The sequence below is a fragment of the Macaca mulatta genome, chromosome 6 (assembly GCF_049350105.2).
Source record: "Macaca mulatta isolate MMU2019108-1 chromosome 6, T2T-MMU8v2.0, whole genome shotgun sequence".
Classification (NCBI taxonomy): domain Eukaryota; kingdom Metazoa; phylum Chordata; class Mammalia; order Primates; family Cercopithecidae; genus Macaca; species Macaca mulatta.
Genome location: NC_133411.1, coordinates 136,544,889 through 136,605,836, shown reverse-complemented (window position 1 = coordinate 136,605,836; position 60,948 = coordinate 136,544,889). Strand labels below are relative to the sequence as shown.

General features: G+C 39.0%; 1 protein-coding gene across 2 annotated transcripts; it reads right to left on the bottom strand.

Moving 5' to 3' along the window:
• Window positions 1-209: 209 nt before the first annotated feature.
• Window positions 210-9,777, bottom strand: CTXN3 (cortexin 3). 2 transcript variants are annotated; one of them, XM_015140676.3, is made up of 3 exons: window positions 9,433-9,777; window positions 5,402-5,509; window positions 210-1,425 (listed from the first exon to the last, which is right to left on the bottom strand). In XM_015140676.3, exon 3 carries the CDS (start codon window positions 1,324-1,326, stop codon window positions 1,081-1,083), a length of 246 nt encoding a protein of 81 aa, XP_014996162.1. In that variant the 5' UTR covers window positions 1,327-1,425; window positions 5,402-5,509; window positions 9,433-9,777; the 3' UTR covers window positions 210-1,080.
• Between the last annotated feature and the right edge of the window lie 51,171 nt (window positions 9,778-60,948).

The window sequence follows — 60,948 nt, the reverse complement described above, 5'->3', positions numbered from 1 at the left end:
ATCTCCCTTTTTGGTGGTCTTAAAAACTATCAGTTTTATCTGTGCAGGACAATTTATAGGCGCTCTTCTTGAAATGGGAGAGGGATGAATTAGATGACCTTTCATGCTGTTAGCGCTTTTCTCCTCTCTTGGAAAAATGTTAAGCCTCGGCACTCAGTACCAGGTAGCACCCTCAGTGCATTAGTTCTGGTGAAATAAGAGAGGAAGCATTTCTGTTTCTTGAAAAGTTTTATTTGGTGACTATATACAATCATAAATACACATTCCTCTGAAGACTATAAAAGTCTTCTCCTCTAAACAATTAACTTTTCATTAAAAAAAAAAAACTTGAAGCTGCACTTGCAGCCTATTATTTAAATCATTTGTGTAAAGAGTAAATTCAAGTAATGTATAGCTACCTCTACACATGTTATTAATATGAATACATATAATGTAGTTGGCTTGGTAAATAGTTTTTAAAACTCTGTAGCCTTTGAATTAAATTTTACTTGAAAAACAAAACACAATTCTCACTCACTCACATTTACCAAGGACAGAACCATCTCTTAAGCTTTGCCATTGCTTCCCAATGCTCTCTGCTCTAGGAGAAAACAAGGAACTACTTTGGGTCCATTCAGCGCAATCTTCCTCATTCTGCTCAGGACCCAGATAGATGCGCATGAAATAAAAGAAATATAGACATAATTAGAGCTAGGAAATCTCTGCCTGATCTTGTCACCAGATTCATATGAGATCCTTTCTAGTCTTTTATACGTTAGTCAGATCAGGTGGTGTTTGTTTGATGGCAAATCTATGTCAGTATTGATGCTCTTGGTTTCACAATCACACAAGTTTAAGAGTATTCATTCATTGAGCAAACATAAAAATTTAAACCTTCTTATGTTGGGTTAGTTATATAAATGTCCATTTCCAACATCCTCAAATGCCTTTAATCCAACTGCATATTTATAGAATAATGGATTATGGTCCTGGGACCAAATATTGTTTAAATTTGATGTGTTGAGAACACTACATAAAGGGAATCCTCACCAAGACACCAAGCACTTCATCTCCTCAGGAGGAGATCCCGCGCCATCCCTTCTAAGCAAGGGCATGATCGAACTGCCCTTTCTCCAGGCCTTCAAGTCCATCAGCCCAGGTAGAGGTTGGCATGCTTCGATATGGATCCAAAAGAATCCGGAAGCACCGGACAATGAGAATGCCCAAAAAGATAAACAACAAAATCACAAAAACAAATGTCGTTTTCTGCTCCAGGGACATGCTAGAATCTGCTGATATGTTCCCAAGGGGCACTAGGGATGAAGGGATGGGCTGTCCTCCATCCATGGTCCAGGGAAGCCAGAGCACAGGATGTCCTGGTTTCCTTTTTTTCCATCATCAATCTGCAGAGGTCATGGTGGCTGCACTCTGGAGAGGCTGAGTTATCTGCAGGGAAAAAGGAAGGGAAGGGAATACCTATAAAATAGCCTTATTTTTTAGGTTCACAGTCCTATTTTTTAGAGAGAAAAAGAAATCTGTAAACCAGCTTTCTTTTTCACCAGAGATACTCAATTCTGGGGAGAGATATTTTACTCTTGCATGAAATTACCAGATTGTTCTCAGAAGAGCCACCTGGGGCCAGGAGGGATGGGCAGCGAATACAACTATAATATAGAAGATAAGAAATGTGCACAGTAATATTGACCTCAGGGTGTGCTGTCGACTTGACATCCGAACCCAGCCTCCCCTGCCAAGTCTCCTTCAGCTCCGCTCCACTAATATTACTCTCACGTTGTTCTTATGATAGCACCATTGAGCGAGCCTCAGCCAGCACCGTGGCTAAACTGACACACGTTAGCCACTTTACTGCGAGCTTCATGAAAGCAGGGATCTCTGTAGCCCCAGTGCAAGGAAACTGAGGCTAGAAAAGGTGGCTAAAATAGAAACCTTCTCCAGGAGCGTCAGGTTCTGGGCTCTGGCCTCCACTCTACTGCAAAATAAGTGTGGGACCTTGGAGAGGTCACTAAGCTGTAAAAATGCAAGTAGAAATGCCTGCATCTTTCATGGTGCTGTAATCAGGATGAAGAGCTGTGAAAACCCTTTGAAAAGTATACAAAAAAAAGAAAAACAAACAAAGCCAAGTGTTGCTTCGTCTAAGATACAACTAAGGGAGCTATGCTGCTTCTCCTTTCCTTTCTACTGCCTGAGCCAAGGGAGAACGGAGGTATCTCAGACTCCCAAACCATCAAGTTACTGTTGCTTTTTCTTTTTGCCTCAGAAAACAAAGACCAGGTTCAATACTTGACCCTTGGAAGCACCTAGAGAATTAAGCCAAGAGAAAGGAATTGATCGACGCATATTTTCAAAAGGATAGTTTTCCTTACAGTGGTTTCCTACCATTTAAGACTATTTGGTACAGAGGAAGAGAAGGAAAAGGACAAGCTAACACACTATTTTAATTTTACTGGTGGAAAAACTTAGATATATAGATATTACTGTATAAATATACAAGTATATATTACCATAGAAATATACAAGTATATACATGACAAGTATACACAGAGGTCATTAAAAGCTTCAGATACTGAAGTAAATCTACTTAAATCACACTGTAAACAAAAGTATATACATTAGACACTACTGTATAGAAAATTAAATAACATTTATTATGAATTTGTTTATAATAAAAATTACACAGCACAGTAACTAACTATGGAAATTAACAAGGACACAAAATAAATTTTGTTCAATGAAAATAAACAACCAAATAAAAATAGAATATGTGACCTAAAGTATCAATACAATGTTTCTTCAGTTAACTTATAATCATTGCCTTCAAGTACAGCATTAGTAATCATAGTATAACAGTCTGCATTATATTGACACTTCAAAGTCTATAAAATCACAGTTTAAAAAACAGTTTATAAGGGGGATCTCAGCCAGGATCTGGGAGGAAGGAGTTACCAGTTGGGTAATGCATCATTTTTGCAGCTCTATCACTTTGAATTTTTTTAAAGGCTAGAACAGTTGCAAAACTCATTTATAATTCATGTTTGTTTTGAAGTAAGATTGGGATAAAAATTTGACTGCATTTTAAATAAATAAGCTCTTTAGGAATTTAGAGGATGTTAATGCACTGGCTTTTGTTTTGGTTTGCTTGTTTCTAAGCACCCTCCCAGCCTTGGGTATTAATTCCTTGTGGGCCAGGAAAGGAGTGGTAGAAAGGGAGGCCAGAGCCTCCAATGCAGGTCTCCTCAGCATATCAGACAGGGCCTCCTGTGTCCACCAAAAAGATTCAAACTATACTTAATCGTATGAAACATAAAATTCTCCAAGGACTGGGCCAAAGAAAAGCCCACTGATGACAGAGGAGCAGATGCTGAGGCCATCCCTGACCTGCTCCTTCTGCTTTTTCATATCCTACTGAGGATCCTCTCACTGTGATCCCTGCTCTCTTTGCTGGATTATCAGAATCTCATTCCATGTCCTTTTCCCTCCAACCCAAATGAGGCCAGAGTCCTGTTCTTTGCCCATTCTCAACAGACCTGAGACAGGAAGTTCTTTTTTTTTTTTTTTTTTTTGAGATGGAGTTTTGCTCTTGTTGCCCAAGCTGGAGTGCAATGGTGCGATCTCGGCTCACCGCAACCTCCGCCTCCCAGGTTCAAATGATTCTCCTGCCTCAGCCTCCTGAGTAGCTGGGATTACAGGCATGTGCCACCATGCCCGGCTAATTTTGTATTTTTAGTAGGCCGGGATTTTTCCATGCTGGTCAGGCTGGTCTTGAACTCCCAACCTCAGGTGATCTGCCCGCCTCAGCCTCCCAAAGTGCTGGGATTACAGGCATGAGCCACTACGCCCGGCCATTTTCAGAAAGTTCTTTAGGAAAACACCACATAACCCAAGAAGGAAATATAAGAAAAAAAAGACCATTAATGGTATAAATTGACATAAGGATTTCTGGATCTGTGAAATCCAAAAAATCAGGCAAGAACTAGATAGAGAACCTTTGGAGTCCTTGAGAATGACCTCCTCTGCACAAGCAGGCTGACTAGTACCACGATACTTTTGCTCAGTCCCTCCCTTCCCACCAGGGGTCTCCACTTGATGAGCAACATTGTGAGCCCAGGAGCAGTCTTCCCCAGCCTTCTCTTCCATACAGGGCAAATGCCAGATCCTTCTCTCCTGGATCAACTGTCATACTTTCTAGGCTTCACCCACAACTCAGGATTTAGAGAGAGCAAACCATTCATTTGGGGGCTGCAGTGACAGGCAACCATTCCAGAAATTCCAGCAAATAACTTATTCATCCTGATTCAGATTATCTGCCAGATCTGCCTCTTCAACCACCCTGGGAATGACTCTGGGACTCAGATTCTGCATGAGGATGCCAAGTATTAGAATGATTTTTAAAATCAGTTTTGTTTTGAAGTTTTACCATCCTCTACTGATTAAAAGGCAAGGTACAAAGGAAGGGTTAGCCCTCTTTGCATTGAGAAGCCTCCTAAAATATAACTATGTGTATTCTCCAACGTCTTCATCACCAAACCCTTCCTAATATACCAAATTATGAGCAAATAGAGGTCAAAGAATTTTTTAAACTCTGTAGCACATTTAGAGTTGTAAACCTCTCATCCCCCAGCACACTGTGGTGCCTAAGTTCCTATAAAAATAACTGCTTTTAGTCAAAGTGTCAACGTCTCCTATTAAATTGCAATATTTTACCTAGGAAAGTGGCACATTAATGTGCTAGCAGGAATTTGTGAGGACTGTTCCCGCCTGAAGGAGGGGGAAATGTGGTAAGTAGAAAGGCGATTGAAGGAAGACCTTGTTGGGAATGAGGGACTCCTGGACAGGACAGGAAGACAGGCATGGTGGTGTGAGCAGGGGGCCCACTGGAGAGCCTTGGGGGAGGGATGAGGGATGGTGGGTAGAGACAATCAGGAGATGGTTGCTAAAGGGATAAAGAGATCCAGAAACCAGTGCTGACTATTTCACAATTTTTCCCAGGACTGATTGAAACCCCCGGAAGAGTCTGCTTGATTTTAAACCTGCAATCAGCTAATCAATAATTTACCAATATAGAAAGCTCCAACAGCATGTATAAGTTGAAGGACGCATCAGCTATTATAAGGTGGAGAAAAAGAAATAAATGTAGTCATTTTGCTACCACAATACAAAAATATCTCAGGACATGTAAATTTTTTAAATGACTGTCTTGCAGTAAAATGTCCCTTTTTGGTAAAAATGATTCTTAGAAAATGTGCAAGGTTGCTTTTCACTGAATAATGACATCTGTCTGTTAGATGACCAGGGAAATCTGTGTAAGTCTATTATTTCAAAGGATTTTGACACTACCATCAGAAATCTTCATAATAACACATGGCAGCTATTTTAAGTATAAAGAAGGACCACAGTTACTCACGGCGGTTTTTTAATCCTGACAGACGTTCCCCATCACACAGTACATCTGTGTCTTCCCTTTGTCAGGTCCATTTGTGGGGTGCTCAGGAAATAAAGCCTAATTTTAATACTGAAAAATTAAAGAAAACCTTAATTAAAAGATACCCTTTTCAAAAGTCATATAATACATTCCTTTGCTCGAGTCAAGCTCCCTTGTGATATTGACAAAAACAGAAGACAACCGTAATGACTTATGAAGTCCAGTGAGCACAGTCGTTACAGCCACGGTCATTCGCACTCTCAGCCGCTCGCTTTAGTTTGAGTAATTTTCAAAGTGGCTTTCCTCTTCCCTTGCCCATACTTCCTACACACTGCATCTTGATTCATCTTTCTAAGCCCAGACCTCACCACTTCTTCTCTCAGAAAACCTTTGCACCCCAGTGTCCACGGCCCATTAACCCCCTTGTGGGCCTGATGCCCAGATGTTTTCTGGACCACAAATTAGGACCTACGCTGACAATGGAATTTTTAAGATCGGAGTTTTATTTTTATAAGTTTAGGAAGGAGCCAACACCAAATCACATTTAGTTCTCAGTAAAATGGCCAATGTGTTGATCAGAATAAACCTCCATGTAACTGAGTGTTGGACACCTGTGGAGAATGTCCTCACTTTGTCTATTTTTCAGCTTGATCCAATACCTGCTGTGCCCTGAATGCCTCCAGGTTTCCTACCTCGTAATACTTGCCTCCTCTCCTTCTTTCCATCTGTGGAGAGAAAGAGAGGAGGCAAGCATAATGAGGCAAGCATCTTTCCTCTCCTTCTTTCCATCTCTCCCTCCCTTAGGGTTCACACCAAATACCCCCTTCTCAGTGGGGCCTTCTTTGTCTGCCTTCACTAAGGATGGGGTGTTTTCCACTCCATCTCCAGAGACATCACCAGTACTCTGTGGCAGCACTGATTACAGTGCAAGTCTTGACGGTGTTTATCTCCACCTTATTATACAATAAGCTCCTTGAGGAATTATTTGCTGTTCTGGGATCACTGCCTTTTTAAATATAGGTTAAATCAAATCTTCAACCCCTTATAGTCCAGGGAACTGAATTCAAAATCCAAGGCGCCAACTAACTGATGCAGAGAGGAAAAACAAAAGCACAAGTCATCCAGCCAGACTGAGGTGCTAGACCATCACATTTGAAGTAAGTCTTGTTTGAAAGAATCACAGCTAGTTCAAGTCACAATGACACGTTAAAACCACAGATCTTGTAATTTGAAGAGCCATAGTTATTTGGCTCTTTAAATTTTCCTTGGCCTCCGTGTTGATGGGTGGATCTGAAATACAAAAATCAGCCAGAGATAGACAGTTACCCTTTTATTTAAGAAGTCAATTTTTTCTTACCTAATCTACTTTTTGGTGGGGAAGGGCAGCCATTTAAAATATCCTGAATCCAAATGTCTTACACGAAAACTATTAATGTCAACATGTACCCTTCTCAGACTTGGATCCCTTGGACATTTTATTTCATTCGCATCTCATTATACAATTTCACAGTAAGGAAAAAATACTTTCTCTTAAGAAAATTATCTTAAAGCAATGACATGTTTCTTTTCTTTCTTTCTTTTTTTAGTGACAGAAACAGAATTACTTAAGTGCATTGGACACCTTGTTCTGTGGAGCCACACACAAGGACTTGATTCTACATGTCATCAACTCAAGAGCCCACCCTTTTGCAGTAGGGTGCAATGATCATATTAATAGTTACAGTACCTGTGTAGTCCTGCCTGGCACATAGTGGGGGTTTGATAAATAGGTGGGGATGAATGAGTGTTTTCTCTTTACACCATTTTTGTGCAAAATGATAAATATTTTTCATTTCTATTATGTGATCAAGCACACTAAGGTATGAAAATTATAAATAAACTGCTAAGAATTATAAAAATCAGTTACCAAACAGGTAGCGCCCCCCACACCCACAATCCCACCGCCAAAGGATGTTAGATCCCAAGTTTTTCACTGGCATGTTGGAATGAACTGAAGGTGTTGTCCCTCAGGTGCTAATGGCCTGTAGGGCACAGTGAAGCAATGCTGTCTGTATTTTAAGTACTCCTAAACCACGTAATTGAGGTACCTAATTTTTAAAACTTCTGGGTCAGAAACCTAGTTATGTGACTTGACATGGTTTCAAAAGTAGGTGTCAAAACAGCCCATCCATTGAGCAAGGACACCCATGGGCTTGTCCAGTTTCCATTCACATGTGATGGACAGGACACTTTATCCTACAAAGATATACTATGAACCTTATTTATATTTATCTGGCAGACTAGCGAGACCAATCTGTAGACTTTAACAGGAATGGAATTGCCTAGCTAGGCAGGACTGAATTTGCAGTGACTGGCAGAGACAAACTTACTCAAAATGCTGCATTATTCTGCAACAGTTCTGAAGTTAACTGTGGAAATGTTAACATGGCTTTGAATGATTCAAGTAATACACATCCTGATACTGAGCCTAAATAGAATCCCTCTCTACTTTTAGCACTAAAGGAAGCCTGGGCTGCATTCCTGTTTGTATAACTGTAGTCTCTCAAAGTACATTTCATTCTCCAACCCACTCACCCACCCTAGATGTGTAAATCTCCCAAATGATCCTGTTATCCATCTCCACCACAATTGTGAGCCATCTGCATAAGCCACCTCATTATCTAAGCAACGGAATCACCACATAAGCAAATATTATTCCCCTACAAATCTTTTAGAAATTCTGTGTGTTATTCTAGTGAACAGTAAATACAGGATATACACACAAAGATATAAAATATTTCATATAAATTCAAATAATTCATGGCCCTCTTGTTTACCAGCAAAGAACTTCAGGTAAAGATTTCCTGGCTCTTTCTAGGTGTTTCATAGATTTTAAATCCTCCCACTCCCCTTGTTTTTGGCTCATATAAACACACGACAATGTCTATACGGTTTTTTTTTTTCCAAGAACAGTCCTCCTGTTCCAATTCAATAGCCCTGATGCTTCAAAATTCACAGGACAACTAAGGGTAAATATTATTTTATACTCTCAAAACATAGACTCAAGTCTACTAGGGGAAAGCCTACGAACAATGATTTTATAAACATGAGGATGTCTTCAGCTACAAATGTCAACAGGCAGTTTCAGAACTGTTGCCAGCCCCCACTGCTGCACTGGAAGTCTGTTCTCTGCTTGTTCCTGCAAAGTCAGCCTGCAGACACGTCTGCTTGGGCTGGGAGTGGACCCTGTTATTCTCAACTCGCTGCTGCTTGTAAGCTCTGGGTCAACAGGAGACCTTTCTCTTCAGCCTCAGCCCCAATCTCAGCTTTACTTCTCCATCTTCATCTTCCTCCTAATATCTGCTTGAGGAATTTTTAAGAGACTGCAGGGCAAGGCTGCTGCCTAGCTGAGAACATCAGAAAATACCATGAGGGTGCTCAGTCAGGAACCAGTGGTGTCAGAAGGCACCCTTAGCAAACTGGAACTTTTAACTTCAAATCATAAGCCCTACTGTTTCACTTGGCTTTCTTTGTCTTTCTTTGTGTGTTTCATAGTGAAAACAGCTACTTGCTGATACCTCAAAAGGCTAGTGCTGCACACAGCTTATCAGCCAAGGACAGTCAATGCTATCAATAAGAGTGGTTGAGTTGTGATCCTTTGTAAACAAATCAGAACATCCTCGTTACATTTTGGAAGGTTGGACGTTTTAGGTGACTGAAAAAAAAATATGATAATGGGCAAACAGCTTTCAGAAATAAATTACTGCAGCTTAGGAAAGAAAAAAAAGCCTGTTTTACTACTTCTTCATCCAGTATCAATAACATTATAAACTTAACCATGCTTTAAAAATAAAGGCATCATTACATTTTACCCCCTCTCTTCTCAACTTTATCTGGCAACTGTTTAATTAGACTTATCTAAATTCAGAACTATGATCCGAAAGGCATGTATGCGATGATTGCTCATGCATCAATTGTAAAGTTAGAGAAAAGCATTTAATTAGCCCGTCAAAGATACAGGTTGGGTCAAGTACCTGGCTCTGGCTGAACAAACACTTGATCCATGTCCTGGTGGACCAGTTACAGGTAGTTACGAGCCTCTTTAGTTTCCATTCTTCCCGACCACGCTGTGTGAAAGCAGTAGACAGTGGTAGCTGCAAGGCAGTTGATGGCACACCCCAGGTCTAAAGCTGTTGTTTCAGGCTTAGAAACTTCCCATTAAAACCCCGAGTTAAAGGAGCACCGTCTTTCTGTATGAGGCATCGTTAACGGCCAATACTGCTGCTTCTTTGAGGTGAGCCATGATTTCAGTTCTGCCTCAGCAACTCTTCAGAGGATTCTGCTTCAGTGAGTAGAGGCAGTATCCTAGCAGTGTGTCTGAAATCATCTTCAAGAAAGCATTAACATTCAAAAGGAGTACCGGGGGGGAGGAAAACATCACTGGGCATTCCCATACCTTTTCAAAATCAAAGCCATAAATCTACCAGTGCTCTGTCCTCTTTATTGATTGTTGACACTATTCCTCTTTGGGAGTGTCAATTAGCACCTCGCAGCAACCCTTCATATTGATTATAGTTGATGACCTTCAGGCCAACTCAATTAATAGGAAGACTTCTGGAGAAGGGCATCAAATTAGCATTTGGGAGAGAAAGAAAAAGCTCATTTTCCTAAAGAAAACGAAAGTGACCTTTCCAAAAAGCAGCACTTATGGGAAGGAAAGAACCATTTAAAAAGAACAAAATCATGGTTTCACCACCTGTCACCTGGTTGTAAATTAGCTGGGCAGTAGGTTGCCAGGTCCAGTGTCTCTCTGAGCAGCCTGCGTAACTGTGGCATTAGCAAAGCCCCCACCCCACACAGGGCACCTGAGACCACTTGATGAATAAAGAAGATTGATTTTTGTTAGAGAAAGTTGTTCTCATTCTACAGATTCTAGTTACCTGCTACAATGCTTAAATTACTTTCCTTGGATAAATAAATTTTCTAAATAAATTTGGAAAATATTTTTGGCTAAAATTCTTCATTAAAAACCCACTTCTCTAAAAAGAATTCAGCATAATGCTTAAGACGGAGCAACCTTGTTTTCTAGCAACCCACCACTTTCTTTGTTGAAGTGGAAGCACAGGGAGCGACAACACTCCCACCCATCAAATGATAGGGTGCGTGATATTTAAAGCTGCCTCTGACTGTGCCTGTCAGCTACGCTGTCTCCTCAGCTCTTGTGAGCAACCGGCCATTACCCAAAGGCTCTAGGAAACTGGAACCAAGCTCATTTTCTAAGAGGGAAACCCCATCTGCTCACGACAGACCACAATCCTGGATAGGATAGGCCTCGGACCCAAAAGGAACCTTTCAAATCAAATGCTAAATGTTAGGATCGAATGCTTGATGTTAGAGTCTAACCTCAAGAGAATATGCAGGTTCTTTCCCCATTTGTTTTCCTAATTTTTAACTGAATTTTCTTTCTAATTCATTTTACTTATCCTATTTTCAGACACACACATACCACACACCGTAAGACAATGGGACACATGAAATCCAACCGAGCCTGATCATCCTGTACTAACTGGCATCCCTCTTGCATTCAGCCAATGCTGGCAGAGGGAATGCCTGTCTTGGCAATGCCAACAGAGTGTGGTTGAGGAATCTTTCCGACCCCACCCTCCTTCCTATACTTATCATTCCATGCAGTGAGAAAATATCATAGATAGACATGAGCCTGGGTGACTGTAGCTTGCCCTGCCAAAGAGGCCTTCTGGGATATTGTTTTAGCCTACAGACGTGTAGAGGTAGAAGGGAACCTGAGAGGGCCTGTGGCTGTCCTTTAGCTACTCTGCAGGCTGAAATCATCCCAGAAAGATGAGTGCCTTGCCTATTTTAAAAACTCTCCAGGGAAGTAGATTCCATGACTTCCTCTGACAACCCCTGTTTAAATGAACTCCTCCACTGCTTACTTAGTCTGAATGGGTTGGTACGTTTCTTTTCATTCCGTCCTTGCTGCAAAAAGTCAGGCATTAACCACTCCAAAATTTTGTTAGAATGCCCTTTCCCTTCAGGGAGGCCGAACTAGATAAACCAAAGAGTATTTGATGAAGATCTGGTGTTATGCTTGGAGCCAAATTTAAATCTCTCTTCTTAAAGATAATTACAATTGAAATTATTAAAATCAGCCCTTCCCCTTATGCAGCTATATTATGTGAATCATCATGAATTCTAACACAATGAATAAGGGTCTACCAAAGTTCCATTTGAACATTTTATAATAGATCCTATTTCTTTCGTCTTTAATAATCTATATATCTCTTCTCGGAATTCTCAAAATTTCTGCTCTCTGGTGCAACTTTAAACAGGAAGCCTAGAATACTACATCGAGCTGTACACAGCTCAGATACACATGGAATTGTGGTGAAACAGGATGATTTTATGATGTATAAATGGCTATATATGCTGTGCTTCTACTTACCCATTCTGATCCAGGGCCACTCCTGGGTGTAGTTTAGTCTTTCTCTTTAGTTACACAACATCATGAGTTAACATTAGTTAGAAATCTACTTTAAGAACTTCTACATTTTTATTTCAAGCCTCACCTTCAATGTTCTTTAATTTACAATTATTTCCTAAATGTCCTATGATGCACTTTTCCATGAAGAAATAGATAATGAATATGAAAAAAAGACTCTATAAGCCATCAGTCTTCATGCTAGTACAAGGCTGTATTATTATTATTACTATGTTTCTTTCTAACTCTGCCTAATTCTCAAAATAAAATTGAACAAAAACTCTATATAACCTTCAAAATATAAACATGGTTCTTATCAATAGACTCTTCGTAAAACTCCTTTCTTCCCTCCTTTGTGTATGTTCTTTCTTTCACTTATCCAGGGACCATTCATTAGCTCTCAATGTCAGATATGTTTTGTGTTAGGTGTTGCAAAGAATAAACAATATGAATACTAGGTCCTGGCTTCTGTTTGTTCAGGTTGTTCACTGAACAACTCTAGGAGGTTCCTTGGTAAACAGGGCCCTGAGGAGCTCCACTTCTAGCGATGGTTGCTGAGCTTCTTGACAGACTGGCCCACTTTCCAATTCCTAACCTTCCCAACCTCCCCCTTCACGACTCACCCAGCAGACATCTGAACTGTATCCTTACCTTTCTACAGGACCTGATTTCACAAGGTCACCAGTGGCTTCTGGTTGCCTCAAGCCAAAGAGTCCTTTTAACGTTCATCTTCCTTGCTTTTTGGCAACACTGAACATAGCTGAACACTCACCAAAAGGAAGGTTCAGAAAAACAATACGTGGATTAAAGTGAGTGGCGGGAACAATTATCTCAGCCCTTAGGGTCCCTCTCCCTTGGTGCCTTCTCTCTTCATTGCCTCTCTTTGGTACTCTGGGGTTCAGGCCAAATAAAATTCATGCAACTACCAGCAAATGGGAAATGAAGGTAGAAAGACAAGCAGGCTAGGATACACGTAAATAACCCCACCACTTTTTAATTCATTAAAAAAATAGTGCTAGTCAGTTTATGTGTGGTATTTTAATTTCTGTCTTCTTGTTTTAAAAAAATAAATATACCAGGCAACATAAATCTTTGCATTAAAGAAAAGTCAAGATTAGCTCTATTTCTAAAATCTCTCTGATTTGCCAGGTCTAAGTTTATTTATCCATTTGCTATCTTCACAGATCAGTGAACATTCAAAGCTTAAGGGAACAGTGGGAAAGGTTTAATGATATTCACACCAAGCCTATACATTGGGATCTATATTTAAGAGTTATTAAAAGCAAGCAGGTTAAAGTCCAACTGCAGATAGGCAGCCTCCTGGTTTGATCTTTTCTTGAATGCATTTCCGTATACATCATATCTGTGTTAACGCTAAATGCTCAATTAGTAGCTGATACATCTAGAATACAGAAGCCTCAAAATGAAGATGAGAATGCCGCAACGGAGTGGAAATGTATGCGCAAGAAAAAAAAACACTGACAGAATTTAATACTTGTGAGGATTATAGATTGCCCTACAAAATTTTGTTCATCCTTTCCTGTGTAAGTCAGAACAATAAAGTATATAGCCAGGAAATGAATCACGCTGCCAAAAAAGCTGATCTCCAACCCTAAGAAAGATCAACTTCACAAAATACACAGCAGTAGTTCTATTTAGAAGCAATATTTGCAACATTTAAGTTATTAATTCTAATTACAGTATAAAAGTATAAGGACGTCACTACAGATTATTCACTGTTCAAAGGAAATACTTCGGCTTTAACAGCCTGGTGGGTAAATTTATTCTTTTAAAGTGACTGGTACAATAATAACAATGTTCTTAATGGGTCTGAAATACTTAATGCCTTTAAAATGTCATACAAAGTGCCAATTAGAGTTTTATACAAATCATTCCTCTATATTTTTATGCTGTCATTTTGGAACTGTTCTTTCTCTGTTCAACAGCTACATTTTAGAAAGGAAACTACTGCATGGACAATTTGAAGACTGAGCAGCTTAGAACATTAGGATAATCGAGGAAATGAAATAGAATGTACGTGGGAATAACTGACCTGTTAGCCCGACTTTAATACCTAACAAAATTCTGGAACTGAAAATCTTTCCACTGATAAATCAATTTTGAAAACACCCAGAGGAGAAAAAAATCATAGGAAGCAGTTAAAAAATGCTTGTTTAAAAAAGATCATGAAAACCCAATTTCCATTTCTGATATTTATACTTGTAGAATGGTGGACAGGAGTTTGAGGAAGTGGTAATAAACAGAAGTTGTGATAGATGGGCATTGAATGCAAATTTCAGCCCCCTCGATGCTACATCTTATAGATGATGTACTTAAATGCTGCTTGCAAAAATATTTAACTTTATAGATATTTCAAAATTTCAGTGGGAGCCATCAAGAGTTTCAGTTATATAATATATGATTAAAATAGGCAGATATTAAGGTTTTATCTATCTCTTCCAAACTTTAATAGGAGGCCTATCATCTATAATTTTGCCTGTAAATAATATATATTTCATATTTATGTATAATAAGTATGTAAATATTATAAATCTCCTGTATTTCTGTTATATATAATATTAAATTACCTTATGAGCTTGTTAAGCATGCATATTTAGACAGGAGATGGGGGAGGGGAGGGCAGGTAGGCCCAGATAATTTAATTCAGTAAGGCCAAGAACCTGTATTTGGAATAAGAAACCTACATGATTAATGATGTAGGGCATATGAAGTCCACACTTTGAAAAATTATAAAGTTAAATGATTGTTTCCCCTTTTTGATTATTTTGCCATAATAAGCAGTTTAACTGTGTGGGGAGAGAGCCTTTCGAATATCACAGACTTCTGTGAAAAACTGATTATATCCATGGACCCGCCATTAGAAAAATGTATATGCCCTGCATTAAGAACCTCTGCCTGGAATTCCCATTCAAAATACATACATCTCTTCTTCCCTTCCTTTCTCCCTCTCCTTGTTTCCTTCCATTAAAGTGGTAGTAAAGAATGACTGGAATAAAGCCCATAGGAGGAAGACAACAGAATAGAACAAGAGGCAGAGAGAAGCTTGGTCTATTTCTGGGAGAGGGAAAGCGAATGGAGGAATGTTGAATGGAGACAGAGCTCAGAAAACATGCCGAGGCAGCTCCAGCTGAAAAGGAGAGTGACTGCCCAGCTGGAAAGACTATGGTCAGGAAGGAGAAATGAAGCTAAATTAGGGAGAGGTGGAAGCCCCATGGACAAATGAACGACCCATCACATTCCAAGGCTGTGGAGGCAGCCAGTGGGTCAGGAATCCTGATATAGCTGCTGGGACAGGTGGTGGCAAGATTGAGCTCAATTACCAGTTATGATAGTAAGAACATCATAGAGAATGTCAGCACTGATAAAAAAGCAGGAATGATGTCAACATCTATTATTAAGAAAACAACAAACGAGAGAATTAAAAAGAGCAACTGTTAAAATTCCTTCGCCCTGGGTTTAGACCTTCAAGATGAGGACAGTGCACAGGTTTGCTGCTTTTCATTATAAACCCTTTCGTGCAATTTGATTGTTTAACCATGCACATATTGACTAACTATGTGCAATTTCACTTTGCAAAAATTGTCAATATAATTGGTGTGGGCAAACCGTTAAAAAATAAAACCTCACCTTTAACCAAGGCAACAAATCTCATATAATAGCATCTTACATACCAACACCAAATGAATGGATGATTCTTTGAGGACGGGGACTTCTAGAACATTCAGAGTCTTCCCTCTAGGGTTATGGTCTGCTTTGCATATAAGTAAAGCTAATCTTTCTTGGTTCTCCTCAAACATACTATGTACACTTAAAATGTAATTTATTGTAATCACATGCAGTGCAATAAAATCTAAACTACTGCCCTTGTTTTTCCATAGCAGGCAGACATGATCTGTTTTTATATGTGTTAGCTATTTATTCAGTTATATAGCTAACTTCTATTTAATTATTTATTTTTTCATTTATTTATGTGTGTATGTATTTATACCCCATTACATTTCAGAAATGTTTGAAGAAAGCTATGTAGTAGATTATATGTCATTAGCTGTAGCAGAATGTCATGTTTATTATGTGATATTCTGTAATTATGTATTTATGTAAAAAGTCATGCAATATTTTTATTGATAACCTAATAAAAGGCTGGATGTACTTGTTTTCAAATTTTGAAGAATAAAATCCTTTTAGAATGATTGTTTGGCTGAAACACTACCCATATTTAATCTAAAAAAACTGTGTCCCTTATTAATTTATTTTTGCAGTAATTGGACATAGACAAATGCAATAGCACATACTTCAATATGTTCAGTGTTTTTTACTAACACAAAGGTGAAAAAGCTGGATGTTAAATTAATACGAACTGGATACAATTCAGAAACAATTTTCAAAGAGCTTGTGAAAAAAGCATCTTCAATCTTCATTTGAAATGCTCAAGAATAACACTTTTAAAACACCTGAGACAGAGTAGATATTAGCCAAGTCTTGCTTCCATTTTTTTTTTTTTTTTTTTTTCTTTTCATCCTCATGAGAATGTCCTTCAGCACTGCTTTTAGGAAGGGTCCTTGCTTTTGTTCTCCACATTTTTCTTAATTCAAAAGTGGATATTGGGTCAATTGAGAAAAATGAACATTAGGTATTGCCAATAGCTCTGAGATTCATGCTGCATATTATAAATATGGTTAGGGAATTGGATCAAATGCCAGTATAATATTCAGTGAACTATTGATTACTAATGTGTCATCCAAGAAAAGCTGTTTGCAAATGGGAAAAGGATGAAGAAAAATCTCTCCATGGTTGCCTGTACATGCCTACTCTCCTAGGCCAAGGCAGGATGGCAGACTGGGCCATTCATCATTAAATAGTCACCTTTTCCCTGGCCCTGCCTTCGAGAATTGGCCTCTATGCCCTGAGATGAGCTCTCTCTCTGGCTTCTAGGGCTCTGTTTTGGTTTCCCTCCAGAGACGGAATCTACAACTTGTCTCTCTGTCTGGTATAGTTCCTTGCATCTCTTTTTTAACCTTCCTTATTCTGTAGTCCTATCACTGCCAAAACAATAAATTTCTCCAAGATGTTTTCCTTCAACTATTGTCCATTCAAAGACTATGTGGCTCAGGAAAGTAAATACAACAAAGAATAGAACATATTTTTGCAATTTCAGTCAACTTCTGTTTTTATGTCTTTCTGATATCTAACACCGGAAAAGCAACAGTAAAATAATATTAATATTAATATTAATACCATAATCACAATAACAAAACTCATCAACCTTGTACCTTTGGTATTCTTAGACACTGAACTCTTATAATGGCAAGAATTGGACCCTCTGATAAGTGATGCTGAGCATTTTTTCATATATCTATTAGCGATTTGTGTATCTTCTTTTAAGAAATATCTGTTTAAGCCGGGCGCAGTGGCTCACGCCTGTAATCCCAGCACTTTGGGAGGCTGAGGCGGGCAGATCACAAGGTCAGGAGATCGAGACCATGGTGAAACCCCGTCTCTACTAAAAACTATCCGGGCGAGGTGGCGGGCGCCTGTAGTCCCAGCTACTCGGGAGGCTGAGGCAGGAGAATGGCCTAAACCCCAGAGGCGGAGCTTGCAGTGAGCCGAAATCGCGCCACTGCACTCCAGCCTGGGAGACAGAGCGAGACTCTGTCTCAAAAAAAAAAAAAAAAGAAAAAAGAAGTATCAGTTTAAATTTTTGCCTATTTTAAAATCAGACTGCTTTTTTTTTTGTAAATGAGTTGTTCGAGTTTCTTAAATATTCTGGTTATTAATCCCTTGTTTGATGGGTAGTTTGCAAACATTTTCTCTCTTTCTGTGGGTTGTCTCTTCATTTCGTTGATTGTATCCTTTGCTGTGCAGAAGCTTTTTAGCTTGGTGTAATCCCAATTGTCTATTTTTCCTTTGATTGCCTGTGCTTTGGGGGCCTTATGCAAAAAAATGTCTTTCTTATTTCCTCAATTTTTTTCATGTCTTTAATCCACTTTGATTTGATTTTTGTGTGTAGTGAGAGGTAGAGGTCGAGTTTCATTCTTATGCATACAATTATCCAGTCTTACTGGCACCATATATTAAAAAGACTATCCTTTCTCCATTGTATGTTCTTGGAACCTTTGTAGATGAGTTGGTTGTAAATGTATGGATTTATATCTGGGTTCTCAATTCTGTTTCACTGGTCTATGCATCTCTTTTTATGCCAGTACCATGCTCTCTTAGTTACTATAGCTTTGTAGTAAATTTTTAAGTCAGGTAATGTGATAACTTGTTCTTTTTGCTCAGGATTATTTTGGTTATTTGGGTCTTTTCTGGTTCCATATAAGTTTTAGAATTATTTTTATTATTTCTGCAAAGAATGTCATTGGTATTTTGATAGGGATGAAACTTAATCTATAAATTGCTTCAGGTAGTATTGTCATTTTGACATATTAATTTTTCCAATCCATGAGAATGCAATATCTTTCCATTTTTTTCGGGTGTCCTCTCTTCTATTTCTTTCTTCAGAGGTTTATAGTTTTCCCATTATAGATCTTTTACTTCTTTGGTTAGGTTGATTCCTAGGTATTTTTATAATTTTTGTAGCTATTATAAATGGGGTTGTTTTCTTGATTTCCTTTTCAAATGATTTGCTATTGGCATGTATAAATGCTACTGAGTTTTGTGTGTTGATTTTGTATCCTGCAACTTTATTGGATTTGTTTATCAATTCTAACAGTTCTTTTGGTGGAGTCTTTAGGTTTTTCTAAGTATAAGATCATGTTTTCTGTAAACAATGCTAATTTTACTTCTCCCTTTCCAGTTTGGATGCCCTGTATTTCTCTCTTGCTTAATTGTTCTGGCTACGACTTTCATTCTTACATTGAATAATAGCGGCAAAAGTGGGCATTCTTGTCTTGTTTGAGTCTGGCAATAACAGATGCTGGCTAGGATGTGGAGAAAGGGGAACCCTCATACACTGTTTATGGGAATGTAAATTAGTACAACCACGTTGGAGAACTACATGGAGGTTCCTCAACAAACTAAAAATAGAACTATTGTACAATCCAGCAATTCCCCTGCTGGATATATATTTAAAAGAAAGGAAACCAATATATCAAAGAGATATTTGCATTCTGATGTTTACTGCAGCACTATTCAAAATAGCCAAAATATGGTGTCAACCTAAGTGCCCATCAAAGGTGAACTGATAAAGAAAATACTGTATGTATATACTATGGGATATTATTCAACCATAAAAAAAGATGGAAATCCTATCATTTGCAGCAACTTGAATGGAACTAGAAACCATTATGCTAAGTGAAATAAACTAAGCACAAAAAGACATATATCTTATGTTCTCACTCATATGTGGGAGCTAAAAACATGTATCTCATTAAGATAGAAAGTAGATTGGTGGTTACCAGAGGCCAAGAAGGAGAGAGGGGAGAGAAGAAGGAAGAAAAAAGAATATAAATGAATTTTTACCACTGAACAATATACCTAAAAATAGTAAGAGTGGTAAGTTTTATTTTCTATTAATTTATTTTTCACTTGAGTGATTGTGATTTTAGGAGAGGTAACACATCTATCCACAGACTTCACTCTCTGTTACAAATCACTGTAAACAATCAAAGCAATTGGATTTTTTTCCAGTTGTTTTCTCTTGCAACATAATTGCTATACTTTGCCTATCATAGTAAAATAAGTCTAAACTGGCGTAATCATTAATTACTAGCTTCGAAAGAGCAATCTTCATTTGTGTCAGACAAGATAGGCTAGATAATGCTATGATTTTTAAAAATATTTTGCAGTGGCAAAAAATAACAAAAGTTTATTTTTTGAGACAGAGTCTCGCTCTGTTACCCAGGCTGGAGTGCAATCTTGGCTCACTGCAACCTCCACCTCCACAGTTCAAGCAATTCTCGTGCCTAAGCCTCCCCAGTAGCTGGGATTACAGGTGTGTGCCACCACACTCAGCTAATTTTTGCGTTTTTGGTAGAGGCAGGATTTTACCATGTTGGCCAGTCTTGTCTCAAACTCCCAACCTCAGGTGATCTGCCTGCCTTGGCTTCCCAAAGTGCTGGGATTACAGGCGTGAGCCACCACACCTAGCCACATAAGTTTATTTCCTGCTACATGTTCATGAAAGGTCATTCAGGGACTCCTCTCCTATGTCACCATCATCTTTATTCCAAGACCCAGACAGAGAGGCTGGATTCTACCAGATAAGGAGGTAGAGAGAAAAGATGGCATGGTAAAGCATATGCTGGCTCTTAAGGACTCTACCAGTGGCTCAAATTGCATTGGACAAAGTAAATCTCATGACCACATCTGGATTTAAAAGGCTAAGAAGTATAATCTTTCCCTAGGAAGGAACATGGAATACTGTCAAGCAATGACATAGTCTACAACTACATTTAACTAGAGTGTTACCATTTACAGAATGACTCTTCATAGATTATGTCCCCAAGATAAACTTTCTTTAGCATAACTATCCCCCATCTCAGCATACATGAACTTCATCCTACACCAACACTATCTTCCAGTCTTTGCTCCATTTCCACCTGCACTTGCTTGAACCTCCTGCTTCAGCCTCCTTGCCTTCTCTTTGCTTCTAGCCTCATGTTGCCTTGTGGTGCCTTAGTTTACCTAGTTTCATTAGCCGCTGGTCTACTGGGTCCTGTTTTGGATTACGTCTTGTCTCCTTTCTAGCTCACCACAATACAGCTGTCTGTTTAGCATGTTGCTCTTCTCATGCCACTCCAGAACTCTAGATCTTTCCTAATGAGCAAGGGCACAGTCTGACACTTCCAGATGCACTCCCGTGTCTTGGCTCCATCCCTAATGGATCAGTTATTACAGCCAGTACCTCACAGGAGCCATATCATCCTAGGACACAAATATTATCATGGTAATTTTATAGCCACATAGACAAGATGTGAGGAGGTTAAATTATTTACTCAGGAATACAAAGATCACATTGAAAACATTTTTGCCCATTTCTCGCTCTTCTGCAGTGTCTAAAAGAAAGAACCAGGGGTGCATGTCCTCCGGACCTCCGGAGACTGCGTCATGGAAAACAAATAAAAAATGAAAGAACCATGGTAGGTCTCAACGTAACTCAAAGTTTGATAGGGACCTCTGGAAGAGCAATGACATTCTTTTCTCAGTGAGTGGAGATGGTGGATGTGGACCTTGAAAGAGACTGCATCAAATTGGGAGTCTGAGAATTGTCTCTCTGGTCTGCAGAAGCGTTCCAGCAGATGAAGAGTAAGTGTGGCCTGGGTGAGCATGAAACGTGGGTGGTAGGAAGGGAGCTTGATCTCCATAATCAGGCAACCATTCTTTGGGTCTGAGATCCTTAGAGAAAACGTATTTAGGTGGCTCTTTTTCATACTTCTGACCTACTTCAATATTCAAGAATAGATTGCTAATCAGAGACTGTTTCTGTTTGTCTTTTCTGTTTCTCCTGTGCCATCTTTTATTGTTTCATTGCTTTCTTCTGACTGGATAGTGCCTCTGAAATCTTTCTTCTAACCACCCCGATCTCCGCTAACCCCTTTGCTGGACACATGTAGAATGAAGACTTTTAAAAAGCAGCAACATTTCTAATGAGGTGTGAGTTTTAGACTACTGGGGACCCCACAAGGTGTAAACATTGCTTAATGTTTCTGCTTCTTCATTCTTCTCTGAGGACAACACAAGCCTGGTGCCTTCCTGAGAGCAGACAGAGAAAGCTCCTCACAAAAAAACAATAGAAAATAAACCAACCCAAAACCCCACACCTAAGGTCAGTGTTCTCCAAAAAAACCAGCCTGTTCACATTCTTGCATGGATTTAAAGAGTTTTCAGGCTAACATGAGTCCCGAATTGGCCACCGTGTGGCAAGAGCACTAACTCAACAAGTGGGCAGCTGAGACCCCTCAGGCCCTTGCTATCCACTCCCACCCCTTACATAGTTGAATCTTCTCTTGAGTTAAAACGTTTCATTACTGGTGGCTCCAAACACAGCATAGCACTGGGTCAGAGACTGGTTGGAGGTTAGGATAAACTGTCTCACTTAAAAGTCTAAAAATCATTACCACTTGGTTTAAAGAAGAAATTTTTGTCAATATTTTCCATGTTTATGTTTTCCATTATAAAATCATGTCTCAAAACTGCACTCTAATTAGTGTGGAACCAAAAGACAGCTGCACACTCCCTCTCAGTGATGTTGCACTGCAGGAGGCATCAACAAATAAGGCAATCAATGCTTTGCTACTTTAAGGATATTGAGTTCCTTTATTTCAGGAAGAATATTTTTGAGTCTCGAGCTGCATTACAACTAGAATGCAAACACACTGCAATTTGCAAAAAAAAAAAAAAAAATCATACAATTTTGGACGTAAGTCGTTCAAGGCACTGCAATCTCCTACTGAGAAAAGAGGATTGAGAGTTGCTTGAAGACTCCTGGGCCCTTTGGTTGTGACCCATGGGATGCAAAGTGGTGCAAGGATCCTAGAGATCTGCATTCTTACACTGGCCATGGGGCAAAGTTACCCTAAGCAAGTCAGCTCATGGGTCTCACTTTCTCCAGTTGTTAAAATAAGAACACCCTAAATAGACCGAAAATTGTATGATTCCATCTATAAAATGTCCACAGGAAAATATGATCACTCCCTTCCCGTGCATGGCTGAGCTTTCCAAAATACTCAGCCTGTCCTTCAGGATAACAGGAGCAAGTGCAAGCCCTTTAAGAACCCCACCTTGTCAGCAAAGAATAGATCCACCAGGGTGTCAAGAGGAATATCAGGAGGGAATTTTCATCTGGAAGATGTGACTGATTTCTTGAGTTCCCATGGACACTTTCTAGTAAAATATCTTGCAATATTGCCTTACAGTCTACTTCTGTCAAAGACAGAAGGAAATGGGGATAGCACCTGCAGAGTTAGAAGTCAGTTGTTGAAACCTGAGGGGTGAAGGCTCTGAAACATGGTGTGAATGGGCGAGGCATATTTTCATTTTGCAGGAACTTCTACTCAGCTCTAATGTTTGCATAGTACCCGCTGGAGGGTAGGGGTCGGGGTGGGAGGTAGAAGAGAGAATCACATCTGCCGTGGATGAAGCACAATATCAATTTTTATACACAATCCTACCATTTAAATTGAAAATATCAAATATCCAGAAATATTTTCTACAATCATTTGAGTATCAAAATAGCTCAATGTTGTCTGTTGGCCAATCATAGGGAATTATACTGTTACTCTAAAATGCTTGAGCTTTATTCTTACTGATAAATAGTGTGAAAGAAAACTTAAATTCTACAAGCATGTTTTCATAAACACAAAGAGAACTAATTCACATCCACCATGATTTGAGTAATTGGTACAATTCAAATATAGTGGCTGGTGATAGTACTGGCTATTTTCCTTTCGAAGGTTGCTATTTATATAATGAAAACAAATCTGATGCATTGCAAGCAGAAGCATATTTTGTGAGGACCTAAATAAAGAGTCATTTCAGGGTGTAATTAGAAACTGTGAAGCCTTCATCAGTGTTTCCAGTGGAGTTTCTTGGGATGCTTTGCTAGGTGAGTTTTTGCTACTAGGATTTCATCTTAAATGATTGATTAAGTACCTATGTATTCAAGCATCTCCACCACTTTGGATTTGGTCATATTCAACCATAATGTAATTTCAAAAGTACTTCTATTGTTAGCAATTGTCATTTGTGCTGGCTTGTCCGGTTTGCTGATACATCTCTTAATGACCTCCAGAAGCCACTCATCCACTGAGGTCTATTCCTCAATCAGCATGGCCCTGTCTCAAAATGACCCTCCCTGGAATATACAATCAGCAAAATCTTAATATAAATAACTCATAGCAGAAATTTTGCTTAAAAAATTAAACAACTAGATTATAGACATATTAAAGAATGAGATTCTAATGGTAGCCCAAGAGTTCATAGGTAGCAGCAACGTAAGACGTAAAGCAATTCGAATCATTGCATTGTTCTTCTCATCTTACCTGTACTATTGTATATGTAAAATGAGGATAATAATAGTACTTACGTATCCCCAGAGTTGTGGAGATTAAGTACGTTAAATGTATATAAAAGAGCTTGAAACAGTTTCTGGTGCACGGAAATCTAGGCTATCGTATAGACTATTATGTAATGATAAATATTACTTTTATCTTTTTTCTTTGGATTGTGCGGATTGCACACATCTTCCCATGATACCTTATAGTTTTTTCATTTCATCATAACTCCAGTAAATTTAAACACAAATATAACGTTAAAAACTATTCCCTATGCTCAAATTGGAACTGGAACACTGCGCAAATATTGAGCTATCTTCTAGATCATGCATGTATATTGTTGTTATTTTTTATTGGATTTTCATTTATATACCAGACACCCTTAAGGTGCTTTAGATGCTATGATTTATTTAGTCCTTATAAATATGTTAGATACTGTTTTTTATAACTTTGCAGCTAAGGAAACTTAGATAAAGACTGACTATATAACTTTCCCAATATCACACAGGTAGAAAATTATCAACAGAAGATTCAGACGGAGGCAGCTAGATTCTAGAGACCACTTGTTTATCCTCTATTATTTCTTGTTATGAACAGAAAGTTCCTCATTTCAATTCCTGAGTTAACAGCTATCATTGTGCAATAATAAACAAGTCACTATTAAATTATTGTCAACTATATGTCAACAGAATTGCCCAAGTTTAGATTCTTCACAGAGGCACAATTTTGTTTAATGAGCAACGTTTTACGTATGTCCTAGATCCCTAGTTTAATATCAGTAAGGAGACTTACACTCGCCCAGAAGTCCAGAATGGATTAGGGCATGTAGCAGGCCTTGCATAAATATTCGGACCTATGTGATACCATTGGATTGTGAGCGCTACAGAATTCGTTTGGAATGAGATGATTTTTCTATTCTAATCGAGGACTCGTTTTCCCTGCTGGTACCTCTCCCTATACCTTACATTTGGGCAAGTCTGTACTGAGTTAGCTGGAAAAGTGAAGAATCAGGATCATCATTCTTAAAAGCAAGTGCTTTCTTCCCTCTTTTTTCTCTTTTTTGAGACATTAGCCAGTAGACAGTACATTCAGAAACTTTACAGAGAAGTAGATCATGGAAAATACCCATCCAAAATTCTGTACTCCAGAGCCAGGCTCAGTGGCTCACGCCTCTAATCCCAGCTCTTTGGGAGGCTGAGGTGGGTGGACCACTTGGGGTCAGGAGTTTGAGACTAGCCTGGCCAACATGGCGAAACCCTGTCTCTATTGAAAATACAAAAATTAGCTAGGCATGATGGCGGGCACCTGTAGTCCCAGCTAGTTGAGAGGCTGAGGCAGAAGAATCACTGGAACCCAGGAGACAGATGTTGCAGTGAGCTACTGCCCCCTAGCTTGGGCAACAGAGTGAGACTCTGTCTCAAAATAAATAAATAAATAATAAAATAAAATAAATTCTGTACTCCCACCAAATGATGATCAGATCTCATGAATAAAAACGGCATGCATTGGGATTAAGCATTGAAAGTCTCCTCAGCCTCAAAGATAAGAACCCAAAATGACTAGGCAGGCAAAGGGGAAGACACTGAGAATTTGGGAGTCTGTTATGTGGAGGAATCTTGGGAAGCATTTCCTCCCTCCCCATCATTATTTTATATTTGAAAGCCAAGACGCAGACTGTTATTCAGCCAGAAATCTGCCAAGCCCCCACCAGGGACTGTAGAAAATGCTCTAATTCTATTAGCAATGCATACATGTTGATTGAAACTAAGTGGAAGATTTTAGGTATAAAGCAATCTTTTCCTCTTCTATGAATTCCATTTTCTTCTTAAGCCTCATTCACTGTGGGAAAAGCCATTTCCTTCTGACTCACTGTAATTGTGGAGTCACCTTAGCTTGCATTAGTTGTTATAATTAAATACTATTGATGGAAAAGAACTCCACAAGTATGAGATGTCTTCAAAATATTAAGCACTAACAATTGATTGTGGAAAATGTAACTGCAGTTAATTAGGGCAACACTCTCTTCACATCGACATTTAAATTTTTACTGTTTATATTCTAATTCAAGAGCCAGCAAACTTTTCCTGTAAAGCGCTCCGTTGGTCTTGGTACTTACCACTTAACTCTGTTGCAGTATGAAAACAGCCATAGATAGGCATGAACAAGTGAGTATGACTGCGTTCTGATAAAAATTTATTTCTGGACACCGAAATTTGTATTTCATTTAATTTTCCTGTGTCATAAAATATTATTCTTCTTTTAACTTTTTTCCTCCAACATTTAAAAATGTAAAACCTTCCACAGTTTACAGATCATAGAAAAACAGATGATGACTCTATATATTCTTTGAGGACATCAATCATATTTTCCTCATCTAAATGAGTGATAATCAGATGCTTCAAATATGAGTAACTTATAAGAATGCTAAGGAGTCACAGGAACTTGCAAACCAATACAAGGAAGGAGAAAGAATAGGGAAATAAATAATTGAAATGTCATACCCTTAAGAGTTGCTATACTGTACATATACAGTATACTATAGGTTGTACACTATACAACCCTTAAGAGTTGTACTATACTACTTGTAAAAACATTTCTTGATAAGCTATTTGGAAACATTGCCTTTATTTTTTACTTTTAAAATTCGGGTCACAGTTGAACATGGATTGCTCAGCAGTGCTTCAAGAGGCTGCTGGGGCTTTGCTGTGATTAGCATCAGAGCTGAAAAGACGGGATATAAGCCATGATTGTTAATGGAACTAACTGCTTCTCCTATTATCATTCTGCATGGAAAAGAGAGAGAAAATAAATCCAAACAGAAAGAAAAGATCTCATGCTTGTTTGTGGATTTTGATGCTAGCCCTAGTGTTAAACTTTTTCAGAGTAATTCAAATAAAGCTACATCTTTCTGAACCTAGGGAAAACCTTGAGAAAAAAGAGATTCTTTCAGAGTTGCAGGGTGCTGCTGGGCCCCAGTTGGACTACTTTAACCACACTGAACTCTACTGATAACTTGTACCGAGTTTCTCTGGTGCCCAGGAGAGATATGGGCTCACTGCCAGTTCGGAAAGTTTCCTACTTGCTACTATCCTCATCACTATGGACACATCGTTTCTAAATGGATAGTGAGATCCCTAGTAGAGCTCCAAGGTATAAAAACTAAATTATTTCCCCTTCAGATTTACATACTTAAAACAAATCACATCATAGGAACTAGAATTTATTAACACAGTGAGTGCTTAGCCACAAGTCTCAACGTCTCCAAAACCTGGGCAACACCAAAAAGATATAAACTCTCTACTAGTTATGTCCCAGTAGAAAAAAATCTTAGAATCACCAGGTTGGAATAAATTTTGAGTAGCATCCCACATTCCCCAAAATGTATCAGAACAATGCTTAGGTCGTTTCAGATGGAGGAGTTTGTAAAAAATGTGTAGAGTTTTTTCCTCCCTTTGCACTGGTGATTAACAAAAGCATAGAGGAAATATGCTGTAGGAAAGGCAAGAAATGGAGATGATTCATAAAAAGCCGATCAATGAAAGAGCTTGGTCCTGGAATTCTCCTCTAGTCTACAAATTGGAGTGAAATATAAATGTAGTACGGTTGATGTCATTCAAGAGCAGTTTTGCACCTGCGGCTTTTTGCGTGGCACAATATAGGCTCAATTCCTGCCCTCTCAACAAAGTGAGCTCTCTTTTCCCCTTCCCTAAGCCAAACCCTTCTATTTTCTCTCTGTAAACAGCTCCTCCAACAACACATGTACCCTAAAGAGTTACTCACTAGCCCTGAAAAAATGTGGGGATTTCTCTTCAAATCTGTCTGCTCTAAGTACGTATTCTTATTATTGTTAGTGTACTTACTACAGGTATCTACCATGTACTCTATCCATCTATCTATCTATCTATCTATCTCTCTCTAGCTATAGATACCAGATATGTACTATAGATATCTACCAGAGTAGGGTGTATCCCCTTTAATGATATGACATGAATACTTATTAATTCAACTTAACTGTTAAATGTATAACATGTCAACAACTTTTATGTCTTAGATTGAAATTTGGTGTAGAGCAGGGACTGAATTTAACTTATTTCGTGTCTCAGAGTTGTCCTTAGACATTGTCTTCAGGGCTGAGCCTTTGTATTGTCAGCTCACACGCTAACTTCTGAAAGAGCCTTTTGTATTTCCCTGCATCAGAACTTACCAACTTACATCCTATTCCCCAGGATTCTTCTCCCAACTGCTAAGAAAGAGTTGTGATAAGTACGATGATGTTAATAGATATTAGTGACAACATATCACTTTCTCTGAAATTCTGTACTTTAATCAGGATTATATTAAAGAAAATCAGAATGTGAGAAATGAATTTATATCAGAGCTGAAATTTCAGGCCAAAGAGGGAGAAATTTTTCAACTTTGGAGCTTCATCAAAGCTATCATATGTAACCACCTAGACATTCTTCTCCTCGCCAAACCTAAATAGCCCAGCTCAGAGAAGTACTCAATACAGGTTGAGCATTGCTAATCTGAAAATCCAGAATCTAAATGGCTCCAAAATTCAAAAGGTTTTTAGCACAGACATGGCACCATGAAAATTTTACACCTGTCCTCATGTGACAGGTCACAGTCAAAAGGCAGGTGCACAACACACAGCTTATTCAGTGTTCCCAAGGGAAAAATAAAATGATCTTCAGACTGTGTATAAAATGTATATAAAACATAAATGAATTTCGTCTTTAGACTTTGGTCCCATTCCCAAGACATCTCATTATGTATATGCAAATATTCCAAAATCTGAAAAACATCCCAAATTCTGGTCCCACACATTTTAGATAAGGGATATGCAACCTGTATATAATAGTCTTGATAGTAATGACTATCTGTACAGATGGTAAATGAAAAATGTTTATGGCAAATAATATATGCAGCAAAATTTTAAGGTTATGATTATCAAGGGCCTCCACATAATAATTATACATGAGAAATCTCTGGTCTACATTTACATAATACTACTATATGTCTGAATTTCCTCAAGTTGGATATATGCTTGATCTATATACATGGATTTATGAGCGTAATTAGTCAATTTGTGAATTTTTACCCACTTATACTTCCAATATCAAAACTTAAATTTAAAATTTTTTCTTGTGTCAACAGCTTACCATTAATAGGTCACTAGCTAGAAAAGTGCATTTCAATTGGCTCATATTACAACTAGTCTTAGTACACATTTCTGTATGTGGTCTTTAATAAACGCATAAGCAAATGTTTCTTAAATATGTGCTGCAGCTGAAGACAAAACAATGGGCAACGGCCATATTAAGCAAAAGTAGTTAGCAAATTCATAAATCAGTGTTTAATCTACATTCCCCTGGTTAAAAGAGCAATTTTCAGGGTAAGCAAAGCCATTTGCCTTCATTACAGGTATAAATATTTCAGAGTATTAACTGAACTTTGACCATTGTGTTAAATTCCTCTGAGCATTCAAAATTTTAATGAAGGCAAAATATTTTTCATTAAAAAAAACAAATGATTAGCAGTAAAAATAGACATTTAAATGAATCCTAATTCATAAATGTTTTTAGTTTTCCCTGGATGCAAGTAATAAGAATTCCTCTTTATTTTTGCCAGTGGCATAAACTTGTATTTATGTAGATCTAAGCTTTAAGGAAAGATTTAGAAATGTCTTCAGAAAAAGTGATATCATTACCATAAGTATATTTCATATATATATCCACAATATTTTAAAGGGATGGTTCCTCACATTTTTAATTATAGTCACTGACTTTTCTGATTAGAGTAGCTGTTTCTACTGGAATTCACTACTTATGGTTTACAATGTCTTCATTTATTTTGCAGATTCATTTAGAAGGCAATTATTTTAGTAATCACTTTATAGCTGAAGGTACTAAAACTGAAGGACTTATAAGTCTCTCTCTCTCCAGGGATACAAAACCATTTTGTATCTCTCTCTGAGTAAGGATACAAAACAATTTATTGGCTGCAGAGCAACTAAGAACATTGAGCCTTTCTGCACAATGATGCAATGCTGAAATCTGCCCAGAAACAAATTTTCACTTTGTGCCTAAATCTTAGGAGACTGACTTTATTTATTTATGTATTTATGTATTTATTTATTTATTTATTTATTTATTTTAGTATATGTGTTGCCAAAGTGAGTACTTTTTTTTTTTTTTTTTCGGAGATGCAGTCTCGCTCTGTCTCCAGGGCTGGAGTGCAGTGGCGCCATCTCCACTCACTGCAACCTCTGCCTCCCGGGTTCAAGCAATTCTTCTGCCTCAGCTTCCCAAATAGCTGGGACTACAGGCGCCCGCCACCACGCCTGACTAATTTTTTGTATTTTTAGTAGAGACAGGGTTTCACCGTGTTAGCCAGGATGGTCTTGATCTCTTGACCTCGTGATCCGCCCACCTTAGCCTCCCAAAGTGCTGAGATTACCGGCATGAGCCACCGCGCCCAACCGTTCTTAAGATACTTTTATCTGTTCAGGCTTGTTCTCTGTCAGTGGATGCATTTGTGGATCAACAGACAAGCTCATGGATATCGAAAAGAAAAAGAGTGAAACCTTTAACATATCCACTTTCATTCCTAGGTCCATCACCAGACTGAGGGGGCAGTGGCAGTGGGATAGGGGCATCCTTTGTTCAGGCTTAGCTCACATTTTCCTGGGGTAAAGGGGCCCAGCCTCCTTATCTATAATTCTATCAGTTACTTCTTACAGAAGCCCTGTTAACTAGTTTTTATTATTACTCTCAATATGCTATCAAGATTGAAGTGATTAGGTTCACAAGATTGAAAGGATCATTAAACTCCAAAATACACATTCTTTTAGTAACAAATCAACTTTTAGCTTTTTAAGATGGGGCTAGAAAAAGTCTCTATTACATAGAGCACTAATGATTTATATTTTCACATTAGGAAGGCAAAATTGTCATTTGGAAGACGACTTACGTTATTTCCGAAGTGTTTAGATTCCAACAGGATGAGAAGGGGAGATTCTCTGTCACCATAAGGCATCCTTGCAGGCCTGCTGTCTCCCTGATTTTGATCTTTAAAAGGCCCATAAGGGCAGAAAAGTGTTAATAGTGTTTCCTTTCTCCCTTGTGTAAAATCTGAGAAGGAACCCTCAGAACCTGAGGTGTTGGACCACGGGGTAGAGTGTGTCACCTCTTGACACTGGAACGCTGGGCTTAGACTAGAAGATGAGGCGACAGCTCCTCGGGGAATTTTCCACTGCAGCTGACTGCACATTGGCAATGTGGTGGAGTTATTCAGGGTTTTCTTGTCCTTTTGTTTCTCTTTCTTCATCAGCACTCACACTAAAGTACAGAAAATCACAAAGATGTACTCGTGTATGTGTACATTAATACTCAATGACCTGAGGTAAGCCCGAGGAAAGGTGGGCTACCAGGGGCAGACAAGGGCCCAAAGCAATGCCATGTACATTACTGCTTCTATCAGAACCAGCTCTGACAGGAGTGGGTGCAGGTGTTCAGACATGCATGAGAAGTGGGAAGAGTATAACACTTCAGTTATGGATTTCATGCCTGTAATTAGGATTTGAAAATAGTATTTGCAGAAATCTCACAAAAGTTTTTTTTAGACAAATTGTATTCCAAAAACATAGTTCACCTAAATGTCTTTGATAAGAGCTAAAATGTTAGAATAGATATTAGTGGCTTTTGTGGGTGTGTGATATATGCACACGCATATATAATCTTACAAAATTTCTAACATATTTAGAGATACAAAGAAAAACAACATGAGTTCAAATAATAGAGATATAATGTGTATTGATATGCAAATATATATATGGCCTGATTATGCAAACCATCTTATCTTGAAATTGATAAGGACATTCAGCTTCCCTACATAACTCACCCAAAATTTCCTGACTAAAGAGTAATCAGGAACTTGAAATCTTCACAACCTCCTGACTTCTTGAGTTTTTTTGTTAGATTTACAATTTGTATTCCAAATATAGCATTTCATCAACTCATTCTTTAAAATCCAGTCCCAGGGGGCACTGCTAACACCAGAGTCACGCAGTAAGCAGCAATGCTTTGCTCCCTGGGTGTGCACACACAGACAGACATGCAGACACTCTCACACACACACACAGAAACACACCTCACACACACAGACACACACCCCACTCACACACACAGACACACACCTCACACACAGACACACACCCCACTCACACACACAGACACATACCCCACTCACACACACAGACACACACCCCACTCACACAGACACACACCACACACAGACACACACCACACACACAGACACACACCCCACTCACACACACACACCCCACTCACACAGACACACATCTCACACACACAGACACACACCCCACTCACACAGACACACACCACACACAGACACACCCCACTCACACAGACACACATCTCACACACACAGACACACACCCCACTCACACACACACACCCCACTCACACAGACACACATCTCACACACACAGACACACACCCCACTCACACAGACACACACCACACACACAGACACACAGACACACAGACACACAGCCCACTCACACAGACACACAGCCCACTCACACAGACACACACCCCACTCACACATACAGACACACAGACACACAGCCCACTCACACAGACACACATGCCACTCACACAGACACACAGCCCACTCACACAGACACACAGCCCACTCACACATACAGACACACAGACACACAGCCCACTCACACACACACGCCACTCACACAGACACACACCCCACTCACACAGACACACACGCCACTCACACAGACACACACACAGACACACACCCCACTCACACAGACACACACCCCACTCACACATACAGACACACAGACACACAGCCCACTCACACACACACGCCACTCACACAGACACACACCCCACTCACACAGACACACACGCCACTCACACAGACACACACACAGACACACACCCCACTCACACAGACACACAGCCCACTCACACAGACACACACGCCACTCACACAGACACACACGCCACTCACACAGACACACAGACACACACGCCACTCAGACAGACACACACGCCACTCACACAGACACATAGACACACACGCCACTCACACAGACACACACGCCACTCACACAGACACACCCCACTCACACAGACACACAGACACACACGCCACTCACACAGACACACACCCCACTCACACAGACACACACGCCACTCACACAGACACACAGATACACAGCCCACTCACACAGACACACAGACACACAGCCCACTCACACAGACACACAGCCCACTCACACAGACACACACGCCACTCACACAAACACACAGGCACACAGCCCACTCACACAGACACACAGACACACACGCCACTCAGAGAAATGCTCCTGTGCCTTTCCGGATGGGTTCTGAGTGTATCTGCTCCTCTCAGTCCCACCACTGAACACTGCTTAACCCTGGGGGAGAAGGAGTAGAAAGAGACAAAAACCCTAGGTTTCACTGAGATTTTACCTAAAACAGACTGAGGATAACTCTATAGGTAACACAGATTACTTAGAAGTAAATAGGTAATTTTCTATTAGGCAGAATGGAAACAGAAGCCATTCTATTCCAAGTTCAGAAGTGAAAAATTTTTTAAGTTGTGCTTACTTTGCACACCTCAGGTTTATGACTACTCATGACATAACTAACCATGTGACTTTTTAAAATTTCTTTTACAATGTAAGACTGAAAACTAATATTCAGAAACTCTGGGAATACAAAATGATGTTAAAATTACTGAGTTGCACATAAAGGAGGAATTTTGTTGAGTGAATGTAAAGCAGGCTGCATTAATAACCCTTAACACCTTTAAAACCAAAGTGAGATATATATTTTAATTCACATGCTTGTAAAGCTCCTGTCTGATAGCCGATAGCATCGTAATAGTCTTGTCCACATTGTTTATTTTCAAGTAAATAAAGGATTAGGGGATATGTTTTCTAGACAAACCAAATAGATGATACAGAATCATCCATGACAAATGTTTTCTTCATGATAAACCACAAAAGATATCAGCTAAGAAATGTATCTTTTAAATCTCGTATTAGGATTTGGGACATAAAAGTAAAACGGAATTACTCTGTCATAAGGAAAATGCAAGTTCTCTACAAAAGCAATCAATTCAGATAAAATACAGCTGAAATATTTCTGATCTTTCTCAGTCCTCTGAAAATAAATATGAAACAATTTTCTAATAAAGCAAAAATTGCCTTTGAACTTCATTAGTAACTTTTATGAACATAAGTAAAGGAAATTATTTTCATTGCATAAATTTCCATTACTTATCATTATTTTGTTCATCTAATCCCAATACCAAAACTAAGAACAGAATACTTTAATAAATTGGAAAGATTAAATTTGGCAGTAAGGTTGAAATTGTCTTGAGAGCATGTATTATTAATATTGACTGAGAAGAAAATACACCCACTTGGGATGGGATGGAGGCATGTTCCACTTACTGAGAGTCAGTGACCCTGATGGGGCAACACTTGTCCTCCTGACATGCTAGCACAGGAAGAAATAACAATATCTTGTCTATGATATTCTCAAAGACATTAATCAATACTAATATTATTCCAGATACTTACATATTCTAAACAACTGTCCTTAAACTAAGTTGCATTAATTTATATTTTAAAAAATCTAAAACAATCTAATAACTGCATATTTCTATGACAAAATTGCTAAATCCTAGGTCTTAAGAAGATTTATATATGTAGGGGCATGCTCTTAGAGTAGCCCATGTGAGGAATGGCTCCATCAGGCAATCTCCAGGGATCAAATTGAGAATCACAAATTCATACAGAAATCGCTTAGTTGCTGCATTGTGAAAACAAAAGTTCTGTGTTCTTCAGCACAGTTCTCTTATACAAGAGCAAGGGATTTCTTCAAGGAAAACTGAGCAACAGATCTTGTCTTATATCATAAGAAGCCTATTTTGTCCACTAAGGAAAGCTGAGCAGACCTTGTCTCTACATAACAAGGATCCTGTTCTTGCCCACTACTCCATCTGGGGTGGGGGACCCCAGCCTTCCAGATATCCTGCTGAGAGTGTCCATTTCCACGATGCATAATTATTGTGACCTCTTAAAAAAAAGTAGTGACCAACTCATTGCTAGAAGGATACCCAAACCTCAGTAATACAAAATAGAGAAATAGAAATGTAGAAACCGTACTTTAAATATCTCATCATTCATTCTCAGTCATACACCATTATATGGATCTCATCAATAAATGCAGTGGTTTCTTTGACTTCTACTATACCTGTCTCTTCACTATGAGGCGAAGGCTGGCAAGAGAGAAAGGACCCTGTGCTGTCCTTGGCTGCAAATTTTCCAGCTAACACTGTGCACAGTCTGCCCTTTATGGTTGCAGCAGAGCAGTCTTATTGAAATTCCTGCTTGTTATCATCCTAGGGGTTTTCTTTTTCCGCTTTTCTATGTGTTTGACTTCCTGTTTCCTGTGTTCCATGTTTTCTCCTTCTTGATTTGTTCTCTCAGGTTCAGTGGATCACATCTTCCAATAGTGCTCTGGAAAAGAATGCCTTACATGTTTGATAACAGAATCTGTGTTCTATCCTCCCATTTGGTTGATCTTTTGCCTCTATATTGAATTCTACATAGGAAATAATATTATTCCTGAACTTTAAAGGAATTCTCAATTCCACTAGCTTGCAGAGTTCATTTGATTTTTAGTGCTTTGTATGTGACTTGATTTTCCATCTGGAAGCTTTGAGAATCTCCCCTTTGTACCCAGTTTTGAAATTTCACAATGATGTGCCATAGATAGGCCTATTTCCATTCATTGTCGAGGCTTCCTGTGGACCCTTTCAATCTGGAAACTCATGACCTTTACTCTTGGGAAAATGCCTTCAATTATCTTCTTGATGATTTCCTATCTTCAATTTTCTGTGTTCTTGCTCTTTTTGAACTTCTATTATTATATATTAGATGTTCTATACTGTTTTGTAAAGTTATTATTCTCCTTAGACCTGTTTTCTGTCTTTTTCTCGTCTTGTTCTCAGTTCAGGGATGCAGCGTCTTCCGAAACTCTCTGCGATATTCATAATAGGTGTTGGAAGATTTCTTCTTCGTCAGTAGCTTTTATTTTCTTGCCAAGTTGTTTTTTCCTTTCTGTTCTGGTTTTTATCTTCCATCTTGGGGTCTTCCCCGATTAGAAACTCTAAATATGTATATGAGGCTGGTTGACTTTAAGCTTCACTGTAATGTAATCTGGGTAGCCCGTTTACTGGAAAATTGTGATGTCAGTAACTTTAGGTCTTTTTTCTTAGGCTGTTCAGACTCTTCAAAGTAGAATCTTCCTGTCTTCTACATGAGTGACAGAAGCCTATTGGAGTATCTAAGGACTCAGGAATTTATACACATGAATTCTCCTAAGCCTGTTGTTGTCAGTATGGTTAGAATATCTTTCATCTGGGGTCCGGTGGTCTCAACTCTCATCACTGCCCCTTCCCTGGCCTCCTCATTGTGTTGTGGAATACATTTGAAAAGTGCTGCCTTAAAGTACTAAGTATGAATGGCTCACTTCTATCTCATTGGCCAGATATAATCATTGACTTATTAACTGCTCAGATATGATGGAAGGACATATATTATTTCTGCTATGTACAGATGGAAAAGCTGAATCTCATCCATGGCAGAGAGTCTTCTAAGCAGTGAGCTCCCTTATTTACCTGGGAACCCTGATCATCAACTTATTGCTCAATGAGTTGCCCTTTTCAGATTCCAGTATCCAGGAAGTAGAGTCAGCAAACTGAAATTAAGTCAGTGCTTGTAAACAGTAACTATTTGAGATTCATGGCAAATGTTTAAGGTAACTATAACCTAAACTTTCACTTCCTTTTAGTGTTGTTAATTAACAATAGCCCTCTTCTTCTTAAAGAAATTAGCTAAGGGAGACAGGATGAAATATACATGCTGGTGATAGTCATTAGAAATTCTCATAAGCTCTTATCTTTGAGTCACTTATGCACTAATTTTTCACAGCAAACAAATGCTCATTTTCCATATGGCTTGCCTTATTTTCCATATTTTCATTTACTATGCCTTTTCTCTTCTATTTGTCATTTTCTATTAGTGTTCTTTATTTTTCTCTATTTGCTACTTCTCCAACTCATTTTCCACAAGTTTCTTTTTCCTGTTTGCTCAGTAAATTCAGGATCAGTAATATTTCTCACCAACTGAGCTTTACAATCACCGGTAAATCAACCAATAAATGATTTTTAAAGTATACTGTGTATGTGTGATGGAAGAATGAACAAGCCCAGGAGATAAAGCATGAGAACTATAGAAGCCACCTTCATGAATATTCTATGTTTGCAAGATTTTTCCATGCAAAACAGTTGCATCATTACATCAAATGTACATAAAATGTAACATAAAAATGCAGAAGATGTGTCCTCAATTAGATTTCCTCCAGCTGGTGCTTTACCCTGACACTGACATTGTTAGGGATGATTAGCATTCCACAACATCCAAGTTCACAGTGTCAGTGGGTTGTCTGTGAGCTTGTCTGGATGAATAGAAAGTCATTCTAATCCTGTTAATATCATTAACAAAAAAATAACATGCTGGAAAGATTTGGGTTTGAACTTCTGTCTTTTATCTGCCAAATTTCCATTTTAAATTTAATCAAAACAGACATACTTCTAATGCTGACAGCAGCTCAGTAATAGCTGACATTTATTGAACATTCACTACAAGCCATGCAGTGTACAAAGAACATGCATTATCATACTTCATCCTTTCAAATCCCTGTGAGGTACTTGTGATTACTATGCATATTTTACAAATGAGAAAACCAGGTCTCAGATTATAATGTGCCGAAGGTCATATAACTGGGAGATCGTAGAATCTAGGCTTCATGGCTCCAGTTTCTATGCTCTTAAATATGATGCTTCAGTATTCCCAGTATTGGATAGAATACACTCGTGAACTAAAAATAAAATCCTAAACTTTCTAAGCAACTGAACAAACCCTATTGGCCAAGGAGACCCCAGAAAAACTTACAACTAAGTTTCCTAGGCATGAAGGGATGGGAGGTTGGTCAAGCCTCATTACACACCCCCTTCCTTGATAACTACCATTGGACTTTTTTTTTCTCTTAAAGTTAAACAGAAAGCAGCCCTAGAAAACAAAGAATGGAAGACTCGCTCCTCTTCTAAGTTCAACCACCCACCTGACACCACTACTGAACTCCTTTCCCCTTTCATGGTTTGGACACAGCCACTGACCAGCATTCCTTTCTGATAAGGGACCGCCAACAACAGACTGGTTCTGGCCAACCCATAGAGGCCACTCACAAGGTACATCTGTGCCCTCTATTTCACTTTTTGATGTATACAGCCTAATTTTACTACATTTTCATGCTGTCTCCACCCCAAAGTGAACACGGAACATATGTAACATACATGTTTGTTTACTATACATGTGGAACAATCCTCTCATGAATACTCCTGGCCCCTCCTATCGCCTGTTAAATATGTATGTCTAGCTGATCTGCCTAGCATAACATGTCTGTGACACTTTCTCTCCCTCAAAGTGACTGCTTTTGGTTTCTGCGAGAGGATATGCCTGTCAGGCTGCAGGTTGCAACCCTTTATATGATATAAAGTTCTTTCTTTCAAATTTACAGATTTCATGATTTCAAGTTGATATACTTTAAAATATGAATCCATTAGAAACTCAAGATAATAGCTATCTGAATTTCTCAATGTTACTTTATTAAGAAAAGATAATCGAAGAAATAAGTCATCCAACACTATAAATATCAAAGCATTTTTCACATCACAAAACGTTGTAAGCATTAGAATCACTGCTTAATTAAGAATTCATTAACTATTCACTGTTGCATAACAACTTACCCCAAAACTTGGTCACTTAAAACAATACTAATCATTTTCCTTCACAGTTTCTGTGAATCAGGTAGAAATGGCTTGGCTGGATAGTCATGGCTCTGGGTCTCTAATGAGTTGCTCTCCAATGTCAGTCAGGATTATAGTGTCTGAAGCTTAACCAGAACTGGAGGATCTGCTTCAAGATAGCTCAGCCACATGGTAGCAATGTGGGTGGCAGTGGCAGCTGTTGGCAGGAGGCCTCAGTTTCTCTCTAAATGGGCCTCTCCACAGAGCTGCTTGAGCATCCTCAAAGCATGGCTTCCCCACAAAGTGAGCAATCCAAGAGACCAAGGTGGAAGCTGCAATGTCTTCCATGACCTATTTTCAGATGTCATGTGCTGTCACTTCTATCATATTCTCTTGGTCACAGAAGTTGGCTATGACTCATTGTAGACGAAGACTCCACAAGACAGTGAATACCAGCAGGCAAGATTCACTGGGGGTCAATCTTGAGGATGGCTACACAAAGGAAAAAAACTTTTTTGTTTGATGAATACTTGGAAAACCACAGTGTGTGGGAGGTGAGGCCCCCAAGGTGTTTTCTGGGTCATCCTAGTCAGTGCTAGAGCAGCTTTCCAAGGGAGTGGGAGTCTACTGTTTATAGGCCTTTGGTTTCACAGAGTAGAATATGCTAACTGAACATGAGAGCAATATCACTCCAGAAAATAGACAGGAATGAAGGTAAAGGAAACCAAAAATATTTTTCTCCAAAATGTACTTCTTTGGCCTATTTTGAAATGGCTATTCGGAGGACCTGCACATAGGAATACCTCTTTGCAAACCCTTTTGTGGAGGAGATTTGCATCTGTAGGAAAATCTGCACTGGTGAAATAAAAAGACAGGCTTTCTCGGGGTCCCACACCTTGTCCTGATCTAGTAAGGATTGGCGCATGGGAGAGGGAGACTAAGAGTCTGACACCTTTGGGGGTCTCACAGAAACTTCTTATCTCTGAGAGCTGCCACCTGTGAGATTTCACCTGCAAAACAAGAACACCTTTGCAAGCCAGGACTATCCTCTATCTTTCTCCCACAACCAATCTTTCCAGGATCCAAGCCCCCATTCTTTCTCTAACCTCAGGATGGTATAAAACTTTACCCATCTGGCCCTTTCTTTGAGCTTTCCTATTTTATCTGACTCCCATGCACACATGTGCACATTAATAAATTTTGTATGCCTTTTCTCCTATTAGTCAATTGATTTTCAGAGAACTTTCAGAAGGTGAAGGGGAGGTTTTCCCTTTGCCCCTACAAGGAGGAGGGAAGAAAAAGAGTAGAAAGATGAGGCAGACAGGGAGAACGTTTTGGCAAAGTTCTGAAATATTTAATGAGGAATTTTATTTCATTAAGTGTGTGTGTGTGTGTGTGTGTGCGTGTGTGTGTGTGTGTGTTGGGTGATAAGGTTTGGCTATGCCCTCCCGCCACCACCACAAATCTCATCTTGAATTGTAGCTCCCATAATTCCCACATGCTGTGGGTGGGGCCTGGTGGGAGACAAATGAATCATGGAGGCGGTTTCCCCTGTACTGTTCTCATGGTAGTAAGTCAGTCTCATGAGATATGATGGTTTTAGAAGGGGTTTCCCCTTTTGCTTGGCTCTCATTCTCTCTTGCCTGCCACCAAGTAAGATGTGCCTTTTGCCTTCCACCATTATTGTGAGCCCTCCCCAGCCACGTGGAACTGTGAGTCCATTAAACTTCTTTTTCTTTATAAATTATTCAGTCTCGGGTATGTCATTATCAGCAGCATGAAAACGGACTAATGCAGTGGGCAACGCCAATTCATTTCTGTGTATTCTTACTAAATTTTTACTAACACCTACAATAATTGTAAAGTACTGTGGAACTGCGTTTGTTTTTGATATGCAAGAAATGCTGAATTATGGTTCAAACTGAGCATGGACTGAAAAGGGACATTCCACCCAAGACCCCATCACATCTAGGGAATACAACTCTATCATTGTCCTGTTAAAACTGGACAGAGTGTCTCTCTCTGGAGAAACTACCTCACAATTTATTTTAAAAGAACGATATATTCATTGTTTTCACAGTGTAATCAAGGATACTTTAATGAAGTATTAAGGGAAAAAAAAGCCAGGTCAATGGGATACTTGAATGGCTGATTTTGAAGGCCACAGAATCTCTCTCATTGGAAATTTCTAGCAATTAGCTAGAAAAAAAAAAAGATACAAACAAGTGTTCATTCTTGCATTACCACACCTCGATTATCAACTCTCTTCATTAAAACTATAACTTGAATTTACTTTGTACTTTGAGAGGAGCTGAATCAGGTCACCTTGAAATTTCTGTTGGCTTTACATCCCTATACTTTTCTAGGTAATAATTGATAGAGAAATGCCTAAAATAACATGCAGAAACATGTTATGAATATAATAAAAATTTGTCTTTCTGGGGGTGACATATGCATTTTAAAGTTCGCATATGTAGATGTTGACTAGAACCAGAGGCTCTTATTGTATTACTGTCTGTCTTGTTTCATGTTTCCTTATGGTGTATGTTTTACATCACATTTAGAAACGATTTTCAAGTTTTTCATGAAGTTTTTTGTCCTTTAAAAATAAGAATGTCCTCTTTCTGAGATTGTGCATTCACCATGATCAATTGTTTCCTTATGTTTGAAAACCACAGGTGATGTCTGAGACCCCATCATGGCAGTCTTGACAATGAATTGGTCTGAAATTCCCTGGCGTATTTACCTCCAAATGCCTATAGATTCTTGGTAAGTGTTTTAGATTGGTTTTGCCTCTTTTAATTAATGAACAATTCATTACAAATTCAGATTACCAACGTGACTCTGAAGCATAATATATTCGTGTTACAAAAATTGTCTCCTGGGCCCGGCGCAGTGGCTCATACCTGTAATCCTAGTACTTTCGGAGGCTGAGGTGGGCAGACCGCTTGAGCCCAGGAATTCAAGACCAGCCTGGGCAACCTGGTGAAACACCATCTCTACAAAAGTGATGATGTGTGCCTGTTGTCCCAGCTACTTTGAAGGCTGAGTGGGGAGGATCGCCTGAGCTGCAGTGAGCTGTGATTGTGCCACTCCACTCCAGCCTGGGCAACAGAGAAAGAAAAAAAATTTTTTTTAATTTTAAAAAAAAAAATCGTCTTCTGAAATAGATTTGAAAAAAGAAAAACAGCTTTAAATTTAATAGAAAGTATAGCTTCAAGTTTTATACATGGTATAGGCTCTCTTCCTGCCTTCCTCTATTTTCATCTAAGACCCTTTACCAGGGAAAAGAAAAAAGTATTGTTGGATAAAGTCACTTAAAACGTTTTGCCACCAGAGGTTTTCAGAATCAGGATGAAATTTACAGTTAATTCTCTATGTGCAAAGAACTGATTGCTCAGTTACCCAAACAAAATTCTCCCTTTTGATAAGCACCTATTAGCCAATTCCTCCACCTATTTGTATCTTACACAGAGATTATAAGAAAGAAAATAAAACTAAATATCTAACAAGAAAAAAAATCCCCTATTTGGGAAAGAAAAATTAAATTTTATATTAGCAAAATTGTTGCTAAGGGATAGGTTTGCCAGATAAAAAGCAGAATAGTCTATTAAATTTGAATTTCAGATACACAATGAATACTTTTTTAGCATAAGTATGTCCCAAATATTTTACTGAGTGGCCTATATTTTCACTTGCTAAATCTGGTAACCCTGCTAAGGAGTTTTGAGGATCCTTCATTTTCCTCCTCCTAGTTCTAATGATCATGAAATTACCTAAAGAAGAATTAGGACAGCATATTGCTCTGGAGGATGACATGTTTGGCAGAGAGATAAAATGTCTGTTTTCTAATCATTTAGTATGGTTAGAAAGAAATGGCCAAATAAATAGTAGCAGGAATGATTTGTTAGCATGTGATCAGTCTCACACAAAGTATGATAATAATTTTAAAAGACTGGGAGCTCTGACTTGCAGCAAAGCCCTGACCCTGCTGCTCCTAGCTCAGTAACTGCAGGCATGAAATTTCATTGAAATCGCAGTTTTGTCATCTGGAAATGGGTATCTTCATACTCACACTACGTGTCAGTCATGAAGATAAAGTAAATTAAAACACTTGGCAAGTGGCAGTCACTCACTAAATGTAGACTTGCCTTATTTCTCTTAAAAATAGACGGAAGAGCCTGAGACTCCAAGACTCTGAAGGAAGAAATGTCACCTGCTACTAAACTCCTTAAATTACCTGGCCTGCTCTAACTTACAGGGATAAGAAGAGACAACTTGTTCGAAAGGTCAACCTGTTTTAAAAACAAGGTAACTGAGGAAGGGCTAATCACAACAGAGCCATGGTGAGTTGTATTTAACCTGTGGTTTTGTTCTGTTTTTGTTTTTGTGTGTTTTCAAAATGTGACAGTCACCATCCTCACTGACCAAGAGCAGCCATAATCAGGTGAATTAAAAACATCTGGAGACAGAAGTTTCTCCCTCAAAACACAGTGATGAGACAAGGAGCAGAGCAAGGCCTTACAAGTCAGGGCCTCAGGAGAGAGCAATTAAGGCCAGGGGAATCCAGGCGCCTCCCAGAACCATTTTGTTTGGGGAATGCCATGCATAAATAGAGCAATGAGCCCATAACAGGCTGCTGGGTTTTATTGGTGGCATTTTAAAATAATCAGTATCTACAAAAAATCTCAGAAGGCTACAGAGGCCCAGGCTACTTTTGTTTATTGAAAAGAAAGAAATGCCAAAACAGAAATGAAGTGTTAGGTAAACATTTTAAACGTTCAGTCCTGACTATGTACCTCTGCAACTGCCTGGATATGCCAATTTGGAGGTAATGTTAGTGAAAGGAAATTTTTGGCCACAGCAGAGAAGAGGGCTGTAGTCTGTTTTCACACTGCTATAAAGATACTACTTGAGACTAGGTAATAGATGAAGGATAGAGATTTAATTGACTCACAATTCTGCATGGCTGGAGAGGCCTCAGGAAACTTACAATCATGGCAGATGGTGAAGGGGAAACAAGGTATGTCTCACATGGTGGCAGGAGAGAAAGAGCATACAGGGGAAACGCCAGACACTTATCAAACAACCAGATCTTGTGAGAACTCCCTCACTATCACAAGAACAGCTTGGGGGAAACCGCACCCATGATTCAATCACCACCCACCAAGTTCCTCCCTTGACATGTAGAGATTACAATTCCAGATGAGATCTGGGTGGGGACACACAGCCAAACCATATCAAGGTCCAGTGGTTCTCAAGGATAAGGGTCTCCCCAATTAAGAGCAGAGCAGGCAATGCAATTCTACTTAGGAGTAATTTCTTTTCAGCATGTTGCTGTAACTTGGATAGATTTTCTTTATTTTTATTTTTTGAGATAGGGTCTCCCTCTTTCACCCAGGCTGAAGTGCAGAGGTGCAATCATAGCTTACTGCTGCCTCGAACTCCAGATGCATGCAATTCTCCCACTTCAGCCTCCCAAGTAGCTGGAACTATAGGTCTATGCCACACTGCCTGGCTGGTTTTTGTTTTTGTTTGTTTGTTTGTTTGTAGAGATGAGGGCTCCCTGTGTTGACCAGGCTGGTTTCGAACCACGGACCTCAGGCATTCCACCCACCTCGTCCTCCCAAAGCTCTGGGATTACTAGTGTGAGCCACCACACCCAGCGAGATTTTCTTGTTTTCAAGGATAAATTAACATTACTTAACTGATGGGGTACTGATGAAATCAACATTGACATTTTTATGATTTTTGTTTGTTTCATTTTGCACTATCTATGCTTTTTTCAGTCCATTATCTACAACCGACATCAGTTTCTAAGCTGCCCTTATTCAGACACACTGGTGCCACCTTGCTAAGCAACCAAGGCAACTAAAATGTTCCATCAGAGTTCCCCTGCTGATCTTACACTTTTAAAAATCTATTAAAACATCAGAGCTGAAATCCAAACTGCTTCAACCTGTATTCCAGCCTATTCAAGCAAATTTTACTTAGTTCAGATCATTTGTTCTGAGAAGCAGAAATGTTAGATAATATATTCTCATTCTGAAAAATTGTCTCAGAAATCAGCGACAAAAGTTGCTAGGAAATGCCATAAATTCTTGGAAGACAAACTCAAAGTAATTTGTTTCCCATAGAATCTCGATGAGTTTCAGTTAGTAATTTATGGAGATGTTTTCCTGCATCAATACACTGTAGTTTAGTGAATAATAACCAGGTAGCAAAAACATTGAAAAACAGATTACAAAATAGTGCCAAGTAGAACTTTTAGAATCTTTCCAAGTAAAGGTGACTTAGAGAAGTGATGGCATCATTCTTAGAGTGATGAATGAAGCTCAGAGAGTTTAATTATTTTTAATGTACTTACAAATATATAAGTAATGAATTAATTACAATAATCTATAAGTTGACTTGATTTTCATATATAACTAAAGACTATATGAAAAGGAGAAATTTTCTTGAAGTTGCTTACTTCTAACCAAAAGCATATTGATAAAGTTTGGGATTTTTTTTTTTTTTTTTTTTTTTACTTGACAGGTATTTCTTGTTTATTTTAATCCACACTTCTTAGTGGTCAAAGAATGACTTCTCCAAGATAAACCTTGACACTCGTTTTTAAAAAAATGTTCACCATTTTTCCCTCCAGCCCAGACAAGGCTCAAATGCACTGCTGCAACTTCTGTGTCGTGGGCCCTTCCTGTCCCATGTTTCCCAAGGAAAGACAAGTCTTCCTTTCCTGGATACAGATCTGAGGATTGTGGTTTCTTATTAAATATCATTTATTTTTATGCCATCCATATAACTATCCTTCAAATAAAGGAGAAATGCTAACCCATAGGCATCAAAGTGTCATCATCATTTTCTTCATTTTATTCTTTTCTTTTCTTTTTTTTTTTTTTTTGAGACAGAGTCTTGCTCTGTCACCTAGGCTGGACTGCAGTGGCACAATCTCGGCTCACTGCACCCTCTGCCCCCCCGGTTCAAGCAATTCTCCTACCTCAGCCTCTTGAGTAGCTAGGATTACAGGTGTGCGCCAACAAGCCAAGCTAATTTTTGTACTTTTAGTAGAGACGGGTTTTCACCATGTTGGTGAGACTGGTCTCAAACTCCTGGCCTCAAGTGATCCACCTGCCTCAGCCTCCCAAAATGCTGGGATTACTAGCATGAGTCACCACCGCACCCAGCCCAAAGTAATCATCATTTTAATTCTCTCATGAAACATACGATCTTTCAGGTTCGAAATTCTCATTTCCTCTGTGTGATGGTAAATAGTAAGTGTCAACTTGACTGGCTTGAGGCATGCCTAGATGACTGCTGAAGTATTGTTTCTGGGTGTGTCTGTGAGGGGGTTACCAGAGGAGACTGACCTGTGAGTCAGTGGAATGCTGTCAACGTAGACAGGCACCATCCAACTGGCTGCTGGTGCCATTAGGACAAAGCTGGTGGGACAAATGAGATACTCACTTTGCAGAGCTTCCTCTGTCTCCTTTCCAGGGCAGCCATTTTTCTCCTCCTGCCCTTGGATGTCAGACTTGAAGTTCTTCAGTCTTTGGACTTTGAGACTTGTACCAGCAACCTCCTTGGGCTCTAGGGCCTTTGTCCTCAGACTGCACTGTCAGCTTCCCTGGTTTTGAGGCTTGGACTGAGTCACTACCAGCGTCTCTCTTTCCCCAGCTTGCAGGTGGCCTATTGCGGGACTTCACCTTTGTAATCGTGTGGGCCAGTTCTCCCTAATCAACTCATATATTGGTTCTGTACCTCTGGAGAACTCTGACTACTACAGTCTCAAACACATAGCAAGCTGGTGTTACAAAAACAGAATATTATATGCCAAATTGTGTCCTTCCAGAATTTATATGTTGAAGGCCTAACCCCTAGTAACTCAGCATGTGACTGTACTTGGAAATAAGGTCTTTACGGGTTAATTAAGCTACAATTAGGTCATTAGGGTAGACCCGAATCCAACAGGACTGATGTTCCTTAAGAAAAGGGGATTAAGACACTTAACAGGTAGCAGAGGGAAGACCATGTGAACACCGGGGAGGAAAGGACAGCTGCCTACAAGCCAAGGAGAGAGGCCTCAGGAGAAACCAGCCCTGCTGACGTCTTGATCCAGGCCTTCAGAATTGAGAGAAAATAAATTCTGCTCTTTAAGCCAGCCTGTCTAGGGTACTTTGTTTCATCAGACATAAAAAACGAATCCAGAGAGTAAGAACTAGATTCATGGCCCAGCTCTGCAATTTACTTGGACAAGTGACTTAAACCCTCAAAACTGTAGGATGTATATCTCCCAAATGGAGATAATGCTTTCATTTAAAACTCTTAATAGGCTCATGGTTTTAAATTCTGTCTCCACATCACTGACTCTAAATGTCTTTCTCCTGCCTTTCCCCTAAATCTATGCTTATAGCCACATGCCCCTTCACACCTCCACTAGGACATTTAAAGGTCATTGCAGATTGAATATGGCCAACCCAGAATTCCTGGTATTTCACAACAAAAACTCAATTCTCCTCAGTAAGTGGCAACTCCAACATTCTAGTTACTTAGGTCAACAATCATAGAGTCATACCTGACTCCTCTTTTTACCTCGTGCCTCACATCAAATTCATCACCAACACCTGTTAACTCTACCTTCAAAATATATTCAGGCTTATGAATTGACAGACAAATCAATGGAATTGAATAGAAAACACTGAAATTGGCCTATTTTCTGTATAAATCTAGTATATGTGTGTGTGTGTTGGGTGATATGGTTTGGCTGTTTTCTGTATAAATCTTGTGTGTGTGTGTGTGTGTGTGTGTGTGTGTGTGTGTGTGTGTTGGGTGATACGGTTTGGCTATGCCCTCCCATTATAATACCTCATAATACCTATGAGGTATTATCTCAAATCACTGAGGCAAAGATAGTCTTTAAAAAACAAAAATGGTGTTGGGACATCTGGATAGCCATTTGGCAAAGATGAAATTAAATTCATTACTCATTCCATACATGAGCATAAACTCCAAATGGACCCAAGTCTAAACGTAAAAAATAAAGTAATAGAATACTAGATGAAAACATGGATAACTGCCTCTTTAACCTCCATGTAGGTAAAGGCTTTCTAAGTGGGACTTGAAATTTTGAGCAATAAGCACTATTCACAATAGCAAAGACAGAGGATCAACCTGAATACCCAACAATAGTAGACTGGATAAAGAAAATTTGGTACATATGCACCATTGAATACTATGCAGCCATAAAAAAGAATGAGATCATGTCCTTTGTAGGGACATAGATGGAGCTGGAGGTCATTATCCTTAGCAAACTACTGCAGGAACCAAAAACCAAATACTGCACGTTCTCACTTATAAGTGGGAGTGAAATGATGAGAACACATGGACACCTAGAGGGGAACAACAGACACTGGGGTTTTCTGGAGAGTGGAGGTTGGGAGGAAGGAGAGGATCAGGAAAAACATCTAATGGGTACTGGGCTTAACACCCGGGTGATGAAATAATCTGTACCACAAACCCCCATGACACAAGCTTACCCATGTAACAAATCTGCACTTGTACCCCTGAAACTTAATGCAAAAGTTTGAAAAAATCCAAGCAATAAATGAAATTATAAATAAATATAACTATAAGAAAATCAGTATTTTGCATGGCAAAAACATTGTAAATAAAATCAAAAGACAAATGACAAAATGTGAGACAATATTTGCAACATATCTCTGAGGTAAATCCTTCATATACAATGAATTGTTTTAATTGAGAGAAAAAGAAATCTATAGAAAAATAGACAAAAGACACAAACAGATGATTCACAATAAAAGAATCTAAAATTTATTTTAAATATATGAAAAAATGGTCTATCTCATAATAAGTGGAATGCAAATCAAAACCACACTGAAGTACCATTTCTGACTCCTCAGATTGGCAAAAATTCAAAAGCCTGATAATATAGCCTCTTGGTAAGGCTTAGGAACAACAGGTACTTTCCCATATTTCTGCTGGGAATGTAAAGTGACATTGCTCCTTTGAAGGCAAAGTTAGTAATATTTAACAAAATTACTTGCTGATTTACTATTGTCCCAGTTATCCCACTGCTAGGAATTTATTCTGAAAATACCATCAATCATTACAAAAATACATATGCACAAAGTTATTATTTGTAGCATTACTTGTAAATATAAAACATTGAAAACTTCCTAAATGGTCAAGCATAAGAGATTGGTTGGGTAAATTATTGTTCTACACACAATGGGATGATATACAGCTCTAACAAAAATACTGAGAAAGGACTGGGCACGGTGACTCAGGCCTATAATCCCAGCACATTGAGAGGCTGAGGCAGAGGATTGCTTGAAGCCAGCCCAGGAAAGATAGAAAGTCTTTGTCTCTACATAAAATTTAAAAATTAGCTGAGCATGGTTGGCATGTGCCTGTAGTCCCAGTTACTTGGGAGGCTGAGGTGGAAAGATTGCTTGAGACCCAGAATTTGATGCTGCAGTGAGCCATGATCATGCCACTGCGCTCCAGCCTTGGTGCCAGAGTGAGACCCTGTCTCTAAGAAAAAAAAAAAAAAAACAGATTGAGAAAGATCTCTATGAACTGATGTGGAATAATTTTCAGGATATTTAGAATGGCAAAATTTGCGTAAGTGAGAACAAGAAAGTACACATCTGTTTTCTTATCATTACAAAAAATCAAACGAAAGAAAACCCACAAGAACAGTAAACCTAGAAAATGGTGAAATTGGCTAGAAAAGGTAGTGGTGCTACAATACAACAGTAGTATTGCAAATTATATACTCAGAGAATTTTGACTTTTAAAAGCATGATAATATCCTACACATTCAAAAATAAAATTACATCAATAAAGGGGCAAAAAGCGAAACAGAGCAAACCAAAACGAGTGAACCTGACTACGTCATGTGAATACCATAGCCACACAGAAGAAAAAAGAAGAGAGGAAGGAAGGGAGGAACAGGGTTGGCAGACACTGCGAGAATTTTTTTTTTTAAAAAGACAAAAAACAAGACACTTAGTTACATTTTAATTTTAAATAAGTAACACAAAATTTTAAATATAAGTATGTCGCCTGCAATTTGTTGCCACCCAACACCCCATCTCCTCCCTATCTCTGTGGCCTCATCTGGTATTTCTCACTCAGCTCCCACCACATGGACTTTCCTGTTTCTCGAGGTGCCAAGCAGTCCCCGCCTCGGGGGCTTTGCGCGGGCTGATAAGGCTCTTCTTCTTCACATCTTTAGGATTCCGGTCAGAGGTCACCACAATTGAGAGATCTTGCCTGCCTACTACACTCCTTTTTTCTCTTACTCTGCTATATTGTTGTTTACACCAAAACCAACTAGAAAATGTATAGATACATCTGTGTACCATATGTGTGTGTGTGTGTGTGTGTTAGCATGTCACATAGTTAGTACTCAATCATCATTTGATGAAGGAAGAAAAGATATTGGTTGTGCCAGTTGAGTGAGTGCAGATGCAAAGCCCTGGACCCTCTGCAAGTGTTACTTCCCATTCTTCACCCACTCATCTTTGCATAAAGGGCCTAGAACCTGAAAACCAGTCAAGAAATTCAGCAAAATAGTGCAAAGGGAGGTTGCTTTGCCTCTAGCGCTCTGTAACTAATCAGCTCTGCTTCAAGGGCCTTGAGGAGCTATTTTTCTTCCAGTCAAAGCTCTGCCATTTAAAATGGTAATCCCAGGCCTCATTTTGTATTTTCTCCTGTACAAGGATATGAAGGTCACCCACTTAGCCAACTCTTCAGTCCATGCGAAAATGCATTTAGAAGCAGCAACTAAGGTGATATAAAAGTGAAGATGAATTGAAGTTATTTATATTCAGTAAAAATCTGTTGGAGGAGTAAGGTAAGAAAAATGTGTCTCCACAGCAGGAATGCTTTATACACGGTTAAGGAAAACCCATGAGCCACAAACCACTAAGCAAGATTACAAACTCACTTTATTCCAGAAGCTGCTGAGCCAGGTAAGGGGCGGATGAAGGATGGTAAGGATGTGCCTAAGGTGCTTCCAAAACAGAAGCACCAAAGTGACTGAGGGAAAAACTTGAAACAAGTATATAGGTACACTACCTCAAAGTGATAGCCAATGGGAAAAAAAGAATTTGATGAGCTCCTTTTTATGCTTACTCTACAGATTAGTTTTGGTTTAAATTTGCATCACAGAATAAAGAAGCATCTTAATCTTTTCTGGACTGACACTTCGAAAGGTGTTCATTTGGCCCTTTGTTAGATCACATTCCGCTCACCTGCAAATGTACACTTCACCTTTCTTTGGTCAAAACTTCACCTTTCTCAGTAATGTCTTTTCCTGTGACCCAGTGAACTACCTTTAGAACGTCATGAAGCTACCACCAGCTGGACATAATCTTGATATTACTCCAAGATAAAAACTTCAGTCCTTGTAACTTCTTTTTTTTTTCTCCTGAGTCACAAATGACAGAAAAAGTATTAATATATTACTTCCTTGGATACCTGCATTTAGTTTATGTTGACACCCTTGATGTCATTCTCTATGTGCTAAAATTTAACCCCTGGTGTTTATAAGCAACACAATGGGTTACAGTGAAATTATGACAGTGTAGGGCTTTAGCATCTTATAAAAGTATTATTCTTATTGATAGCTGGATTACCCAATATCATTATTCCAAAAGTTATTCTACATCTACCAATAATAAGTTTCACAAAAATTTGAACCATATTCTTCGTAATTCAAGGATTGAACTTTTAATCCCTTTATAATTGAAGATGTTCAGGCAATTAACTTGGATTGTACTTGTGTTTTTCTGACTCAAAATAAAATGGGTTTTTGTATCACTTAATAACAGTATTTTTCACACTATTGGTCATGAAATCAATTTAGCGGGTCATAACAAACATTTTCTTAATGAAATAGAATAAAATCGAAAATATTAGAGTACAGCTATAGGATGGAAATTATTTTTCATAAAACTTTTGTTTCAAAAGTATGTAAATATGTATCTATAATATGTATATGTGTTAGGATGCACTATAAAATGTACTTCTTAATATGATAACAGTAAAAAAAAAGCATGAAAATCACTGATTTAATACTTGTACTTTCATAAGCAATTGGCAGGTACCCATTGTAACAGATAAAATCCAATTCTTAGATTAACTAAAAAAGAAACATCACTGTACATGTGAACTAATTTCAAGATATGTGTCCAAAAACGTTTATGTTTATCAAGAAAAATATGTACTTGACTACAAAGAAAATTCTCCTGATGTCTTGAAATCAAATCCGTAACTCACTTTATAAGCTGAGGAGTAAAACCAAGCAAACACATACACAAAAACTCTTAGTTACCTTAAATGAACTTTTAAACTAGGACTTCAGATGACTGTGCTTTGGTGGCATTTGGATGACTAATTTGAAAGATTTTTGTTAAAATGAAATGTAGACATATTTATTAGGATTTTAAAATCCTACAGGAGGCCTTTTCAGGGCTTGCTTCATTATGACAACAACCTTGCTGAGCCACCAGTGAGGGGAATGACATCTCTGGCATCTTAACGGGTGATGTCAAAGACGGGTAGTTGATGGAGGCTGCCCTGGTCTCAACCCTTGTTCCGGAACCTTCAGTGGCTGCCTGTGTGAAAATTCTGCAGAGTCAGACTGTGGAGGGAGAGCAGCACAGAAATGCTGTGGAAGTCCACACCAGCAGAGTGAGATTCTAGCATGGGGGCTGCTCTGGGACTGAATGGAAAATCTAAGAAGTTGCATATGCAGATTTGCCCATAGGTACTCTGGGGGCAGTGATGGCCGAGAGTGCTCCTTGAGACCCACTGAGATGACTCCAGGCTTCTGAAACAAACTTGCATATGGGGGGTCATCACTTGTGCCATTCTGCGATGGTGAGTGGCCTGACTGCAACCAGTCAGTCTGTTTGGCCCTCTGAGAATTAGTGTACCATTCAACGTTCTCTGCTGGAGTTTTAAGAATTCATTTGTGCTTATCTCACTCCCAAGAACTCCTTTGCTGAATGCCCCCTCCTTTTTTATATATATATAGAGGATCAGCACAGAATGTGGCATCTGAGTAAGAACTGAACAGTTGACAAAAGCATCTGCATCTTGATTTAATGCTTTTGAAAAAGATGTGCTGTAAAAATTAATCTAGTCCATCCTTAAGAATATTTGAAATTCATTGACCAGCCTCTAGAAACCTTCACAAGTCATTTTAAAAAGACGCAGACTATAAATGGAAAATGTTTTTGCTGGGAAGAAATCCAAAAAAGTAAAGCACTTCTAAAATTTATATCACACCATCTAGATCTTTCTGTCCTCGTTTTCTCTTGCAAACAGTGGGATAAGTTTAAAAGCTAAGTTCCTAAGTCCAAACTCCGTGAATAAACTTTTACCAGAGACCCCTATGAGACAAGGTGGTATAAATATTAGAATTGTACCAGTAGTTCCAGCTTAAACTGTTACACTATCTTTTCATGCCTCTTTCCTCATATATGAAAATAGTCTGCCAACTCTAGGGCATCCTGCTGATATGTTGTTGAAAAGAAAGCCCAACTGGAAAAGTTTTAAGAACTACAGAGCATTTGCTCACTATGGCATACAGAACAATACTTCCCCAAAGATATGCACACATACTAACCTCCAGAACCTGTGAATATGTTTCCTCACAGATCAAAAAGGATTCGCAGATGTCATTAAGGACCTTGAGATGGGGAGATTATCCTAAATTACCTGGGCAGACCCAAGTAATCACCATGGTCCTTACAGGAGGGTTGCAGGAGTTGAAGTCAGAAAGAGAAGATGTAGAAGTCAAAGCCGGGGTTAGAGAAGACAGAAGATGTTACACTACTGGTTCTGAAGATGATGAAAGGGAACATGAGCCATTGAGTAAGGAATGCAGGCAGCCATCAGAGGCTGGGAAAGGCAGGAAACGGATTCTCCCTTTAGAGGCTTCAGTAGGAAATGACATAGCCAGCACCCTGAGGCTAGCCCAGTGAGACTGATTTCCAATTTCCCATCTTTCGAAGAGCACGAGAATAAATTTGTGTTGTTTTAGCCCCTATGTTTGTAGTAATTTGTTACAGCATCAGTAGGAAATGAATACACTTATTAAACTCTTTTTAAAAGAGGAAAATAAAGGATGAAGCCTCTGTCTCACTTTTACTTTGAGGCAAATGTGTTTGATTCTTAGAATAGCCTCAGGGTCTCATCCTCATCCAACCTAAAACTGGCCTTCACCTGAGCACTTTCTCCTCATCATATTCATCCGATTCCACTTATTTAATGGTGAAAAACGGAAGTCAGTAAATTGCCTTACTCTCCCACATAACATGAAAAATTATATGATGGAAAAATTCTTTGACATAACACCTCAGAACACACTGTTAAAGAGGTAAGAATCAGAATATATAACTAGCTAAATAAATACGGATAGTATGCTTACTAGAACATATGTAAAATATGGAAGCTTTATAAATAAATCAGGCTTCTATGAATGCTATCTTAATTTCCAGAACTCCTCATACTCATTTTCACTTCCTTGGTTTGTGCAGAAGTTTCTAAAACAGAAAAAAATAAGAGAGAGGGGGATTTATTTTGCTTATCTCTGTTCCTATTTTTACCACTATTTTATTACCAGGTAATTTTTCACATTGGATATATGTTTTGCCATTTACTTTGGACTAGATCAGGTGACTTAACTGAAGTTCAAATCAATCTCATTTCAGCAATATGGTAATTTAGTTATTTTATTTTAAATTGAAACTTGGTAAAGTATTTTCTCCATCATTAAAACTTCAAGAACAAATCTCTGTAGTCAAACAAAATTTATTCTCCAAACTTTCTTTTTTTTCTTATTTTAGAACTTATCAATAAATAAAGGACTCCTTAGACTCTCATCCACTCATGTCAGTAATCCTTCAAAGTAGGAAGGGTAAAATACGAATGTCCCTTCATTTTGACCCTCTATTAACATTGTACTTTCATGTAACAACAACAACAATAAAAAACTATTAAGAAGGAAAGTAAAAGTCATATTCTCTGCAGTTTGACTTTCTGCAATAATCTAGGAAGCAGGTATATTTCTTCAGGTTCAGTGAAAGTGCTTACAAAACATAAAGAGAGCTCCTGAAAAGTCAAATTTGCATAAGACTTGAAATGGGAAAATTTGAATCCTAGAATTCAAGAGCTTGCAGGAAAACCTAGGATGTTATTACTTCATCTTATCTTGGCTGTAAGTTACTCTTTTACAAGTGAGACTGAGCCCCAGAGTAAAATACAGCCTGAGGTACAAAGAGTTCACACAAGAAAGTGCTCACCCTAAAAACTTGCAAATAAAAAAGGGCCACACAGCAAGCTGGCAGTGAAATGCGAAACAACCTCTCAGGGAAAGGTCAAGAGAAGATGATGTGGAGTGAAAAATCTTTAGGGAACTGTCACTGTCTGAAAAGGAAAGTGACAGAAGTGACAAATTTCAGAGAGTCAGAGGAAAACAAAGGATGGGAGTTGAAAAACATAGACTAGAAGCACCTGCCTTCTTTTTTTGAGAGACCACTCAAGGTCATTTCCCAGGAATCCTTAGGAATTCTCCCCCAGATAAAAAAGGGGAAATGTTGGTCTCAGATTGTTGCTAACTGGGAAAAGATGCCTCCAGAAATAAGGTGGTACTGGGAGGACAGAGATCTGGGTTGTCTGAGCTGGCAGCCATGGCCCTAACTTCATCACCCAAGCTTCTTGAGGGTTTTTTTTTTTTTTCTTCAGGATTAAAAATAAAAATGCATAAAAGTGTCATGCCAACCAGTCTCATAATGATCCCCTGTGTGATAATGACCAAGCTTAAATTCACACATTCCAGGCATAGATATAGACACAAACATATACACACACACACAGAGTTCTTAAGCTACTTCCCAGTTGGTGTCAATTTGAACGTACATATAGAGACTTTTAGTTCTTCCTGAGCCAGAGGATCATGGGGACCTTTACCCCTGGGACACCGGAGTGCCCAGGGGCCCACAGTCTGTGGAGCTGAGACTCTGCTTTAGCACTGATGATAGATCATGCAAGGCGTATAGTTCATTTTAAATTTTTGAGCAGCTACATTGAGCACTAGGTGAAATTAATAGTAAGAATACATCTTATTTAACTCAATATATCAAAAAAATAATTTCAACATATAATTGTCAATATGTGGTGTATATTTTATGGGCACTTACACTACATCTCAATTCCACTGGCCAAATTTCAAGTGCCCAGTGACCACATGGAGCTAATGGCTCCTTTAGGGACAGCACAGCTCTAAGGAGTGAAAGTCATGAAGGTTTGGGGGAGCAGGGATAGGCTCAAGTGTTACTCCAGATGAGCACCCTGGTGGCCTTCAGTAGTGATTACAGAGCAAGAGTGGATGCAGGAAGCTCAAGGAGAGGCTGTTGTCAGAGTCCACATGTGAGATGTCGCGGATGTGGGCTGCAGCAATGGCAGTGAGGACAGACTTGAGATACGTTCAAGAAATGGCAACATTAGGACTTGGTGATTAGATGGGGGTAGGGTAAGATGGAATACTTTAGGATGATTCCCAGATTTCTAGTTACAATGACAAAATCAATTTGTTAAGACAAGGAATCCTGGAGATAACATGTCAGGGACAAGATGAAGTGGGCAGCAGGGAGAATTTATTTCTTGATGTGTTCAATGTGAGTCGCCTGTGTGGCACTCATGGAGATGTCCAGCAAACTTTCAGCTATGGGGTTCTGAACTTCAGGGAAAAGGTTGGGTCTAGAGATTTAGGTATATAGGTTTAGAAGTTTTCCATAGATATCATGTGTTCTTATAAGATCCCCCGGAAGAGCCATGAGCCAAGTAATGGATGGAGGAAGAACAGTCCTTGGAGGGACTTACACTTTGGTGATAACCAGGGATGCTGGGATCAGTTGGGTGTGAGTTTATAAGGGAACCTGAGTATCACTGGACATCACTAGTAGAGATCCCTTTCTCTCCTCTTTCTTTCTTCCTCCTTCATTTTGTCCCTTTCCATTTTCCCTCCTAATCTTGGCTTTAAGGGTACTAGGGGGAGTATCTAAAACATGTATTAGCACTGCTGATAATATTCAGTGATTTAAAAGGTTCCCAAGACTTACCCATTACAGTGTTTTAAGCATTGTGAGAAACAATGCAACTCTAGTCAGAGAGCTCCAAACTTGCGGTCATATGGAGGCTGAACTGAGAATAGTTCTGAAGGTGCTCAAATAAATATGCAAACCTATCTTCTGACTAGTTCCTCTAGCCTCAATGAGATAAAGAGTTGAAAAGCTTCTCTTTAGAGATTAAAATATGCAGTATTTGTTCAACAATGAAAATGCTTTTAATATCTCCAAACTTGGCACATAGCTTAAAATATACAGATATTCATCACTTACTTTAAGATAACTTTATATCTTTGAGGTTTTAATCACTTCTTTTAAAAGTTATTTTTAAAGATGTTCACTTTTGATGAAAGCACATTACAATGTCATTCTGTAACAACAGTTTTCCATCAAATGCTTTCTTCTTTAAGTTGTGAAAACAACATTGATTATACTGCCAAGCACTGCTAAAAAATGTTCTGCATCATAAAAGCATTTGGAGTCCCATTTTTTATCATCTAAATTGTATATTGTACACTCCATAGCAACATATCGTAAACTAAACAGCCTTTCCTATTTAAACCAAGAGATATTGTAATAAAACAATCCAGAAGACTTTTTGGAAAGCATAATTTGATAGATTTCTAATCTAAAACTAATCTTCTTGTTCCCCCAAGCAAATACTAATGTGTGCTTGCCTTCATAGTTTCATCCACCAGTTTGATAAAGTTGGTCACTTAGCATGGCCATTGAGAGAGATTAGGCTGAATGACAAGGATGCTAAAAGCGTAGAAAATCACTGAGGCATCATGGCTGGTTTTTGTTTCCCACATTTCATTACACAGAGGTAGTTGTGTTTTCCTCCTGGGAGACATCAAATAAACTTCAGAAAGACAAACCTATTAGCATTGACCAAATGAATCCAGAGCTAACATAATTTGCCTACTGAATTATTGCCAGTTTTGAAACTGAACTTAAGGTACAAAATTCCCATGGTGGTGACCATATTTCTTCACGTAAGTAAGAGTAGGGAAAGTATTTCTGTGGCCTAAAATTGAGGTTCAAAGCATCCTTTCCTAATACTGCTGCAAAAAAAGGGATTTACTATTGGCTCTGTGCATTATGGTATGAAAAATATAGGCTGAGAATGAACCAACACTAGTGTAGAATTCATTCAACTGACTTTTCTAACAGGAATAACTTTTGTTTACCTAGTGTCTCTTAAACTCTCATATAGCATACTTATTAGAAGCTAGTAATGCTGGGTTTGGTAACTAGGTCTAGTTTCTTACAACTGATGAAATAGTCTGAGCTGAACTTAAACATTGAGTGTGTGTGTGTGTATGTTTGTATGTGTGTGTATATGGTACACATATATATTATACATGGTATTCTTATATATGGTACACATATATACAACGGTATAACTAAAAAGAAGCCAATGATTTTTGTTATACCATTGTTTTTTAGTTCTTTTTCATGGGATTTGTTACTATCAGAAAATATAAGCTTTACAGCCTTTGTATTGTCAAAAATGCCCATGTTCTTACAGATCTTGTCACTTCTCATCAAGAAGTGGAATCTATGTCCCTTCCCCTTGAAACTGGGTGGCCCTGACACAAATAGAATGTGGAAGATGTAATACCACATGACTTCTGAAGCTAGATTAGAAAATGCTGTGTAGTTTCTTCCAGTCTCTCTTGGGATCCTCACCGGTAGAGCCCTAAGCCTCCATGTAAGAAGTGCCAGGCTGCCATACTGTGAGAAAGACCAAACTAGGCCACACAGGAGACCAAATGGAGAGGCCCCAAGACTGCATGAGCAGAGAGAGCTGCCTGGCCAGTCCCCAGCTGCTTCAGCCACCACCTGACTGCACTCACACAAGGCAGTACAAACAAAAACCTTCTCGCCAAGCCATTACGAATTTCTGACCCACGGAAACCAGTGGGTCAGTAATTATTTTAGTTGTTTTAAGCCACCATGTTTTAAGATGAGACGTTACACAGTATTAGATAACAGTAACAAGCTTTCACCACCTACCTTAATTAAGGGGCCTCTTTACTAAGGGGACTTGCTGTAGATCTTTAGTGTACTGCCGTAATGCCCCCTCCACTTCTCTCCATTCCAGTCAGAACTACGGAACTCATTCTACCAGGTGAGAGTAATGTGGGCTGTTAAGGGCTCACAGCTGTGTCCCTTTCCAGGGATTGCCTTCAGCCAAAGGAGCTGCCTTGCCAAGGTACAACCCTCCCTTAGGAGAGCCCTCTTCCAATGTCTGGTTGATAGAGGAGTCAAAGACCCGGCCTCCTTGCCTTAATGCAGGCAACACGGAAAGGTCATCACAGCTCCAGAGCCCCTTGTGGGATAAACTCAAACCTCAACTGCAACTGTATCACACACAACTTCTTCCTCTACTCAGTCTTGCTTCACTTGCTCCCTTACAGGTGTTGCCGTTGAGAGTGGGCCTCAATAACCTCCTGCACACAAATCTCCATTTCAAAGGCAGTTTCCAGATAACTGGAACTAAGACAGGCCACAAACCAACATGAACTGCCAATAGAAAAAAAACATAAAGTCAGGCTAAGAGATTCTCTAAGTCTCTGGTTTTCCAGTAAGCAGCAATAATATTGAAACATACATTGATGCTACGAACAAAGCTTCCAACCAACTGATTAGCATCTGTAGACTAAGATGGTTTCCTTAACAGTCTTTACAGCATTTTTTTTGCTTATTCTTGCACTTGCTGGACATGATCTAATTTGCCTGACCAAAACCTATTTTGACCTTGGGAAGGCCTGACTATGCAATGTTTCAAAAGAGAGTACGTTAAAAATAAAGCCATTTTTAAAATGGATCTGCATTAGCAATCAAACACTCAAAGCAAGACTACAACCCATTTCTAAATCTTGGTCTTGCATATGTGGCAGAATTTAAGAAGATATCTGTCGTAATTATCTAAAGAAGAAAACTTTTAGAACAAAGCTCATGAGACTTGACGGTGCCTAGTTCCCTTTTTCCTGGAGGTGAATGTTTTATTTCATATTTTATCCACCAGTCATCTTCCAGAAGGATTCATTATTTCACAAGGACTTAAAAGAAAGACAGGGTTCAGAGATCACTGCTAGAGGCTGATGGTATGGAGACAGCTCAGTGATTTAAACCACAGGACATTCTTATTTTTCAAACCAAGTCCTATCTTCCACTTCAGGTACTTTATAATTAATTCATAAAGACAAGCTTCAAACTTTTTTCTCTCACTTGTTTATCCTGTGTTTACAAGCTCTTCCATATCTTCACATGACCACAGCCACCAGCAGGAACTACTGATTTCTCGAAATTTTCAAAGTCCTATCAAGACACTAAAGACAGCACTAAAGATAACTGGAAGGTGAATAGGAACACACACTTACTGGTGTCTCAGTAATCTGCACAGTGTCATATGGAATTGTTCTGTCCTTCCTTACCAGCTTGGGAAGCAAAATAAGGCACCATTTTTTAAAATATTCAAATTAAATGAAGCTATCAATCCACCCATGGAAGAAAGTGTTTCTTCCATTCCTGGGGCCTTCCTTCCCAAAAGAAGCTCTAAGACCCAGAGGTATATACTTTGTCAAAGGGGTCAGTTTTGATAGCAGCCCATTCAGGAGAGAAAGTGGGACATCTTCCTTGATCAGTCAAGTAGTTTATGCTCGTCAGTGGTAGTGGCTGTTATCGCTGCTGTGTTAAGGTAGCCCTCCGTGCTGAGTAGACCACAGCAGTCCACCAGTGCTAACCTGGCAGGAGTTGCTCCCCGCTCAGGGGTGAACAGCATTGGTATTTTGTTCATCTAAGATTGCTGTCAGCCACACAGCTCTCTAGAGACATAGCTCCCCACCCTACACGCAAACTCAGTCACCATCCCAGACTACTCGTGATGCTAAAGTGGCTAGGTCAGAGGTGTCC

Excerpts from the sequence above, each read along its gene's own strand:
- CTXN3 (XM_015140676.3), bottom strand. The coding sequence starts at position 1,326 with ATGGATGGAGGACAGCCCATCCCTTCATCCCTAGTGCCCCTTGGGAAC.